The following is a 61,080-nucleotide window of genomic DNA, read 5'->3' as shown; positions in this document are numbered from 1 at the left end:
GTTATTGTGACTTAAAAGTCTAGAAATAAAGCATTGTGCAATCTCACAGTTCCACTATTTCTCTCACGGTCCAAGATGGCTGCCAACAGCTCCCAGGAATAGAAGGTCTTTTCTTATAACCACTGAATCAAATTTTGGGCTCTGGGCCAGCTGGACCACCCCTGAACCAATTCCTCTGGCCCAGGGAATACCGCATGCTCATTGACTTGGGATTCAGATACAAGACCAGTAACCATGATGCAGGGCAGGGAGGATGTGAGATTAACCAGAGTGGCTTAGAGCAGTCAGGTCCTGTCCCTGGAGCAGAAGTGATCTCATCCAAACCTCAAAGTCAGAGGGGGAAAGGGTATTGGAGAGAGAGCCACAATGTCAGCCACCTGCAGATGGGGCTCTGAAGTCCAGTGAAATCCAAGTGTGTAATGGCATCTTTTCACGGTCTGTTTGAAATGAAGATGGCATGTGCTGTCATGGTGTAATTAATCATTGGTATTGGCCCAGCACTGGACAATACAAAACTTATCCTTGATAACCACCCCACCCTTGCATCCCTATAGAAAATGTGTGCACAGAAGACACAAACCAAGGCAGTTACATTTGATTCTCAGTCTTTGGCTGGGCTTTGGCCCCATGTCCATGCATGACTGCATGGCAACTGGCTGTGTCCTTCAGAAACCTCCCTTACCTGAGTAGGCCCAAAGAGCTCAGAAACAAAGCCAGCCAAAGTGTCCACACTGTCTGCCTCCCCAAGCCCAAACCTGATTCCTTGGAGGCAGGGAGGAAAGGACAGGTTGCAGAAATGAGAACCAGCAGGAAGCCTTTGCCCCAGGGCCCACCCCAGCCTTCTTAGGCCTGGACAGAAGCCCCCAAGGGCTCACAGACCTTTGGGAGAAGAGAACATTTGGAAAGACAGCCAAATGAAACAAGAAAAGGGCCACACATCCTCAGTAGTCCAGGATGCAGTGTAGTAAATACTTAATACCCTTCATGAGAACTCTGCCTCCTGGAGCAGGTGACCCAAGCAAAATTTCAGAACTTTGGGAGATAAGTGGCAGCTGTAGAAGGTAGAATCGGAGTGGGTGGTTGGCAGCGGGGGACCAGGGAGGTTGATAAGGAATTCTTTTCTCGGACCCACCCATGAAGGCAAAATAGAGGAAGACAGGAGGCAGCTCTTGGGCTCCCCTTAGAGGCGTCTATGCATTCATTCACCAAGCACAGCGCCCCTATCCACACTGGACACTGTGCCGGGTACTGGAGGTGCAGTGCTGAGCGAGGGATGATGCCCCCCCCCACCCCGTCTCATGGAGTGTGAGCTTTTCACTAGAGGAGGCAAACATGAAGCACACTTAGATTCAGACCAAAGGAAGTTCCAGGGTGCTGTGTAGACCCATCTCTCCAAAGAACTTGAGCTCCCTGCTGCTGCCTTTAAACTGGGGGCCTCGGAGGAGCCAGCTGGGACTCAGAGCTATGCCAGGGGCCAGCCCACCCATCAAGGCCAAGCTTCTAAGTCAGAGGATGGTAAGCCTGGGAAAGACCCTGGAGATCCCCAGATCCCATGTATTCATTTCACAGATCCCACGTATTCATTTCACAGGTGAGGAATCCAAAGCCCAGAAAGAGGAAAAGGCATCATCCATATGAAACTAGCTGGTGTTTATGGAGCATCTGGGAGCTCCTGATGCTTGGGTTGAAGTAAGACACCCTCTTCTCACCACAGTGGGGGGTTTCCCCACCAGCCCTTATGCCCCAGGGCACCTAGGGTCTCCTGGGACTGCAAGCAACCCTTCTACAGCTCAGTTCTTCCACACCCTCACCCACAGAAAGGGCTGTGGGCCCTTCATGTGGGGCTGAAGTCTGAAGACCGGGACAGCAGCCCCAAGGGTGGAGAAGCGGCTGCTGAAGGGATCAGCGTGTGCTAGCACAGGAAGTCTATTTTCCATGTGTCTGGAACCAGGCTGAAGCTTCCAGGAGTAATTTTAACCAGTATCCACTCTAGAACAATACCAAAAAAGGTAAGTTACTTACCACCCGAGGCAGGCACATACCTAACCACTGGCCTTTTATGAATTAGACCCTTAAGACATTCAGGGCTAAAACTGCTTTAAGCACCAAAGTTAGAGCAGCCAAGCCATGTATTCCTGTCCTGGGCCGTTGGCCCTTTTACTGAAATTAACTCTAAAGTGCTAGCTATTCTTACCCTCAGAAAATACTCTGAGCCCCTCAGCTGTCTTGCTGGAGGGAAGGTATTTTTAGACCCTAGAACAGCTGATTTGGGATTTGCTGCAGGGGTTAGAGGGCCCAGGGGGAGGACTGAATTGCTAGGGGATGAAGGAGCAAGTGGGGAGTCGCATCCAGGGGACAAGAGTCGGCACGGGCTTTAGGGTGTATCAGGTATCAGGCCACATTGCCGTTTTCGGCTTTTTTCTGTTTTTTTGTTGTTGTTGTTTTTGTTTTTGTTTTTTTTACAGAGTCTCACTCTATCACCCAGGGTAGAGTGCACTGGTGCAGTCATGACTGACTGCAGCCTCAGCCTCCCTAGGCTCAAGTGATCCTCCCACCTCAGCCTCCTTAACAGCTAGGACTACAGGCGCGTGCCACTATGCTGGGCTAATTTTTCTATTTTTTTGTAGATATGAGGTTTTGCCATGTTTCCCAGGCTGGTCTCAAATTCCTGAGGCGTAAGCAATCCCCCTGCTTCAGCTTCCCAAAGTGTGGTATTGCAGGAGTAAGCCACCACGCCCAGCACGCTGCCATTTTTGATCAGCAAAGTATCTTAATATAAGCCAGTAGTTCTCAAAGTGCAGTGACCAGACCAGCAGCATCACCATCACCTGGGAACAACTATTTATATATTATAAATGCAAGGAAAACAGTACAAAAAAAAAAAAAAAAGCAAAGTATCAGCCTCCACCTGAATCAGAACCTCTAGTTGCGGGTTCCGGCAAGCTCGTCTAACAATCCCCCCGGGAGATTCTGATGCTCACTAAAGTTTGAGAATCACTGATAGCAGCAAACCATCGAATAAGATCCCCTTTTGGACAGGGCTGGAAGAAAGAATGATCTACATTGACACTTCTCAACTTATGAGTGTCTGTTCGAACCCAGGAATCCTCAGCTCAGAAAAAGTATATACTTGCAGAAAAATTTCAGGGACGCACTATCCCAGGTTAAAAACACCTGCTCTTTGGTAACCTGGAGGCCTTTCTTTTGGTCTAAGTCTGATCTGCAGAGAATCTCAAAGATGAAAAAGACTTTCTAGATCATCTGCTCCAACCAGAGCAGGGGTCTGCTCCAGAATATCTTTGAGAGGCTTGGTTTTAACATGACACTTCAGAGATGGGGAGTTCCCCACTTCAAAAGAGCTTGTTTCCAGTCACCCTTAAGTGGGTAGAGTTATTGGCTCTTGTTAACTCCTATGTTGGTTTATAGCAACCAAGCCACATTAACGTGGCTGAAACATAGACTTAGAAACCCAAATTAAAGGAAACACAGGGGCCGGGTGTGGTGGCTCACGCCTATAATCCCAACACTTTGGGAGGCCGAGGTGGGCAGAAGTCTGATCTGCAGAGAGGCCCAGGAGTTGAAGATCAGCCTGGGCAACATGGGGAAACCCTGCATCTACAAAAAATACAAAAATTAGCTTGGTGTAGTGGCACAAGCCTATAGTCCCAGCTACTTGGGAGGCTGAGGTAGGAAGATCACTTGAGCCTGGAGAGGTTGATGCTGCAGTGAGCTGTGACTGGGCCACTGTGACTGGCCAGCTGTGACTGGCCCAGCTATGACTGGGCCACCCTGGGCAACAGAGTGAGACCTTGCCTCAAAATTAAATAAAGGAAACACACAACGGCCCTAAGTGGTAGAAGTGAACACATTATTGTCTAATAGGCCATCTCAGTGTTGGAGAAATCAGAGTAATGGAAAAATACCCCTTTATATTAATCTGAAATCTACCTCCCAGGAACCTCCTACCCTGACCCTGTTTTTGACTTCAAAGCCACAAGAAGCGAAGCCACAAGAACCAAACCCAAAGTCTTGCTTTCAAAAGTCAGCATTTACTTTTCATAGGCCTTTCTTGGCACAAGAGTGCAGGGAGAATGGCTTGGGCTGCTGGTCCAGCTTCTGGGCCAGGTGGTTCAGAAGATGCAGGTGCAGCCCACGGCGATGGTCTCCATGACCGCGCGCTGGCGGCACGGCCCTGTGCGGGGCGGTGGCGGGCAGAGGCGGCGGCGCACTGGCACCTGGCTGAACACCGGCACGCTCACCATGCTGCGGTCCTCCTGCATGGTGAAGGGGTTCACACAGCCCAGACACAGGCACCGTGCCTCCGGCAGGTCCGTGGGGATACGGCTGGGGTCGTGGTTGATGCTGCAGGGAGCAGGAGAAAGAGCAGAGTGGAAGGTGATCAGGAAACAGCCAGTCAGCACCCATAACCCACACCCCCGCCCTGCCTAATCAGAGTTTTTCATTCCCACAGCAAGACTGTTGGGCTGGAGGAAAGGCAGTAATCATCTCCAGGTTCCACATGAGGATGCTGAAGATCATGGAAGGCAAGTCAAGAACCCCAAGGTTACCCAGCTTCAAGGTCACCAGTCACCCGGCTTCCTTCTTTTGTGGATGTCCATCACAGTACTAGGTTGCACCATGGGGATGGTAGAGTAGCTTTGGGCCTCCCTCTGCCTGCCCCACCCCCCACTGTGTTTATTTTATTGGGAAACTTAATCCACGGAAATAAAAGGCGGATTAGTTTTACTGATGCCTAATTTCCACTGGCAAAGAAGTCAGGAAGTCTGGGTTCTATTCTAACTTAGTCTCCATTCATTAAACCCTTACATGCTCACCATGTGAGCAGTTCTGTCCCGGACTTCAGGTGTTCATTGATGAACAAAGCAGACAAGTTCCCTCCTAGTGCTCTCATGGAGCCTCCCATACAGGGACTTGCTTTGTGACCTCTCCTTCTCTGCACCTCAGTTTCCCCATCTGCTAAATAGGGGACAAGGAAGTGGGTGAGCTGGACCTGTGGACATGCAGCTTTAGTATCACCTTATGCTTAGGAGCTCGCTAAAAATGCGGAACCTCCTAAATCGGAAGCTGCATTTTTATCAGATCCCCGAGTGATTCATGGGCACAGTCAAGAGTGAAAAGCTCCACTCTGGAGGATCTTTTCCAAGCCTTCCAATGGTCACATTTGGGAGCTGCATTGTCCAATGCAGTAGCCACTAGCTTCGTGTGTCAAGTTCAATTTAAATTAATCAGGCTGAATATGGTGGCTCACCCCTATAATCCTACCACTTTGGGAGACCGAGGCCAGTGGATCGCTTGAGATTAGGAATGTGAGACCAGCCTGGGCAACATAGTGAGATCCTGTCTCTACAAAAAAAAAAAAAAAAAAAAAAAAAAAAAAAAAAATTAGCCAGGTATGGTGATGCATGCCTGTGGTCCCAGCTACATGGGAGGCTGAGGTGGAAAGATTGCTTGAGCCCAGGAGGCAGAGGCTGCAGGGAGCCGAAACCATGCCACTGTACTCCAGCCTGAGTGATGGAGTGAAACACTGTCTCAAGCAAAAAATTGAAAAATTTAATCAAAGTTAATCCCTCGGTCGCATCGCCACATGTCAAGAGCTCAGTAGCCACATGAGGCTTGTGGCTACCATACCGGACTTGACATCATCACAGAAAGTCCTGGTGAATAGTGCTATTCTAGAGTCTCAGGGTATACGTCACGTGCCTGAAAAATCTCTGGCCTGGGTTTGTGAGTGAGGACCTCAGGGTCAGCCCATTCCTTCATCTTTGGTCCTTTCTGCGGGTCAGGCACTGAGCGACAAAGCAGAGCTACAACCAAGGGAGGACGCTGCTGCCATCGTCATCCAGGGCAGCGGGTCTTGATTCCCAAATCACGGCCTGAGCCTGCTGTGAGTCCCGATCACGTGGAGCTATAGGAAACAGCACTTCCTGGGCCTCGCTGCTGGAGGTTTTGATGGGGCATGGGAATCCCTAGGTGATTCTGATGCAGGCACTGGGAAGGCCCAGACCCAGCCTGAGAGACAGACAGTAACACTGCACAGAAGCGCCATATCTGAGAAGGGCATACGAGACCCACAGAGCGGAGGAGGTGACATCTGGGGAAAGCCTTGCAGGCACCTCCGTGGAGACTGGAAGAACAATAAGGGCAGTTGTCCACATGGATATCTCATTTTACAACAAGTCTCTGAAGTAGGTACTATGGTCGCCTCCATTTACATTGAGGAAACTGAGGCTCAGAAAGGCTCATCCATTTGTCCAAAGCCTCAAAGGCGAGTAAGAGGCAGAGCTAGGATCCGAACCCAAGCACCCAGACCTCTGAATCCAAGATCTTCGCTATTACAATGACTGAGATGCGGGAAAGGCCCCCGCTCCCCTAAGACAGCTTGTCACCACTGCCCAGCCTACCTGTAGCCCCAGGGAGACAGGCTCCTCTTGTTGGACATCCACAGCTGCAAGTTGACCTCACACTTCCTCTTGGCCAGCTCTGAGCTGTTCCTCAGCTGGGCCACCATCTCCTCGAGGTTCCTCTCATACTCCTCCATTCGGGCGTACGGTTTCACCCGTGACACCAGGTCCAGTGGCACCTGGTGAGGGCCAGGGGCCAGGGGCCCAGACCGCCCTTGCCCCTTCCTCTTGCCTTTGGGGCTCCTGGGCTGGCTCAGCCCCAGGAAGATGGAAATGATAAGAAGGAACAGCTGGGGAGGAAAGCCAAGGTCAAAGGTGGGAGAGTCAAGTCTTTTTCTGGGCCAAGACTTGAGGTCCATGGTTCTTTCTCATTGTCCTTAGGGGTCTCCCAGGCTCAGGTCTGACACAGCCCACCATCCCCCAGCTCTCCTTCCTCAAATTACCCCCTGATTCCTGTCTCATGTGTGCTCCAGCCCCTGGTCTTCCCTCAATCTTTCTCTCCGCATGCTCCTTCCTGCCACCGGGACTTTGCACAGGCCTCTGCCTGCAGCGTTCTGCCTCTTCACCTCCTGGACCCCTTCCCAGCCCTCATGCATCAGCTCTAGTGCCATGTCCCTAGGGATGCCTCTGGACTTTTTTGGGCTCTCATAACCCACATGCCTCTTGCATGACTTCAGTCTTACAGTTTGTATGTACAATTCTTTTATGTGTCTGCCCCCAACTCAGCGTGGACTCCGTGGGGGCATCTGTCAGTTTCCATACACTGTCATATCCCCCGTGTCTGCATGGTACATTCAGTGGACACTCACTGAGCAAATGATTGACTGTCCCCATCGCTGCCCTTCTGTCATTTATGTCTGAGAAGGAAAACAGTGAACAAGACGACAAATACCCAAGTCTCACTAGCAGCAAGTCCAGGATGGCCCTGTTCAGTGTGTGGCTGGAGAAGAATGGGGCCTCCTGCTTACCTGTGCCACAGCAATGGCCTAGGAAACTTTTCTGGGGAAGGGACACATCAGATGAGGCGTGACAGGCATGGGCTGACGAAGTTGAAGTCTTACAGGTATAGGAGGGGCAGGTGGGGGGAAGATGAGACAGGAGGTTGGAACTGGTTAAGAACTTTGCTGAATGGAATGTAAATAGTGGGCGGGAGGAAGAGGGCACGGCATGAAGTTGGGGAGATGGGTAAGTTGTGGGCTAAAGGTGGGAGAGCCAAGTCTCTTTTTGTGAGTCAAGTTGTGGACGCCATGTCCCCCTGCACTACCCTCCACCCTGAGCCTTCCCTCTTCCAGCCATCCCCCAAGCCCTCCACACACACACACACACACACACACACACACACACACACACACACACACCCATTGCCATCCACGTCTCCCTCCCAGCACCAGGAGCATCAGGAAAGGCTTTGGCTCACAAAGAAGTGGTCTCGGGCCTGACTGAACCCAGACTCCTCAGTAATCCAGAGCGAGAAGGGCCAGTGCCTACGTGTGCGGCAGAGGTCCCAGGATGGAGGCACCACTGACTCCTCTTGCATTGAGCTGGGCTCCATGCGTTCCCTGTATGCCTCACCCCACAGCCCCAAAGCCCCATGGCCCACGCCTGCTTTATTCAGGCTACCCTGCAAGTCTTGACCCTAGAAAACAAGCTTCAGCAGAGCCCCTCTTGGCAGAGGTATTTGCTGGCACAAAATCTGCAACAGAGATTCAAGTCGCTAAATTCTTCCTTTTTGGTCCTAGATTCTAGTGCAGAAAATATGTCTCCCTAACAATAGGCTCTCTCATTGGAATTTCTCACAGGGCGTTCTTAAACTCTGGCTCTCCACTCGGAGAAACGTAGAATAGAATCAAAGCCCCCTCCCTCAAAGTCCCATCTCCAGATGGGACACAGAAACAGAAGGACTTGCCCAAGGTCATGCAGCCGGGACCTCGAGGCCAGGTCTCTTTGGAAAAACCCCGCTGACTGAGTTTGCCGGGACCTCCCCAGACACCTCTGTTCTGAAAAGGCTTCAGTGTGCCCCAGCTGAGCTCAGTTCAGGAGGCTGTGCTGCTGCCCACAGCTGCAGGCTCTGAGACCAGTCTCTGTTTCTTTCTAGTCTTGGGGGAGAAGACAGAGATGTCGCCTCTGCAGATTCCAAACCAAACAGAGGCAGCCATTAATCAATAGGAAAGAAAAACTGACATATTTGGGCTCTAAAAAGGGGTGGGGGTGCAGCGGGGAAGCGCCACGTACCAGGTTGTGAGGCCAGTCCATTCCGCCAAGCTACAAGGTCAGCCTGCAGCTGCTGCCCGCCTGGAACCCCAGATGCCGCCGAGAGAATGGCAGCAACAGGATGGAGCGAAGCAATTATAGCTCAACTGGGGGCCGCTGTGGGAGTGAGTGGGTGGGCTCGTCATCAGCTGGGAGCCTTGGGCCCCCAGCTGGCTGAGCCCAGCGCAGTGGCAGGCGGTGAGGAGCGTGGGGGCAGGTCAGGAGCTGAGCTGAGGTGCCCAGGGGCTGTTGACCGAGGGACAATGCCCTGTGTGTCTGGTGGGGCTCTGGCCGGTGGCACCTCCGCCTGTGGCCTGCGGCCTGCTGCCCAGCCAGCACCCGCAGGGCCAGCTAAGACAATCAGCTTCGTTTGCTTTGGGGATGGCAAGGGGGTGAGGGTGGAGGAGGGATGGGCCGTCAGTTGGTCAGGAGAGCAAATGTTCTCAGACGGAGCTGGCCGGGAGCAGGCACCCCATCTCCCAGAGAAACAGCCTCAGGCACTCCAGCCTCTGCCAGCCTCAGGTGAGTTCCGCAGCCCTAGGAGACCAAAGCTCCACCCCTCTAGATCACAGTCAGGTAAACTGAGGCTGGAGCGAGGAAGGGACTTGTGACTATTGACAGTGAGTTAGAGATGTCAGAGCTGCTGTTTCCAGCTGGTCCCCATCCAGGGCTCTATCCACCACCCCATGTTGTTTTTCTTGGGATGTTTTCCACACAACTTCAGCCTGCTGTGAACATATTTCTGACGCAGAATGTTCTCACTCAGGCCAAGTTGGATCCATGAGGACTTATGGCCGATTGTGCTGGCCTTCCTGACACAGCACTCTCCCTGCTGGGGTGGTCTCTACTCTCAGAGCCTATGTGGCTCCATGTAAGCTTCATTCTCTCCCAGCCTCAGTTCCCTCCTCCTCAAAATAGGTGGCTGTACTCAGAAATAGACGGTGGCCTGGCGCATTCCCTCCTGAAATCTTTCTGAGCCTCAATTCCCTCATCTCTAGAGTGGGAAGAATCATGGCACCCTCTCGAGGCTGCTGTAAGGAAGAAAGGAAATAACCCACGTTGAATAGCTGGCAACAGTACCTGGCACATAATAAGTGCTCAATAAACACTTAGTTGTTTATTACAGAATTTACTATAAAATAATTGTATAATGATTATTATAAACATTAGTTACTCTAATTAGCATTAGAGCTAGCACAGTTCTCATTTCTCTACTGACTCTCCCTTCCACCCCCTCAGGCCCACCCTCACGGCTGCTGAGAGAGGTCTAGGCCTCCAAGACTCAGGCCACAAGTTTGTGAGGTCAGATGACCCCAGGGCTCAAAGGTCCTGGAATCACATGCTCATCTGACCAGCTCCTCTGGCCAATGTCTCTTACCCCAAGCGAACAGCCCAGCCCAATGTGATCGGGCAAACCCACCCAGGGAGGTAGGAGTGGCGGGAGGGAGTATGAGGAGGGCAGAGGAGGGGCAATGTGAGCAGACACTAAGGACCTCCTTGTGAGGCTGAGGGCCGGTCTTGGCCATTTACAGGAATCGTCCGAGAGGAAGAACGCAGGTTTGAGAGGCTCTCCTGAATGTCACAAGATTAATCTGTCCGGGGCAGGCTTCCACAGCATAACTGAGACGCTGGCTGGGTCTCGAGCATGAGAGATGCCACCATATTTGGTCAAATACTAGACAGGGCTCTATTCTCTCGTTGGAAACTCCAGAGGGAGGGGGACTCTGAAAATACCTCCTCAGGCACCAAGGGCCCCGCCCCCACCGCAGGCTGTCCGGGCCCCAGCCCCACCAGCCTGGGCGGCCTGGCTGGGTTCCGTGCTGGCTCTCCGCACTCGCTCTGCTGCTGCTAGCAGTGGGGTCCCACAGACATGCAGCTGGGGCGACCCTCCCCTATGCACAGAACAGGGAGAAACTAAAAGATGGATACTGGTATCTGGGGGACCCCTGAAACCACCACACCCTTCTTACCTGCTGGCAGTACACCCCCCTCACTTCTGCCTCCCCAGGCCAGGACCGACTGGTCAGTGTCCCCAGCTTCCGCCGCAGCGCCGCTGCTTTAGATTTCAGGGTCCAAGCCCCCGAGATGCTGAAGTAGCGGCACAGAACTCTGCATCTTAACACAAGCTCGTTCTGGGAGCTACATAGGTCCTCACCCATCATCGGGCCTCCTCCTCCCACCCGTTTTACTACAGGAGACTTGGGTAAGGGAGGGTCCTACCCTGGTTCACACAGTGCGTTTGTGCCAAAGCTGGGAGCAGAACTCCATCTCCTAAGTCATTCATTGCTCTTCCCTCAGACTTCATACAAACAGCTCTGGGCCAGGCCGGGCCATTGCTGGCCTGGCGGGGGCCAAAGAGCCAGGCCAGTGCTTTTGGGGACCCCAGATCCCTCACAGTGGGGAAGGGAGCTTTGGGGTCCCCAGGCAGGTGCTATGAGGAGTGGGGCATGGATCCAGCAACGGTCATTGGGTTTCCCATTCCTGGGCCACCTGAGACCAGGAGGGAGACACCTTCCTCCGGCCTTGGTTTTTAGAAACCCCTGGAGGGTCATCTGCTCTTCTTGATGTCCTGAGTGTGCACCCAGGCAGGCGTGTGGGACCCAGCCCCAGGACTCAGTGCCAGGCCTGAAAGGGAGGCGCAGGAACTGGGCTTTTAGGACTCCCACCCCACAAGCGAGGCCGGGGTCCTTGGGTCTTTTCACGCAGAAGGTGGTCAGCACGTGTGAATGAAGGACGGGGCTGAGGAGCTAGAGGGGGAGGGGCAGTGAGTGGCCGCAGTCTCGGTCTACGGCGGGCCCCGCCAGGAGCAGTGCGGCACTCACCACCAGGTGGCGCCACGAGAAAGCCAGCCAATCCTGAAAAACATGCAGACTCTGAGGTCTCCGCCACCTCTTTCCCCAGGAGCGGCTAGGAGCTGAGGATGAGGGGATGGGGCGAGTGGGTGGGGCCCTGCGCCTGTACCTGGCTTCCATAGTGACCCTACTGTTGATGGGGACCCGAGCCTAGGACACATCAGAGCAGAAATGCTACAGCCGGCCAGGTGTCTGGTGGGGGCTTCTGTCTGCTGAGTGAGTGATTGCCTTTACTTTGCGCACCCGCTGGGTGCCAGATCCCAGGCATTTGGCACCTGGACACCTTAATTCACAGAAAATAACTGTTCGTAACAATAATAGCTGCTGCTTAATATCCACTTACTGACTACCGGGCCCTAAGCCAAATCCTCATGAAATCTTCCCAATAACACTGGGTGAGATCCTAGTTTTATTCTGAATTACAGATGGGGAAACTGAGGCTCAGAGTGGTTGGTCACTTGCCCAAAGTCGCAGAAGATTCACAGCAAGTCTGTCTGACTCCTGCACATGCACTGCAGCCAGGGGCGAAGGGGGAGTGTCCAGGTGGTCAGCTCGTCATTCAGCACGGTCTGTGATGGCCTCAGCCTTGTCCCACAGCCTCAAGCAACCTAGACCCGGCAGGTTCGGGTGCTCACTAAACCCACGTCCAAACCCAAATCATCAAGGGGATCCGAGAGCTCCCAGGGTGCTTGTTTGGCACCTAGTGGCATTCCCGGCATGAACTAAAATGTTGATATATTGAATCAGACTGAGGGTAATATAGGGAGGCCACGCTGGGGCAGAGTAGGAGGCCAGGGCAGTGGGACCCGGAGAAGGAACTGCAGCTCGGAGGCAGAGGTCAGGCTCCTCAGATGATGGGCTGACCTGAGTTTGAATCCTGGCCCTGCCCCTTCACAGCTGTGTCATCTTGGGCACATTAATTGGCTTTGCTGAGCTTTTGTTTCTTCTGCAAAGAGAAGATAATACTAACTTAGCTCTCAGTGGATTATTGTGAGGATCAAATGAGCTAATGCATGTTAAAGCCCTTAGCACAGCGCCTGGCAGCAGTAGGCACCCCATTAATGCTAGCTGCAACTGTCATTCCTTCAGTTAAAAGGAGTTTTGAGTTGGGCCTTCAGGGATGCTTCTGGCGTGTTCCTAGGTGAACGGCATTACGATGTGCGGACAAGGCTAGAACCAGCAGAAGAATGCAAAGGTGCCTATTTCCAGTGGGCCCACCCTAGAGTGTTGGCAAGGCCAGGCGGACCTGAAGGATTTGGTCTAAGAACTTGCCCAAGTGGACCCAGTAAAGTCAGGGAAGGCGGAAAGAGGCTAGCCAGTGCCTTTGCTGGCTGCGGCCAGGAGGGTGCAGCCCCCTCGGGAGGTCCTGGCTCTCCTGCCACACTGCTCTCCCCTCCCTCCCTGGTAGGAGTCCTTCTCCTAGGCCCATATTTGCACAAATGCCTGCCTCACTGCTCACTCCAGAGCCCCAGCCAAGAGGGGCTATTTTAAGCTCCCTGGACGGGAACATTGTTGGTGGGAACAGCCCCAGCCAGCAAGCTCCCAGTTCTCAAAAAAGGGAAAGGCCTGGGTGAATGGGCGGCCCCTGGGATGTGCAGAGGGGCTGCCACGTCGACATGACCCTCTGCCCAGATGTCAATGTCTCCTCCCCACAGGGGGAAGTCAAGGAAATGTGAGTTAGGGTAGGACCCCAAGAGGTGGTCGTGTTCACTGGTGACTGGGTCGGCTAGGCCTCTCTTCTGCCCAGCATCCAGGCTTGAAAACCCCAAGTTTTAAGCCAGGTGCAGTGGCTCATGCCTGTAATCACTTTGGGAGGCTGAGACGGGTGGATCACGAGGTCAGCAGTTCAAGACCTGCCTGACCAACATGGTGAAACTCTGCCTCTAATAAAAAAACACGAAGGAAGGAAGGAGGGAGGGAGGGAGGGAGGGAGGGAGGGGGAGAGAGGGAGGGAGGAAGGAAGGAAGAAAGGAAGGAGGGAGGGAGGGAAGGCGGGAGGGAGAGAAGGAAGGAGGAAGGGAGGGGGAGAGGGAGGGAGGGGGAGAGAGGGAGGGAGGGAGGGAGGAAGGAAGGAGGGAGGGAAGGAGGGAGGGAGGGAAGGAGGGAGGAAGGGAGGAGGAGAGAGGGAGGGAGGGAGGAAGGAAGGAGGGAGGGAAGGAGGGAGGGAGGGAGGGGGAGAGAGGGAGGAAGGGAGGAAGGAAGGAAGGAAGGACTCCAAACACCAAGTTTGTGTTTCTGGGTTGCAGATTGACTCCACGCTGTACCTAGACTCTTGTTAGCACTCACCATCCATAGACCATGAGAGCTAGGAGATCTCTTATCCAGCCCCTACCAAATTGGGAACCCTGTCTAAGTGCCTTTGCTGGGTACCATCAATCTAGGAATGTCATTTCTCTCCAAAGATACACAGTGTATCTTCTAAAACTCTAGTTGTTGAAACTAATTATAATTATAAAAGCTTCCTTTTTTATTTTGTGGAAGTCCTCTTCCTGTAGGGAAAAGACAGCAGACTTCAGGCAATGGTGTCTGGACATTTGCCCTGCCCCTTATGATATGGTCATGTCCACCACCCTCACATCAGTGGGCCTCCGTTTCCTCATGGGGTTGTTCAAATGCGTTAATCCTTAAAATTATTGTTTGCCTGGCACATCACGGTACTTAATATTTGACAAGTTCAGGCTGAGGTTTGTACCTTGGTTTGGCTTATATGTGCCTGAGTTTGTGGCATAGTGTTTTTGTGGATGTATGGGCTACTTTTGCTTTTTGATTATGAAGAGCCAGTATAGATTAACATTTAAAGCACAGACATTGAACCAGAGTGCCCTGAACCTCGTCCCTGCCATGTAGCAGCTAAGTCACCTTAGGCAAGTGACCTAACCTCCCTGAGCCTATGTCTTTGAAAGGAAGGTGGGGGGGTTTAACAAGATTATGTGTGGCAAGTGCCGGCTATTATTTTGTTGTATACATTGTTCTTAGTTCTGTCCAATCAGGTGGCACAGAACAATTCTAGTCAGCTGAATTCTAGCACTTTCTAACTGCCAGAGAGTCACTGAAACAAAATGGACTGCCCTGGAAAAGAGTGATCTCTCTATCAGCAGGGACCAGAAGACCAGCCACGAGGTTCTAGAAGAGGAAGGGGTAGGAATGGCCCAGGTGTGTGTTGCAGGGTGAAGGAGTTGTTGAACTTTTTTTTTTTTTTAAGATGGAGTCTTACTCTTTTTTTTTTTTTTTTAAGTTGGAGCCCAGGCTGGAATGCAATGCCATGATCTCAGCTCACTGCAACCTCTACCTCCCAGTCCCAGAAAAGCAGTTCTCCTGCCTCAGCCTCCAGAGTAGCTGGATTACAGGTATGTGCCACCATGTCCAGCTAATTTTTGTATTTTTAGTAGAAACGGTTTCACCATGTTGGCCAGGCTGGTCTTGAACTCCTGACCCTGTGATCTGTCCACCTCAGCCTCGCAAAATACTGGGATGACAGATGTGAGCCACTACACCCAGCTGGCTGTTTGAGCTTTTAAAGTTCCCTTTCAGCCTTGAGAGGTCCAGATCTGATGTCCAAGGCCTCAGGTCCCCATGTGGGGCTGTCAGGCCTGCTGTGACTCACCCAGACCTGGGACAGGAAGGAGTGCAGAGAGCCTGTGGGGGACATAGAATAAACAGCCTGTCCCCAGGGCAGACAGAGGCGCCGGGCCCCCTGCCCACTAGACCGTCCTCCCCTCAGTCCCAGGGGATGTTTATTCTCTGCTCAGAGTTTATAGGACGTCTGGATTCACAAGCTCCAGAATTCTGACTTTGTCCCCCAAAGCTGTCAGCCCCTCCTCTGGCTGGGTGGTTATGGGTCTGTTTTGGGTAGAAAGCCCCAACCCTGCCCCCAGCAGAAGCAGGAAGCAGGGACAGAACAAGAAATGTCCCCTTCAGCCCCCCAGAGCTGCTCCTGGCAGAGGAAGAGGCCACAGCTGTGGGGACATGAGAAGCAAACAGTGGACCTCTCCCAGCAGCTGGGAGAGGAGTCCTGGGGGCTCATGGGTGGGGCAGAAAGGGCTTCTTTTGCAGGTTGGGTTCAAAGGCCTGCACCCCAAACATTAAGCTCAAAACCGAGGGTACCTGTCAAAGTCTGCCTTGCATATTGGCTTCTGCTACTGGGTTAGAGAGTGCTGTTTTTATTATGGTTGCTTTGGTGTATTGTGTGAGTGTGAATTTGTGGGTGGCGTCTTGTATGTGTGTGTTTTGTTATCGTTTTAAGAGCCATCAGGTAGGAGCTGCTCGCAGACAGCAAGCATGCCTTACAGACGTGGCTCTCAGCACCTGGCTTGGGGAGCGGGGCCAGCTGCGTTGGGGCAGGATTAGCAGAGGAATGTCCTGAGAGCGACACACAACACAACACTTAGGGCACGGGCAGCAACTCTGAGACACATCACATCACCCTTGATGGCCATAGCCAAGGCCTCTATCCTCATCCTCCTGATTCCCAGAAAACTCACAGGCTCTTAGGGCTGCAGTGAATCCCCAGCTGGGCCTCCCTTCGGAAGCTTGTCTATGTGTCCTGAACTGTTAGGAGGCATTGTTGAGAAGCCGCTTCTGGTGGAGGTTTAAATATCTGGCTTCGGCCGTTCCGTAAGTTTCTGTGAGCTGCGACCTTCAAGAAATTAACCTATGGTCAATGAAGAGCCTTTGAGAGTTCTTGAGGAGGGTTCATTCCATTCATTTAACAAGTATATATTAAACACCCACTATGCGCCAGGCACTGGAGACAAAGTGGTGAACAACTAAAACAGCTCCTGAGCTTCTTTTATTTTATTTTTATTTTTATTTTTTTTTAGACAGTCTCCCTGTGTTGCCCAGACTGGAGTGCACAGTGGTACAATCTTTGCTCACTACCATCTCTGCCCCCCAGCTTCAAGCGATTCTCATGCCTCAGCCTTCCGTGTAGCTGAGGTTATAGGCATGCACCACCATTCCTGGCTAATTTTTGAATTTTTAGTACAGATAGGATTTCACCATGTTGGCCAGGCTGGTCTCAAACTCCCAGCCTCAAGTGATCTACCTGCCTCTGCCTTCCAAAGTGCTGGGATTACAGATGTGAGCCACTGAGCCCAGCCTATTCCTGAACTTATGTCTAACGCAGAATGGGGAATCTAACAATATGGATATTTTAGAACCAGCCCACAGCTCAGGGGCTCTTGCTGGGCCCCTCTCCTCTCAGTCCTATGCACCTCCTGCAGCCATGGGAACTGTCAGATCTTCTGGGAAGCCCATGACCTCAGCCCTCGGGGCATGTGGAGGAAGGTACGCTGTCTCCAGAATGTGAAATCTTGCCAAATTTCCATTGGAAGGTCAGTTCTCATAAATATTGTGAGGAAAGAGGAAGAAATGGCTAGTGTGGAATCTGACCATTTTCAAAGTCTGGTTCCCAGGAAAGAAGCTTCAGTAATTGCTCTAATGTGAGAAGGCAGCTTCAAGGTTTCTGGCTATGGGAGATGGAAGGGGTCCAGCCAAAGACCCACGCACATGCTGATGACAGTCGCATGGCGGTAAGAGGGACACCCCTGAAGCACTCTACCATTTGAAAAACAATCTTAGGCCAGGCACTGTGGCTTATGCCTGGAATTTCAACACTATGAGAGGCTGAGGCAAGAGAATTGCTTGAGGTCAGGAGTTCAAGACTGGCTCTGTCAACATAGTGAGATCCTCGTCTCTACAAAAAATAAATTAAAAATTAGCCACGTGTGGTGGCATGCCTCTGTAGTCCCAGCTACTCAGGAGGCTGAGGCAAGAGGATCACTTGATCCCCGTAGGTCAAGGCTGCAGTGAGCTGAGATCACACCACGGCACTCCAGCCTGGGTGACAAAGCAAGACAAAACAAAACTCCAAAAACAAAATTTAAAAAAGGAAAGAAAAAGAACGCTTTTACATTCATGACTTTATTTACTTCCTGGATCAACGTATGAATGTAAATATTTTACAGAAGAAGAAATTGAGGCTCAGGGAAAAGTAGTAACCTGCCCATGGCCAGACAGTGAAGAGAAGAGGGACAGAGCTTGGGACAAAAGTTGGGCCCCTGAGGTCCCTTTAACCATCAGCTACCCTAACCTTTGCCCCAGCTTAGGGAAACTTAATGAGCAGTGGAACCAGCAGCGGTTAGAGGTGGGTGCCTGTCATTAGGCAGTGAACACAGAGCACCAAAAGCTATCTAAATTATTTCTGCCATGGTCAGCTGTGCTTTATGGACAAATCTACGTTGGAGAGAAATGTGTCTGGTGAGAGGGCTCCATGCCAGAGGGATAAGTTTTCTGAGTCAGCTCTGGAGAGAATTCAGGGGTCAAGCTGACCCTCATCCTTCTCTCCCCAGTAATGTGGTCTTAGAAAAACCCAGGAATTACTCGGGAGGCTGAGGCAGGATATTTGCCTGAACCCAGGAGGCAGAGATTGCAGTGAACAAAGATCGCACCACTGCACTCCAGCCTGGGCAACAGAGTGAGACTCCGTCTCAAAACAAACAAACAAACAAAACTTAGGATTGTTTGGCCATTCAGTCTGGCCAGCACATGGCTATGTTCATAAATTCTTATCTTTCATATTAGGATTCCCTTGTATTCTATCCTGTTATCTAAACCACAGAGCTAGCTCTGACTCTGGCATTCCAGAATCACCTACAAATCTTCTCATTTATTATTATTATTTTTTTTTTTTCAAAGATGAGTTTTCACCATGTTGGTCAGGCTGATCTTGAACTCCCAACCTCAGGTGATCCGCCTGCCTTGGCCTCCAAAGTGCTTGGATTACAGGCGTGAGCCACCATGCCCAGCGAATCTTCTCATTTTTTTAGTTCATGTCTTAGACTCTCAAGCTCAACAGGACCATCAGGATCATTGTGCTGGTTTCTCAATGAGACTCTCACTATGTGCTCCTCAGTCCTTTATTAGTTGTTTTAAATGTCTATCTCCCTGCTCCTTCCATCTGCTAACTGCAAACTGGCTCTTTGTGACTATACAGAGCAAAACTGTTCCCTCTGCCCCATGGCAAGCAGTAACAGTCAGTATAGACAAAGTTGCACTGCAGTAACAAGCAACCCCCAAATCTAGGAGCTCAGCCCAGCAAAGGTGTCCTTATCACCTATGCTACATAGCCTGTGCAGGCTAGCAGGGCATGCTGAGCTCATCAGAATCATGCAGGGACACAGTGATGGAAGCTTCATCACAACACTTGCTTCCACAAGTGCCATAACAGAGTCAGAGGTTTGTAGACAACAGATCTGCAGAGGTCCAAAATCAGGTCAGTTTCTCATCTGTTAAATGAGGACAATGAGAAAGTACCATCTTCACAGGTTTGCTGTAAGATTAACTGAGAGGATGGGTGTAAGCTCATAACATAAAGTCTGGTTCACAGGAAGAACTCAGTAAATGTCAGCTGATAGGAAGTTGGCAGAATATTCTGTTCACTTAATTGGGGCTACCATCTCTAGAGAGAACAACCCTGATTCTTTCCACTGTTCTTCGCATTAACCAATTTAATTTCTTTGAAGAGTTAAGGAACTGTCTCTTCCTAATAGTCATTGTCATATTGTTTTTGATGCATTTTTATCCTCAGAAAGATTCAAAGCTGAGGCAGAAAAAGGTCTATGTGTCTTGCTAACCCTAAACTAAATTCATCCCGTTCAACTTTCATTACCAAGTCTTTTTGAGAAGTCCAAAGAAGGAAGATCAAATTTGGAAAAGAATCTTTGCTTGATATAAAACTCAATGGCAGAGAGACAGAGAATTCAAAGTAGAATTTCAGAACTGGAGGGAACTCTTAGAATAAGACCCATCATCTCTCTTTAACAGATGGACAAACAGAAATCCAGAGAGGGAAAGAGTTCGATAGAGTGTCACACAGCAATCCAGTGTCAGAGTTGGGACTAGAATTTACTTCCTTTAATCCCAGTCTTGGGGCTTTCCGTGTACTACAGAAGGGGACAACATTCTTCAGCACTGGGAAGGGGGAGGAGGGGATCTCCTGGAATTATGGCTTGTCCTCATTTCACAGAGTTGTACTCCAGCAGAGCTGTAAAGTTGAGAGTCCTATAAACATTACCTTATTAAGGCTTCTTGGAAACCCAAGGTCACAACTCCTGTGGATCATGGGACATGAGCTGAGCATCCAGTGAACAAACAGATGGTAATGTTACATTTTTCACTTCGTTAATGCAACCTGGCTTCTAATTATAGGATTTGTTTAGCAGTCCTGGGTGGTTTACAAGGCTTGGAGTCAGCCTGCGCCCAGAGGATAGCTGAGGAGTATCAGACCCGGAGACACAGGCAGGGGTTGGGGCCTTGAGGCAGGGAGGGGAGATGAGCATTCAGCCAAGGCCTGGAGGGGAATATTTAAGTAATTTTCCCTAATCCCACTCACCTAGTTGCTCCCAGTTGGAAATCATTTCTAATAACCTCTCTGCTGCCGTAACCCCTTTCATACATGGGTGGTGAATATGAATTTGTTCTACAGCAAGCAGGTGAAATAATTGTTACTCTGGTCACCCATGTCAAATTGAATTCCCTGCAATAGTGGTCAGTATTAGTGACTCCTTCCCTGTCCCTGGGGAGAGATGGGTCAGGGCCTGGCTCCATCTCTCTGTCTGTCACTATAATTGAGTTCATGATCTAAGGAGGCTAAGGGTGGGGACTAGTCGGGGGCAGAATGGGATCATTCTGAAGGTGAAGGGCTCCCAGCCTCATGCAGCCAAGCTGGGATACAAGGGTCTTGTAAGCCTCTCCCACGCCCAGACGCTTAAGGTCCAGCCCAGCTACCACATAGTCACATCACCCTCCTCATTCAGGGCCCTGTTGCAAGCTCAGCCCGAACCCTCACCACTTAAGGAAACCCACGTCATGTCCCTCATCATGTCCCAAGTTTCCCAAATCTCACAGCACCTCCATCCCTGAGTTAGCGCACACACACACTCATGCACACACACACACACACACACACACACACACACACACACGTGGATACACAGGCCCTCCAAGTCCCTTGGCCAAGCCAGCTCTGTACATGCTTAAAGCTAGGTCAGTGATTTCCGAAGTAGGGCGTCATTTGAGGCTTAGGAAGAATATCAGGTCTTCTGTTTTTACTTCTGCCTTTTCTCATTTCTGTTTTTTATTTGTGTTAGTATAAGAGCACTTTATAGAATTTATATTCATTTTTTTAAATAACAAAATTAAATTTTTTAAATAAACTGTTGTTGTTAGGGGTTTATGATCAAAAGGTTTGGGTATGTGCATTGGCTCTTAAATAAATGTAAAATTAAGAGAAAAAAAAAAAAAAGAAGAAGAAGAAAAAGGTTTGGGACCCTGGACCAAGATTTGAGGTTTGTTGTTGTTGTTTTTGAGATGAAGTCTCTTGCCCAGGCTGGAGTACAGTGGTGCTGTCTCAGCTCACTTCAACCTCCATCTCCCGGGTTCAAGTGATTCTCCCACCTCAGCCTCCTGAGTAACTGGGATGACAGGCACCTGCCATCATGCCCGGCTAATTTTTGTAGAGACGGAATTCACCATGTCAGCCAGGCTGGTCTTGAACTACTGACCTCAGGTGATCTACCTGTCTTGGCCTCCCAAACTGCTGGGATTACAGGCTTGAGCCACCTCGCCCAGCCTTGGATCAGGATTTTGAACTCAAAGCCTCTTAACTCTGGGTGGGATGGTCCAGCCTGCAGAGACTGGGAAGAAGAACAGGGAGCAAGCCACCCGGGCTTAGAGGCACGGAGAAACTCAGCTACGGGAGTGTCACCAAGTGACTGCCTGCCCCAGGGGCAAAGTCTCTTTCCTTTAACACTCAGATAAAATGGCTTCAGATCCCAATCCACACAATCAGAGAGTGCAGGGAATTCTTTCCCATTTTGGAGTTTTAGGAGGCTTAAGTTTCTCCTGAATTAGTCCTGCATTTCCACAGTGCTGACTCCTGACGGGGGGCTCCTGTCCCTGAGGCTACTATCTATTCCCCCACCCACTGGGCCCCCTAAGCACCTCTCCTTCATCTCCCAAGTGTCATTCCTGAGAATGCAGTGCTGGAAGCATGGCAGGCCCATCGCTGAGCCGTCAGTGAGGGAGGTGACTGGGTGCTGTGCATGACTTCGCCATTGGCTTAGGTGCCGCGAGCCTAAAGGTCACTGTCATGACTTCAGGAACTTCTCATCAGCCTTGTCTCACCTGAGTCCTCAGGCTCCTACGGTTCCCCAGGCCTCCTCCTTCAAAGGATGGCCTCCTTTCTCCCCATGCCTTGCTCTCTTCCCCAGCTTCTCATCTCTCCCAGGCTGCCTGGAAAGACTCAAAACTTCTGTGACACAGGCCTCTTGTACGTTGCAGGTGGGAGTACACAATGGTTACAACCTCCATGAGAGAGGTGGGTGACGGGGTAGAGCAATATCATGAGAATCACAAATGCATCAGGACTTTGATCCAACAATTTGCTCTTCTATACCTTTGTCCCACAGAGGCGGCCCCATGTGGAAATGACGCAAAGACCAGGACAGGCTTCACAGCATTGTTGGTAATAGCAAAGAATTTTCACCTCTTTTTCTTTTTCTTTTTTTTTTTGAGATGGAGTCTAGCTCTGTCACCCAGGCTGGAGTGCAATGGCACGATCTTGGCTCACTGCAACTTCCGCCTCCCAGGTTCAGTGATTCTCCTACCTCAGCCTCCTGAGTAGCTGGAATTATAAGCATCCATCACTACACCCAGCTAATTTTTTGTATTTTTAGTAGAGACAGGGTTTCACCATGTTGGCCAGGCTGGTCTTGAACTCCTGGCCTTTTGATTCGCCCATCTCAGCCTCCCAAAGTACTGGGATTACTGACATGAGCCACTGTGGCCCGGCCTCATCTTTTCTAATTTCTATTTTATTTGTGTTAAAGAAATCTATTAGCACAACGGCATCCTCAAAGTGCTTGTCCTTATAGGATAGGTTGCATGACTTAGGGCACATCCATGCAGTGGAACCCTAACCAGACATTCAAAGAATGAGGCAGCCCTCTGTAGAATGATACACTCCAGTAGCCAAGACCTAGTTACTAAGTAAATGAAGTAAGGTGCCTAAGCATGTGAATAGTACATCCCAATCTGTATCCCCAAAATGTAGGGACTGTACATATGTATGCTTATAAGTGTATGTGCTTGCATTCGCATAGACTGTCCTAGAGTATATATGAAAAGTTAAGAGTGATTTTCTCTGGAGAGGGGAAATTGGGTTGGTAAGGAGGTGGGGTTAGGAGGGAATTTACTCATCACAGAACACCCTTTGTACCTCTGTGATGGTGGCAATGTATAGATATTATCTATTCAAACAATAAATACTACTTTTAAATGAAAACATAAATTGCTGTTACCGTATGATGTGGATCATTTCATTCTCTCTCTCTCTGTCCCTCTGGAGGCTGGGCCCAAGAGGCCTTACCTTTGAGTCAATAAGGCCACCTAGAAGTGATCGTGTCTTACCCTTCCGAGGCCAAAACAGCCACAGTCTCTGCATGTGTGTGTCTGTGTATGTCTGTGAGGGAGAGATGGTTTTCCCCTTTCCTTCCTCCGTAGCAAATTACCTAACGCCTTTATTGTACAAATAGAAAACCTGAGGCCCAATCATCCACCCAATGTCACCCAGCGAGTCATCCTCTGAGTGGTTCTGAATCCGGCCTCTGGGCTTTGACTTAGGCTGTTCCCTTTGCTCAATGCCCTTATCCGCCATTTTTACTCTGCGGGTCGCAGTGCACTGCTTTCAAGAAGCTTCCTAGATCCCCCAGTAGGAAATGAGCTCTCAGTGTGCCCTATGCATCCCTGTGGCTCCGTACAAATTAGCAATTGGCTCTTTACCTACCTACCTTCCCCAAGGAAGGGTGGACATTCCCTGAAAGCAGGGACTTGGTCTTCATCTCTGGAGCCCCAGGCATAGTTCAGTGTGAAGCCTAGAATAGGAGCTGAGTGTTTAAGATCTGAATAAATAAATGAAAAATGCACGAGTGCATTCATTCTTCCATCTTCTGAAACCCTCTTGTTTCACTGAGACCTCTCATATCACTTAACACTGTCTTCCTTATAGTGTAATTATTTCTGGGCATATCTGCAGTAGACCCTTCCTTCCTTCCTTCCTTCCCTCCTTCCTTCCTTCCCCCTTCCCTCCTTCTCTCCTTCCCTCCTTCCCTTCCCTCCTTCCCTTCCCTCCTTCCCTTCCCTCCCTTGCTTCCTTCCTTCCTCCAGAATGTATTCTCAGAGAGAGACAGATTCTGAGAACATTGTTTGAGTCCCCGGATCCAGCTATGCCTATAGCTGAACTACCCATGGACTTTTCAGTTACATGAGTCAATTAACTTCCTTTTGTTTTCAAGCCACTAAGAGTTGAGTTTCCATTTTTCTCTGACAAAGAGTGTTGAGGAATGTAGTGAATTGGAAACTGATCATAATCCTGAAAGACACAATGCCAAATGCCATGACTCTGAAAGTTGAAATTGTGAAAAATCAAAATCCTGAAAATATAATTCTGGGAAAAAAAAATCATTTAAAAATTCGTTGAAAGATATTTATTTATATATTTAAAGGGAGATTTAATTGGGAAACATATCGAAACATGTCAGAATACTTCACAGGTCACTTTACACAGTAAGATAGGCAATAAAAACATACAAATTTTTGCAAGCATAAACACTCAGGTGTACTAACGACAGTCACACAAGTATAACAGTTATGTGCAGATGAACTGTATTCGTGGTGAAATTAGGTCAAAAGGAAATGTACAAATGCATATCATCACTATGGTTGTTAATTATGTGCACCCAGCTTTCTAACTGCGGCCATCCGAAATACGATGGCAAACAATCTAAGTCTTTCAATGAGATCAGTCAAAAACTGCAATGGGTCACCAGTCCATACGCTGTCACCCAAAGAACTGAGATCTTGAGAAATTTTATCATTCACAAACGCATAGGTACAAACAGGACTTCTCTTCATTTATTGAAGTTTCAATGCTTTTACATACGCGCATTATCCTCACAAAGTCCACATTGTGATAATGCACCTTTATGGAGTTGGATTTGCAAAAACTCATGAAACTAATTAGGACTCTCCAAAAGTCTTTACACAATTCCAGTATTGGAAATGATGTGAAGATAGAATAGATAACATTGCAAATAGTGAAACATAATGCTGCAATGTAAAAGAGTGAACAAAAGCTGAGAAAAGATATAAAAACTAAAAAGAAAATTCAACATATGAAAATGGTATTACAGGGATAGATTACGGGCAATTACTCAGAGACAGTCCATAAGAGCTGGCCAACTTGAACGATCATTCATTATATTTTGAAGTCTCACATCAAGATGAGTAGATGTTTATTTTCTTTCTTTTAGCATATGGCTCTGCTCAACACCACACCCATTTTCTACAAGGCACTGCTCTTTTTGAAATTCTTCTGCGATTCTATATACATAGCCATGAGCCTTCCCTATTAAACTTTCACATTTTTTAAACTTTTATTTTAGGTTTAAGAGTACATGTGCAGGTTTGTTATATGGTTAAATTTTGTGTCACAGGGGTTTGGTGTGCAAATTATTTGATTACCCAGGTAACAAGCATAGTACCAGGTAGATACTTGAGTGCCGTGATGTGATCGGCTCACTGCAACCTCCACCTCCCAGGTCAAGTGAATCTCCTGCCTCAGCCTCCCGAGTAGCTGGGATTACAGGCGTGTGCCACCGTGCCTGGCTAATTTTTGTATTTTTAGTACAGATGGGATTTCACTATCTTAGGCAGGCTGGTCTCGAACTCCTGATCTCATGATTCAATTGCCTCGGCCTCCCAAAGTGCTGGCTTGGTAAGCCACCAAGCCCAGCCCAGATAGATACCTTTGTGATCCTCTCCTTTCTCCTGCCCTCCACCTTCAAGCAGGCCCACTGTCTGTTGTTCCCTTCTTTGTGTCCGTGTGTTCTCAGTGTTCAGCTCCCACTTCTCAGTGAGAACATGTGGTATTTGATTTTCTAGTCCTGCCTTAGTTCACTTATGATAATCACCTCCAGCTCCAACCATGTTGCTGCAAAGGACATTATCTTTTTCCTTTTTATGGCTACATAGTATTCTGTGGTACATAGATGCTGCATTTCCTTTATCCAGTCTTCCGTTGATGAGTGTTTAGGTTGACAAATGTCTTTGCTAGTGCTGCAATAACACTGCAGTGACACATGCATGTGTCTTTATGGTAGAACTATTTATATTCCAAATTTTTCCATCTTCTGTGCCATGTTTTTATGGTGTTTTGAGCTCACCGAAATTCATTCCACACCCACTAGTATACAGACCACAGATTTGGTGGGAACAATGCTAGTGATTGAACAGCAACACCATTGTGTAAGTGTCTTCTTATCTTACTGTGCACATGATTACTTTTGAACCAGTCAGTTATTTCACTGGCTGCTTCAGGCAAATGCAACTTTAATTCATTAAAAGCTCCTAAAATGTCATCAACTGGAAGGAATGCCAATGCAGGCAAATGACACATTTTTTAATTTTTTTTATTTTTAATTTTTATTCTTTTGAGATGGAGCCTCTCTGTGTGGCCCAGGCTGGAGTGCAATGGCGCAATCTTGGCTCACTGCAACTTCTGCCTCCTGGGTTCAAGCAATTCTCGTACCTCAGCCTCCTGAGTAGCTGGGACTACAACTGCACACCACCATGCCCAGCTAATTTTGGTATTTTTAGTACAAATGGGGTTTCGCCATGTTGGCCAGGGTGGTCTTGAAATCTTGGCCTCAAGTGATCCACTGCCTCAGCTTCCCAAAGTGCTGGGATTACAAATATAAGCCACCACATCCAGCCCGCATTTTTTTAACTGAAGTTGCCATATCTTGTGGCCAATCTACTCATCTAAATTTTCCACCAAATGCAGTGGACCGAATTAAAAAAAGAAACAACTGTGCTGCTAATACCTTGAAACACACTTTTAGAAGCTTGAACATACCTAATTCCAAATCTGTCATTATGGTTTGAGGATTCAGTTGAAACCCATTTTGTTTTGCAAAGTCCACTGACTCTTCAAATCAGCATTGATAAAGTGCTTCACTTTTTCCAGTCATTAATATACACACAAGCAGATACATTCTAGAAATCTCAGATCTAACAAAGACATGAATTGTATATAGTTGATCTTTAAAAAAAAAAAAAAAAGTCAGGACATTTTGAAAGTGCCGTTCATTGGCCAAAGTGAAGCATGCAATCGTTTTTCTGTTAGATTTAGGGTTACTAGAAGAAGTCTGTCTTCTTCTTTTAGAGATGGGGTTTCTCCACATTGGTCAGCTTGTCTCGAACTCCTGACCTCAGGAGATCCGCCTGCCTCGGCCTCCCAGAGTGCTGGGATTACAAGCACAAGCCACCGTGCCCCGCCTGAAGTCTGTCTTCTTTGACAGTCAAATTCCTTACTGAAAATAATTTGGCTGGGTGCAGTGGTTCATGTGTGTCGTTTCAGCACTTTAGGAGGCCAAGGCACTTGGGATGCTTGACTCCAGGAATTTGAGACCAGCCTGGGCAACATGGAGAAACCCCATCCCTACAAAAAATACAAAAAACTTAGCCAGGTATGGTGGTGTACACTTGTAATTCCAGCCTGTAGTCCTGGGAGGCAGAGGTGGGAGGATCACCTGAGCCTGGGAAGTTGAGGCTGCAGTGTGCCATGATCGCGACATTGCAGTCCAGGCTGGGTGACAGAGCAAATCCCTGATGCAAACAAAATAAAAATAAAAGAACAGTTCACCATGTAATGTGTTTTGTAACACTGGGAGACAAGACAGCTCGATATCAGTAAGTGCCTTTGGGTCAGAAGGTTGCTGAACTAGTCAAACCCTTCTCATTCTCTGATGAAGGGCATTTTTTTTTTTTTTTTTTTTTTTTTTTTTTTTTTTTTGAGAGAATTTTGCTCTTGTTATCCAGGCTGGAGTGCAATGGCGCGATCTCGGCTCACCGCAACCTCCGCCTCCTGGGTTCAAGCAGTTCTCCTGCCTCAGCCTCCCGAGCTGGGATTACAGGCACGCGCCACCACACCCAGCTAATTTTTGTATTTTTAGTAGAGACGGGGTTTCATCATGTTGACCAGGATGGTCTCGATCTCTTGACCTCGTGATCCACCCGCCTCGGCCTCCCAAAGTGCTGGGATTACAGGCTTGAGCCACCGCACCCAGCTGAAGGGCATTTTTTTAAGGCAAGCATGGTGCTGTGTGGGAAGGAGCAGAAGTTGTACACAATTGAATAATTTGGCAGGAGAGAATTATTGTATTTTTCGCCTGCGTTTTCACTTCTTTGATATTTTCCCAGTTGTGTAAGCATCCAATTCCCTGTAGTAAATCCCTTTCTGCTCAAAGGAGCAGGAATAGTTTCTTTTCTACGTATGGACCCTGACAGGTAAGACTTGATTAGGCAATGGACACTGAATTACATTTTCAATTTCACACAGTTGCTATTCATAAATTCTAAAACAAGCTGTCAAGGTCTTGTTGTATGCCTTTTTAAAAGTGATAATTGCACCAGGCATGGTGGCTTACACCTGTAATCCCAGCACTTTGGGAGGCTGAGGTGGGTGGATCACCTGAGGTCAGGAATTTGAGACCAGCCTGGCCAACATAGTGAAAGCTCATCTCTACTAACGATATAAAATTAGCCGGATGTGGTGGCGCATGCCTGTAATCCCAGCTACTTGTGCGGGCTGAGGGAGGCTGAACTAGGAGAGTCTCTTGAACCCAGGAGGCAGAGGTTGCAGTGAGCCAACATTGCACCACTGCACTCCAGCCTGGGTGACAGAGAGAGAAACCCTCTCAAATAAATAAGTGAATGTGATCATTGTCTTTTCTTCTAATCGTTAAAAACAAGAAATGCTCCATAGAAATCAAGACAAAAATCAAATACAGAAAACTACACTGAAGTAAGCCCAAATCACTCCAAATTTCCACCACCCAGAGATAACTTCTGTTCTTATTTTGTTGAACATTGTTTCACACACTGAACAGGGCATTTTGACACACATGTGCAGTCACACGCACGGTCACATGTGTTCCCCTGCACAGTTCAGGGTGCAATTAGTGTGGCCCGGTTTTCCTCGAGACTTCAAATGTTCAAGCCCCATGTGCTGGTGATAGCAAGAAGTCCAACAAGCAGCGCTGCTCCTCTCTACACGGCTCTCACTACCTCCCTCTTGCACACAGAGCGTTCCCTTCCAGGCGTCTTGGACGGAGGTGGTGTCCAGTTCCATGTGGTCCTGTTTCAATGCACTGACCATGGTGGAAGGACTTGAATAAGCGAACAGAAGCTAATCTTAGTGAGTAATACTTCGACTTGTCGGTCGGGTTCCCTACTCCCAAAGCAGCCACAGTGGTGGAAGCCCAGTGTTCCCTCTAGACCAGAGAAGGGCTCCAAGCCAACCACCCAAGGCCCTTCAATGCAAGCCTTTCCCACTTCGTGCCAGGCAGGTCACAAAGATTTGGGAGGACTGGGCTACATCACTTTGTTCCCCTTCCCATAACCATTCTTCCCAGAAACACCCCCACAGCGATCAACACAAAAAGTGTGTTACATTCTTCTCCCAGGACAATGCCAATTCACCCTCCCCTGCCGTTCCCAGAGATACTACCTTTGGGCACTCCACAGTGACTTTCTGCCCTGGCCTGTCTGTGCAGTAGACTAGGAAGAGAGAAAGCACTGATGAACCCCCAGCCTGGCTACTCTCACACCTACCCTCTCCTGACACACAGACGACAGATGTACACATCATTTGACTTAAATGGGATTATACAATTTATCTTCTTCAATATCACACTAAAAAAAAAAACCCTCAATAGCAAGTTGTGGACAGTTTTCATTTGTTTGTTTTGTTTTGTTTTGTGACAAGGAGTCTGCAAGCCCAGACTGGAGTGCAGTGATGCAGTCTCAGCTTACTGTAGCCTCTGCCTCCAGTGGGCCTCCCACTTCAGCCTCCCAAGTAGCTGGGATTACAGGCACACTCCACCACGCTCAGCTAATTTTTGGTATTTTTTTGTAGAGAAGGGTTTCATCTTTTTTTGATGGTCTCAAAGTCCTGAGCTCAAGAGATGCTCCCACCTCAGCCTCCCAAAGGGCTGGGGTTACAGGTGTGAGCCACCACGCCTAGCCGTGTGGACAGCTTTCTATGGTAAGATGTTTTTGAGAAAATGGTTGGATTGCAAGGCAAATAATTATGGGCATTTCATCACTAATTGACTACGTTCCGACCTCCCACCTACCACCTCTACCAACAACAAAAAACGTTTTATGTTTATTGAAGAGAATATATGGAGCTTGATTTTTAACTCAGGGGTTAGGGGCCTTTTCAATATGAAATTGGGCTGAGCCTTCTGGGTAGAATGAGTGTGAAGTCAGGGTTGGCGATTAAGGGTCAGGTTGGGAGGTGAGAACAGAAAGGGTGAAGTAAAATCCATAGGCTCTCAGGGCTGGAAGGAACTTGCCAAGTTGTCCATCTTCTGCTTGCATTCCCTTAGTAACGGGGAACTCAGCACTTTACCAAGACAGCCTGTTAGCTCACAAAAGTATTTCCTGTGTGGGTCTGGATTCCGTCTTCCTAAAGGATCCAGCTGTACCAATCCAAGGTCTTCCTGAGTCACTCTGTGGAGAAGTAGAGCCAGCTCTCCCAGGGCCCGTGAGTCCTCTATTCTCCAGTTCCCTAACTCTCGTGGATGGGGGCCCCCTCCCTCTGACTAAACACGCCCTCCGAAAACACAGGACTCCCCGATGCAAACTCACTCTCATACGCCGCTCCTAACAGGAACCTCCCTTCCCCTCCCAAGAAGCCTTACTCACACATACCAAGCCGCAGTCTGTAAACCTGTTTTCTCTGGGAATGGAGCGATTTCAAGGCTGACTCTCCCTGTCTGGAAAGAAAAGCCACTTCACACAGTGAGCGGTTCCTAAAGTGTTCATAACTCCCAAGAGATAGTATGGGTAGGAAATGAAAACTGCTTCCAAATATTTGAGACAGATTTATGGACACTGAGTCACAAACGGTTACCATTTACTTCACCTTCTCAGGTAGTTTGATGCCAGGACAGCTCCCTCCTGATGCTCAAGGACCTGTCTCCAGGCCGCTTCGGTTCCTCGTCTCAAGCTCTTGCAATGGGCTTTCTGCCCGTGGACTCGCGGGTGTAGCCCAAAGTACTCGGCCAGGTGCAGAGTTCTCAGGCATTGAAATGGTGGGGGTCTCTCCATGGCAATGCTAGTTTTTGACTTTGTTCTTGAAGATGAACTCCCTACTGTTTATACAGTAGCGGCACTAACAGCAGCATAACTTACATTTCACAACCTTCAGAGCGGACTTTACATAAACGCAATGTTTCTGTTGGGCCGGCTTTATCTTCCCCCTGGAATCCGCTGGAGGTGCTTTGGAGTGTTGGACTGGGCCATTGTGCAGGGGTGGGGAGTGGGGTCACAGCCTTCCCTGTCCCACCATCTCCGACCTGCACCCCAGGGCATGCATGCGAATGGAATCCACCTTCTTGGTTTGGAAAAGAAGGGGGTGATATTATGAGCAAAACCTCCATGTCAGGCTCTTGCACCGCAACCATGAGTCATATCCTACACGGATCAAGTACTCACTCCGAAGCAGGCTGGGGGCTGAACCTTCACAACCACTGTCCTCGCCATGCTTCACTCCATGCTACGGAGGAGACAGTGATCTTTACGGAAATCAGTTCGCAGAGGCCTTTCCCCAGCCCCACGGTGGCGAGCAGAGGGGCAGGGCTGCGCCCAAGCCTGACTCCAGTCCTGCTCCTATCTTCCCCAAGACCTCACAGGCCACCTCGCCCAGCCCTCATGGCGATGCTGAAGGCAGGTGTGATTCTCACCATTTTACCCAGCAGGAAAGGGAGGAACCGGGGGAAAGGGAGGCTGGGAGCGGCAGTTAAATAACCTGCCCAGACCTCACAGCCAGGAATTGGCAAGGCAGGAAGAAGCCCGCCGGCCTCTCAACACCAAGAAATCTGTCCTCAGGAGGAGTGAGGGAGGGTGGAGGGGTAAGGATGTGGCATTTTTAATCCTCCTGTTGAACTGGGAGCCTCTGAAGGTCAGGGCCAGTGTCTGATTCTGCACTCCACCCCCTCGGGCCCTTAAGCGGCCCCACTCAGGATATCATGAGCCCGTGTGCTGCCCCGGGTTGGTGATGGGCAGACCACAGCCTGTGGCCTGGAAGGAGGAGAGACGGGATGGCAGGCCCACCCAGGCTGGGGTCTGAGGAACAGTGAATGAGGTTGTGAACAGACACAGCTGGGGTCCAGCCGGCCTGGTGGCAGAAGGGAAGCTGTGAGCAACAGAGGGCAGGGCTGGTGGCAGCCCCGCTGGCCCCTGGGAGGAGCCCTCCCTGGGCCTCAGCACGACTCTCCTGGGCTGGCAGCTGAGGCCTGGTTCACGTAATTGCTCCATTTGTCTTTTCTGACCTTTTTCACAGACACTGTAGGAAGCCTGGGGACACAGAGCCTGCCCGGCCAAGCCACACTCTGGTGAGAGAGCTAGCCAGCATGAAACGATAACCGTGGATGTGGAAGCTAGGCACACGCGTGGCGAGTCCTGAGAGGGGAGCCAACAGAGGGTGTGACGGAATACCGAGGGGGCCAGGAAATGGCTCTTCCAGAGGGGCTTCTGAGCTGGGGCAGGAGTGGGGGAGGGAGCAGCCTCCCCAGGAGAAGCTCTGGGAAGAAGGCATTTTTGGCAGCGAGAAATGCAAGTGCAAAAGCCCTGAGGCATGAAAACCACCAAAGAATCTGCAGGAGGCCAAGACGGCAGAGCCAATGGAGAAAGAGGGCCTACGGCAAGAGACGGGCATTGCTCAGGGAAAAGAGAGCTCCCTTAAGGATGCTCCAGACTCAAGCCCCTGCCCTGTGGTGAACTGCCAGGTGGCTGGGTCAGGGTCTTCCCTGGCAGGCCCAGGTCTCATCTGCTGCGTGAGGATGGGGGTGGCTTCCCAGGGTCCGGGCTCTCTTTCCATGTGTTCTCCTGTCCCCTCCCATTCCCATCACCCAGATTCCAGGAGCCATGGCTGGTGTCTCCCCCACAGGACGTTCCCAGAAAGCCTCAAAACTCCCACTGCAGCCCCGGGACGCAGGGGCTGGGGGAGAGGAAGGAAATTCTCACACAGCTTTCTCCCAGGGAGTTTGCTCTTGTTCCCAGGCTGACAACTGGCAACCCTCAGAACTCTGCTCCCCACCCCCTTCCTCCTCGTCCTCCTCCTCCTCCTCCTCCTTCTCCTCCTCCTCTCCTGCCTCCTTCTCTCCCCCTGCCCCCCTTCTTGGGCTTAATGACTTCCACATGGGCCTCTGGCGGCTGGAGCCAAGCCTCCCAGCATTGTCTGAAATCTCCAAATTTAGAAGAAATATGAAAATTGTCAACCACTCCTTCCTTAGGGGGTAAAAGCAACATTCAGCACCGGGGGCAGGTCAAGGCGAGGCAGTCACGTGGGGGTTGCCTGGGCCAATGGGGGGCCCTGGGAGGGCTCAGCACCCGCCTTGCCCCAACACGGGGCTTGCCTCTCCAACTCATATAAGGTAAAAGGCAGAGTGGCCTCTGTGGCCAGGGAGCCGCAGGCAAGGGACTAAGGGGAGGGGGGCTCAGTGCCAGCTGATTAAAAATGCCCCCGTGGCAGTGAGGGGCACCAGAGTCTGGGTCAAGTTAGTTGAGAAGCAGTGACACCCTCAACCACTCCCCACACAGGCTGGCTCCCATCTCCAGGCCCCAAGGAGCCACACCTGGATCAGACCCCAGGAAAGGTAAGCACCAGCGGCAGGCCTGGGATCCGCGGATGGGGGCTGCCGGGGCACTTCCCCAGGGGGATGCTGCATCTGGGGGTCTTGCTCTCTTGCTAAGTGGCTCTGTGCCTTTCTGGACACAGATTCTCTGGGTCTCAGTTTCCCCATCTGTACAGGGGCTGATCTCTAAGCATCCATCTAGCTGATTGCCTCTAATTCTGCGGTCCTGGTGGCTTCCAGGATTCCTTGTTGCTATAGGTAATGGGGGGGAAGAAGGGGCAGAGGGAGCGGACAGAGTTAACATCCTATCAGCCCAAGCTTCACCACTGTGCCCGGGTCTGGGGCCGTCTCCCTAGCTTCTACATAGGCAGTGCTTCTTGTGTATTGCATGGGCCTTTGACTTTGCAGTTCCAAAAGCTTGGGACTCCTGGCTAGGTAAACGGTTTTCAGATAATAGTTTCAAGAAACAAAGCTGGAGACAAGGCAATGTAAGCTCCGGCTCTGGCAGGCAGGCAGAGATCCTGGGAAGGCTGGGGCACCGACTGCACGCGGAGCAGTGGGAAGGGATGCTGGTGAGAGAAGACCCATGCGCTTAGGCTCCAGCCCTGGCTCTGCTCTCAATGCCTGGCTCTGTGGCCTGGAGATGGCCTCTCCCCTCTCTGGGTCGCGGTTTCCCTGTCTGTATAGCAAGGCCATTGGACAAAACGGTCCCTCTGCAGATGTGGCTTCTGGGTGGTTTGTGCCTGAGGGACAGCCAGTGTTGGGAAGTTCTCCCAGGAGGTCCCCGAGCTGAGTCTGCCCTTTGACCACAAGCTTGGAGTCCAAGCAGATGAAGCCCTGTGGGAGCTTTGGGGGGCTGAGCCTGAGTGAGGGAGGGTAGCTGAAGGCTCTGTGACTGCAGGCTTGGCCAGGAGGTGCCCCGAGGCCTCCAGATGAGCTTGGCTGCAACCAGCCTCTGGTGGGGAGAGGGCTGATCCCTGGATTCAGCCACACAGGAGTGCGGGACATGGAAGTAGGAAAGGGATGGAAAAGACAGCGGAGAGCTTCAGGGGGATGAAGCGGTGGGCAGGGGCTCAGAGGAAGGCAGGAGGCTTGTGATGGGAGGCAGGGCTGGGTAGAGGCAGAGGCTTAGGGTTGGAACTTGAAGACGTACAGGCAACGTGGAGTCGGGTTCCTCTAAGCACGCTCTGGCCGCGTCCGGAGCCCAGAACGGAACACAGTCCTCTAGCACCGGCCTCTGTCTGGTGCCCTCACCGTCCCACTTCTTGTCACACAAGGCCTTAGGCCATCGTGGTTCAGAAGGAGGCTCTGAATTCAACTGCCTGGGTCCAATTCTGGGTTTGTTTACTTACTGGACAAGTAACCCTGGGCAAGCTGCTTGCCATTTGAGCCTCAGCTTCCTCCTCTATAAAATGGGCACAGTTCTGAGCTTACGGGGCTGTCATGAGGATGAGAGATGTAGGCGGATAAAGCAGGATGAATGGGGTTGATGTTACACAGAAGTCAGAGAGCACACCTCCTGCGGGCAAGATGCCCTGAGCTGTGTTGGGGGTGAAGTGGCAATGAGACCCAGCCAGGGAAAGCCCAGAGTCGCTGTAGAGACAACAGGCTCTGGAAAGGGCAGGAGGAATCTGAAGTCAGAGGCTGCAGGACACAGGAAAATGACCTGCTTGAGATGCCTGAAGGACTATCTGAGGTCTCCTTTCCTACCTTTCTAGGGCATTGTGAGGGCAATGTATCTGAACCACTACACACTCACTTGCTGAAAGGGGACCCCGGGTGGGGCCAGGGAATCTGCATTACAAGATCCCCATGAATTCCCATGCACATGGAAGTTTGGGAAATGCCAGGCCATAGGGCAGCTTAGGACTCTCACAAACAGCCGAGGCAATGGAAGCCACAGAGAGAAAGCATCACTTTACGTTATTTAGCAAGCTGACGGCAGAGCTGGGATAGAACCTGCCTCTCTGCCCAGCCAGGGATTCCATAAGGTGGTACAAATCCGGAGAATTCGGTTACATCATTTGTGGAGTTCTCATGAGGTCCAGGCATTACCTAAGATCTTCACATGAACTCATTCATTTAATCCTCACAAGAGCCAGTGAGGAAGGGGCAAGGATTATCCTCACTCCACAGATGAGGTACCTGAGGCAAAGAAAGGTTAGGTGGCTGGTCTGAGGTCACACAGCTCATGAGTTGTTAAGTTGTGTGTGCCAGCTGCCCCCAGCTCCCCTGGAAGTCTCCCACCTCCTGCCCTACCTTTTAGCTACCTCAAAACTTCCTGAGGACCCTCCAACGGACCTCATGGAACGGGGTAGACTTCCCAGGAGTCAGATTCGGTGCTGAACAGCTTGCATGATCCTTTCACCGTCCTGGGGATTCCTGTGAGGCAGGAATCAGCACCATGCCATCACTCTCACTTTCTAGAGAAGGAAACCGCTGCAGCTCACACAATGTCACACAACTAAAAAGTGGCAAAGGGGATTTCAACCCAGTCTATGCATCTGCAGAACACACACCCTTGGGCTGCCCGCCCTGACAGCTATGAGGGCGGTGACGAAGAATCCCACCTCGCAGAGGAGACGGAGGCCAGGAAGGAGGCCCTGCCGGAGCCTGAGCCCATCTTCGAGCTCTGAGGCCACTCCTCTCCCTTTCATCCCTGTTGCTGCCCCGCATCGGTCCCTCGGAGCCACACCACAGCCCTTTGGGCAAAATCAGCCCCTTCCCAGCCTGGCCAGTTCTGGGGGAAAGTGACAGTGACACCTATCCTTTATTTTATTTTATTTATTTATTTATGTATTTGAGACAGAGTTTCGCTCTTGTTACCCAGGCTGGAGTGCAATGGCGCGATCTCGGCTCACCGCAACCTCCGCCTCCTGGGCTCAGGCAATTCTCCTGCCTCAGCCTCCCGAGTAGCTGGGATTACAGGCACGCGCCACCATGCCCAGCTAATTTTTTGTATTTTTAGTAGAGACGGGGTTTCACCATGTTGACCAAGATGGTCTCGATCTCTTGACCTCGTGATCCACCTGCCTCGGCCTCCCAAAGTGCTGGGATTACAGGCTTGAGCCACCGGGCCCGGCCTATTTTTTTTTTTTTTTTTGAGATGAGGTTTCACTCTGTTACCCAGGCTAGAGTGCAGTGATGCTTCTCAGCTCGCTGCAAACTCCACCTCCCAGGCTCAAGTGATCCTTCCACCTCAGCCTCCCAGGTAACTGGGATTATAGGTGTGTGCCACCATGCCTGGCTAATTTTTTGTATTGTTTATAGAGATGGGGCTTCGCCCTGTTGTCCAGGCTGGGTCTCAAACTCCTGGGCTCAAGCAATCCTCCAGCCTCAGCCTCTAAAAGTGCTAGGATTACAGGCATGAGTTACCACTCCCAGCCAACATCTATCCTTGAGGAATAGAAAGATCCAGTCCTCATACCACACATCATCACTGACTCAAGTGGCTGTGTCTGATTCCTGGGTGAGCCTGAGGGGTTCTGGGAGGTGATCTCTGAGGTCCTCGTTGCTGAGCTGTGCCTGGGCATGGCCTCTTCCTGCAGTTTTCCAACTCAACTGTCCCGGAGGTTCAGCGCCGTAGGGTGGTTCAAAGAACCATGACAAACGTTGTTTGCAATTGTTGTGATGACCATTTTTCTCCACGTCTCCTGCTACCCATAAGCCAGAGTCTCTCTGGAGCTTATACCTAGAAGGGGTTCTGGGTCCTGGGGTGCCGGCCTGTCAGCTTTACAGGAGAGCACAAGATTGCTTTCCAAAGTGGCTGAACGAGATTATGCTCCCATCAGCAGTATGTGAGCGTCCCCCTCCCCTTGACCACACTTGAAGCCATCAGATTTCTTGAAGCCTGTGGGTTGCACACTTTATTTTGCGTGCATCAAATTTGTATAGTAAAAAAAATGTAAGGACTACATGGAAATAAACACATAGGTTTGTCTTCTACAGGCTGCTGTACTCCTGTGCACGAGGGTGTCTAGAACTTTGCCCTCCATGCACAAGTTGCAGAATACCGTAATCAGGACACTTACAAAGGCCCTGGGATGGGAATGGGCATTGCCTGTGTGGTCCTCCCCCAGCTCAGCAGTATGCAGTGGCCAGGATCCAATCAGAGGTCGCCTGGGAGGGTGAGTTGCAGGAATTTGGGGGAAAGAGCCCAAGGTGGCTGCCGCCTGCTAACAGCTTGTCTAGACAGGCCCCACGGGGCTTCACCGCACATTGCAAGAGCCCCGGCCAGCCCCCTGCCCACTTGCAAAAGAGGCTGTTGGCAGCAACACTTCACCACCAGAAACCTTTACTCCAGTTTGAAATCCGCCTTAGTGCACAGTGTGAACTACCCACTCTCATGGCCCGCAGAGGTTGACTCTTTCAGGCCCCCTTTTGTTCAGATGAGGAAACTGAGGCTGACTCCGAAGCCAGGGTGCTTTCAGATATGGAGTGGCTCCCTGTGCCCAAGTGATGAGGGGACCAGGCGGGTCTGGAGCAGGGCTGGAGCGGGGCTCAGATGTAGTAGGCTGGCAGCTACAGGTGCCAGATGGGAGCCAGGCAGCTGGGTTTCAGTCCTAGCTCTTCGTTACAGCAGCAATACGACTTTGGGCGACTTACATAGGTGCTGTATGCCTCAGTGACCTCGTCTGTAATATAGAGGTGATAAGAGTACCTGTCTCATTGATCTATTGAGTTGTCTGGATTAACTCCTTAAATGAGTTAACACTCATGAAGTCCTTGGAACAGTGACTGACACATATTAAGTACTCAATAAAAAAATAGCTGCTAAGGCCAGGCACCAGGCACGGCGGCTCATACCTGTAATCTGAGCACTTTGGGAGGCCAAGGCGGAAGGATCCCTTGAGCGCAGTATTTCAAGACCAGCCTGAAGGTCACCATAAGGAGACTCTGTCTCTACTATGTTTTTAAATTAAATTTTAATAATAATAATAACTACCAAAATATGATTACTAAAGGCAGCGTCTTCACAGTGCAAAGAGATGCTCTTTCTTTGGGGTATCACCTCTTAGGACTTTAGGGGATAAACTGCCCTTATTCATTCAAAATAACACCTGCCAGGCCGGGCGCGGTGGCTCAAGCCTGTAATCCCAGCACTTTAGGAGGCCGAGGCGGGTGGATCACGAGGTCAAGAGATCGAGACCATCCTGGTCAACGTGGTGAAACCCCGTCTCTACTAAAAATACAAAACAGCTGGGCATGGTGGTGTGTGCCTGTAATCCCAGCTACTCAGGAGGCTGAGGCAGGAGAATTGCCTGAACCCGGGAGGTGGAGGTTGCGGTGAGCCGCGATCGCGCCATTGCACTCCAGCCTGGGTAACAAGAGCGAAACTCTGTCTCAAAAAAACAAACAAACAAACAAACAAAATAACACCTGCCATATATCAAGCCCTTTCAAGTACCTGGCCCTTTACCCAGCACTCTGAGGCAAATACCATTATCCCTCTGGGCACACAAAGGCTCAGAGAGGTTTAGTCATTTGCCCAAAGTCACACAGCCCGTACGAGGCCAAGCTGGGACTCAAATCCAGTTCTGACTAGTTCTAAAATCACGTGTTTAACTGCTGTACTCTAGGACCACCCACAGTGGGTCTGTGAAGCAGAACTAGCTCTGGTTCCGACCTGCCTAGTAGGGCCTTTGGCATTTGGGGGAAGAGGCCATCGGAAGTCCAAAGCCCCCTTCCAGATTAGGCATGATTGCAATAAGGGAAGAGACAGACTCTTCAATTCCCCTACCCCTGCTCAGGCTCAAAAATGCAGACCCTGGCAAAACAGTCCTCACCCAGAAGCACTCTGTAGGGTGGGCTGAGTAACCTTGGGGGCCTCGTCAGTCTTGGGCTGCCCCATGCCCTGCACAGCCCACCTGAGGTTTGAGGAAAGAGCAGTCAGTTAGGCCCAGACTGGAGAAAGCCAGCCCGCCATGGCTCCTCCCCAAGAACCCCCAGCCAGCCACAAGCCTAAACCCCCTCCTTAAAGACCCCTCCTCTGGGCCAGGCACAGTGGCTCACACCTGTAATCCTAGCACTTTGGGAGGCCAAGGTGGGCAAATTTGCCTGAGCTCAGGAGTTCGAGACCAGCCTGGTCAGCATGGTGAAACCCTGGCTAAAAAATTAGCCAGGCATGGTGGCACACGCCTGTAGTCCCAGCTACTCAGGAACCTGAGGCAGAAGAATCGCTTGAACCCGGGAGGCGGAGGTTGCGGCGAGCCAAGATTGCGCCACTGCACTCCAGCCTGGGGGACAGAGTGCAACTCCATCTCAAAAAAAAAAAAAAAAAAAAGAAAAAGAAAGTTCCAAACTGCTCTGCTGCCACATTCTATCCTCCTCCTCCCCCTCCAGGGAAGAAGGATAGGGGTGAAGTGCCTAGAGGGAGACTGGCTGCCTGCTGACCTAGGGATGGCATCCGCAGGGGCTATGACACCACCCCTGGCTGCGCTGCCAGGCTCAGAGGTGCCCAGTCAGCCTGCCCAGAGCATGCCAGCCACCAGGCATGTGACCCAACAACCCTGATGAGTCTAAGGGCATCTGCCCAGATGAGCTGAGCAAGACCAGGAGAAGGAGAAAGAGGCCGGCTAGAACCAGACCCTGGCTCTGCAGCCAGCACACCTGGGTAAATGCCTTGCTCCTCTGGGGCCTCAGGCCGTGAAGTTCCATGGTTTGGGACAAAGGGGACAGTTGAGGTCATTCCATGTGTGACAGTAGACACCCAGATTCTCAGAGCGGGAATGTCTGTGGAGCTGGGGGAGCGCCCTGGACAGACAGAGAAGATGGCATTCCAGGTGGACAGCTCTGTGTACAAAACTATGGAGGCAGGACTGCAGAGGCATTTTTGGAGAACAGCAGAGAAGCCCAGTTGGTTGGAACCAAGAGTTGGTCTGAAGTTCAGCGAGGCTGGAAGTTGGCAAAGCAGGGAAGGTCTAGATTGTGCGGTGGCTTTGACAACAGAAACCAAAGCCTCGGAGCTTGGGAAAAGTCCTCCTCGGTATCTCTCTGTCCCTGGGAGGGAGTCCCTTTCTTTAGCCTATTTTTCCCCCTCCCCAAAACACCATCAACCAAGAACCCCGGTTCAGGGCAGAGACCTAGGAATTTGGATAATGGGCGACTCTCAGATGTCAGGCAATGGAGAGAGGAGAGCTCAGATGGGACTGGGAGGGGCAGGAAGCCCGCCGGCTGCAGTCACCATCTTCAGACCTCTCCAGAGCTTCAGACCACACCTGTAATCCCAGCACTTTGGGAGGCCAAGGAAAGCAGAACAGGAATTGAGGAGTTCAGGAGTTTGAGGTCAGCAGTTCGAGACCAGCCTGACCAACATGGCAAAAACCCATCTCTACTAAAAAAAAATGCAAAAATTGGCTGGGTGTGGTGGTGGGTGCCTATAATCCCAGCTGTTCAGGAAGTTGAGACATGAAAATCACTTGAACCTGGGAGGCAGAGGTTTCAGTGAACTGAGACGGCACCCCTGCACCCCAGCCTCTGTCTCAAAAAATAAACAGAAAAAAAAAACCACATTCAACTTACAACATTTTCCATTTACAATGAATTTATCAGGATTTAGTGCCATCATAAGTTAAGGAATGTAGTGAGCCCCTCATCACCAGAGGTATGTAAGCTTAGTAGGGACACCATAGAGAGAAGCCAAACATCAGAAGAGGTTGGGCATCATGGCCTTTCCTACCAGCAGTCTCGGATCTCACTTGCCAGCTCTAGCTGCTTTGAGACAATCATGAGCGCAGCCTGGATGTCGGAGTCTCAGCCAGACATGACATCAGTTCTGCCCTCACATTGCACAGGGGCCTCTTGCACCTCCCACTTCCTTTCTGCTGCGGCCTCCTGCCTTCCCAGGGGACACTAGACCTGACCAAAGAGACTTGGATCCTGGTTGTGAGATGGAGGTCCCCAGGGAACATTAGCTGATGGCCTTCCGCCTGGCACGGAATGACACAAAGAGGGCCAGGGTCCCTGGGAGCCCTGTTCACACGCTCCACAGAGTTTGCATGGAAATTCCAGGAGGGTCACAGGAAAGCTTCAAATTTAGAACCACAATGCTTTATTTTTTTTCCCATTTCTCTTCTGTTCCAGCCTTTCCCTCAGTAGTTAGCGATGGGGGTGGGGGTCATAGGAGGCTGGGAAAGGAAAGCAAGCATCCTCTTGGGCTGAGTCACAGAAAGAGCATGGAGAGGTGGAGGGTGTGGGGTAGATTAGGAGGCCCGCCACACGGGGCGGTGGACAGCAGTGCGGGAGAGGGTGGAGAGGGTGGAGCAGTCAAGGGCACGGCCAGGCCTGTGAGGGTCCCGGAGCAGTGGGCACCAACATTGCCTGGGCCAGCATGCCTCCCTAGACACTCCAGACCAGAGCTGCCAGGATCTGGGTTCAAGCTAGGGTCAGAGAGTTAGCCCAGGGGTGTCTAGAATAAAGACAGAAGGATCTTGGGAATGGGGCTTCCGAGAATCTCAAGCAATGCGCCCCCACCTCGCATGGACTGCAGAGCTCAGAGTCTTACAATATCCATCTCTTTCCCTCTGGCGCCCCTGGTAGATGCTTCATAAATATTCCTGGTGTTGAATCCCATACCCATTGCATCATAGTCCTTTCAGAGCTGAGGGACCTTAAAGAGAATCAGGGCCTGTCTCCTCATGTTATAGATACAGAAACTGAGGCCCAGTGTCAGGGAGCGACGCTCCCAAAATCGTGCTGCCAGTGACCACCTCCTTTTGCTTCTTCTCTGCCTTCTAGCCAAAGATAGAGACTATGGTACGCTTTTCACAGCCAAGGGCAGGGGACAGAGGAGAAGCGGGTGCCCTGGCAGGACGCAACTGTCTCCAAGAGGTAGTTAGAGTAGGCAGCCTATCTTGAGTTCTGACCGCTCCGTCCAGGAGGTCCCTTTCAGTGACCAGAGACGGTCCCCAGTGCTGTTGGCCTCCTGCAGAGGGAAGAGCCCAAGGTAGGAAGGGAAACCCTTGGTTCTATTCCTGGCTCTGCCTCACCTCTTCATATAACCTTCAACGTGACCTTGCACATGCAGCCTCCTCAGGCCTCGGTGTGTCCAGTGAGAGGCTAGACCCAACCAGCTGGGCAGTGGGGGATTCCAGCCATGATCTGCCTCCTGTCTCCTGCAGGGACTCCTCTCCATCGGTCTCAGCCCATCCTAGATTTTACCCACCCGGCTCAGTGCAGGAAGTAAGCCAGACACAGAAAGAAAATAGCAGCTCACGAATTCCCCTTGGCCTCATAGCAGCATCTTCTATGCCCAAGCTTTGCTTCATAGCTGTGAAATTCCCAGAGAGACGAAAAGCTGAGAAAACCCTTAAGATCACCCAGGTGAAGGAAGCTGAGACCAGAGATGGTCCACAGATGGCTCAAGGTCACACAGCAAACTAGGAATAGGCCTTGGATTTCCTGACTCCCAGGCCAGTGCTCTTGCCACTCACCACGCTGCTTTCCAGAATAACAGGCAGATAATCTGTCCTCGTGTGGACCCCGGCATCGACTTAGCGTGGTGGATTAAACCCCCACACAGGGAGCTACAATCTCCTCCCCTGGCTGGGACTCAGTTTCTTCTTCTATAAAACAGATAGCCGGGCACGATGGCTCGCGCCTGTAATCCTAGTACTTTGGGAGGTAAAGGCGAGAGGATCACCTGACATCAGAAGTTCAAGATGAGCCTGCCCGATATGATGAAACCCTGTCTCTACTAAAAATGCAAAACTTAGCCCGGCATGGTGGCGGGCACCTGTAGTCCCAGCTACTCAGGAGGCTGAGACAGGAGAATCGCTTGAACCTGGGAGGCAGAGGTTGCAGTGAGCCAAGATCCCGCCACTGCACTCCACCCTGTAGGACAGAGTGAGTCTGTCTTGAAAAAAAAAAAAGACACACAGGTGGACCAGATGTCTCCAAGAGCCCTGCTGCCATAATACTAAGGATCTACCAGGACCTTGGTGCTTTCCTGGGAGGCCTCTGCTGACACCTGCCTCAACCCTAACTTCCCCAAGGGTAGGGCCACCCAGGCCAGGAAATCCCACCAAGTCTTCCCCGCATTCTGCCCTGTCCCACCCCAGACCCTGGGGCTGGAATCCATCCAGAGCTGCAGGCTCCAGCCTAGCTCCCCCTCTGAGGATCTGGACTTTTTCTTACCATAAAAGGGCAAGCGTGCCTCTCTTGGTCCCTGCTGCCAGCCCCGCTGGGGGAAAGACTGAGCTATTTTTAGAAAACTCAAGGGTTTGCTCCTGAACTCAAGATGGAGCATCTCTGCGCCTGCACCCTGGGAGCCCCCTCCCATCTTTCTTCCTCCTCCTTCTCCCATCACTGTCTCCCTTCCCTTTCTCCTCCTCTCTGTCTTGTTCTCAGTCTCACCCATCCACCTCTCTTCCCTTTTCTCCCCCTGTGCTCCCGCCTCAAATTGCTGTTCTCTCTTCCTTCCCCCTCACTTCTTCCTTCTCCCAAAATCTTTTCCTAGTCAGCTTCCCTCCCCCACGTCTCTCCCTCAGATCTCGTTTCTGGTGGTGAAAGAAAGTAACACAGCTGCGCCCCCACCCCTTCTTAAACACTATTTACAACATAAATTCCAAACATCCGCCATCTGGTTCTAGGAAGGCCCAAAAGCTATTTGGAGAAGGAAGTCATGATTATTCCATCTTCAAAGCAAAAGGAACTTAAAGGCTCTCTTCTCTCCCACCTTCCTCCAGTGGCCCCTTTGTTTAATATCTGGCCGATCAAGATCCCCAGTGAGCAGAAGAGGTCAGGACGTTTGCCGGAGTCCCAGCTGGACCTGTGACTGGCTGCCTCACTTTGAGGTCCTTGCTTCGCCTCTGCATGCCTCAGTTTCCTCATCTGAACAATGGGTGAAAGACTAGGGTGCCTCCAGCACTAACGTTCCAAGACTTCGAGTCCAGAAAATCCACTTGGTCCAGGTCACTGGGGCTTACTTTGGGCTGAGCAGCGAAGGGTGGGATGAGGGCAAGGGAGTGGGAGGCAGTGAGGGAGCTCCGTCCTCATCCCTTCATGCACCAATTTCTCTCTCACTCCACGGAGATCTATGCAGACCATTCACCTGCATATACAGCACTGGGGAATGGGGTGGGGTCAGACTACCCCTCCACGTCTGATCTAGAAGGACTCTGGACACTCCGGAGTCCAATCCTGTCCCCACCACATCATGTAGATGCAGGTCCTTGAGGCCCAGAGACGGGAAGACCCTTGTCTGCAATTACACAGCATATCTACAGAAAACCTAGTATCTAGCCTGCTCTTCCTCCCACCCAACACATTCCAGAAGAAACCAACATTTGAATTATCTAGAAAGCATTGCCCAGTCCCAACAAAGCCTGTGGAACCCTAGAGGTCCCCAGTTTTTGCAAAGTTTACACGACAAAGGGGGAATAATGCCTTTTTTTTTCTTTTTCTTATTTATTTATTTATTTATTTATTTATTTATTTATTTATTTTAAAGATGTGGTTTCACCATGAAGGCCAGGCTGGTCTTGAACTCCTGATCTCAGGTGATCCACACACCTCAGCCTCCCAAAGTGCTAGGATTACAGGCGTGAGCCACTGAGCCCGGCTCACCATTTTTTTTTTTTTAAAGATGGTCTCATTTGTCGCCCAGGCTGTTGTGCAGTGGGACGACCTCAGCTCGCTGCAACTTCTGTCTCCCAGGTTCAAGCAATTCTCCTGCCTCAGCCTCTCGAGTAGCTGGGATTACAGGTAGGCACTGCCACGCCCAGCTAATTTTTGTACTTTAAGTAGAGATGGGGTTGCACCATATTGCCTGGGCTGGTCTTGAACTCCTGACCTCAGGTGATCCACTCGCCTCAGCCTCCCAAAGTGCTGGGATTAAAGGTGAGAGCCACTACAACCCACCGAGAACCAACACCTTTAACGTGATGTGAATTTCTTTTAACAAACAGCACAGAGGGAAGAAATACCATGGGCAAGACGCAGAACACCACTAAAAGGAGAAGCCCCCTTGCTTCGGGCAACAAATGGCTTTTCAGGGCTCAGATGATATTCACTTATACTGACAATGCTTTCTCTGTTCACAAACTCCTCTCCACAAAGACTAACACACACCTAAATATTGCCAAGAGATATTGAGTCCAGTTATCACTCTGTAAAAATGATATCATGAGCAGCTGGTCTTACAAGGGAGCTATGAGAATGTAAGTGGGGCTGCCTGGAGCCAGCCCTTAGTAGCTGTGTAATCAAGAGGGAGGGCTATGACCTCTGGATCCTCAGTAAAGCGGCGGTAAGAAAGGTACCGAATTATTCACAACAAGGATCTCTGAGTAAAGAAAAGAAAAATTAAAAGAATGGCACCTAATTCAGCCAGGCACAGTGGCTCACACCTGTAATACCAGTGCTTCGGGAGGACAAGGCAGGAGGATCACTTGAAGCCAGGAGTTCAAGACTAGCCTGGGCAACATAGCAAGACTCCATCTCTACAAAAAAATTAAAAAATTAAAAATTAGTCGGGCATGGTGGCATGTGCCTGTGGTCCCAGATACTCAGGAGGCTGAGGTAGGAAGATCGCTTGAGCCAGGAGCTCAAGATTACAGTGAGCTGATTGGGCCACTGCACTCGAGTCTAGGCAACAGGTGTTGCCTTGGAAAGCAAGATCCTGGAGAGTGAGGAAAAAAAAAAAAAATTTAATGGTACCTAACTCACAAGTGACTTTGAGGATCAGATGAGAAAAGCCTTGGCAAGTGTGGGGTGCATCAGAAGCACCCAATGGCATGTTAGCTATCGTGATTACAGCGTGTTCCAACATGCCTGGTGCACAGTCAGCCAGACAGGTGATGGCTCTTACCTTCGTCAGTCTTTTCTCAGTTTCTGCCCTTACTAAAGGGCCAAGTGACAGGGATTCATGGGGATCCTGGTGTCTATTCCCCACATGCCCCACAGCATGAGCGCTCGAGGCAAGGCTTGGGATTCTAGGCTAGGCAGGTCTTTTTTTCCCCTTCTCTTCCCTTTTCCCTGCAATGCTCTTGTTGCAGCTTCAAACTGTGTTCCCAGGGCTTGCTCAAAACTCCCCAGAGCAACCCTCCCTGGGGAGGAAGTGGGGAGCGTGTGAGGCTGGTGAACTCAGCTGGGGTGTCAAGGGGGCTGGAGGGCACTCTGGGAACAGAGGCCCGGGGAAGCTGTGTGACAAAGGGGACATGGAAAGGGCCACGCAGGGGCTCCCACAGCTTCCCCAGATGCCTCTTCTGACCTTTGCTCTCTCCCGGCTTCTGCTCTTCCTCCCAAGGCTGGGCTTCACTGCGGCCCAGCGCCGTGCTAATAATAGAAATGGCAGCCATTGATCGTGGACTTACGATGTGCCTGGAAATATGCTCGCACTTGACCTCTGCCTCATTTGACCTTCACAAACAAGCCTGTGAGGTTGGAAACAGGCTCAGAGAGGTGAAGACACCGGCTTTAGATCACACGGCTAGGAAGTGCTAGAGGCAAGGTTCAAACGTGGGTCTGCATGACCGCAAGGCCTGTATCTTTTCTTTCCAGAATATGGTGGAAACCCTAGGGCCCTGGAGCCCAGGGAGAGCAAGGGCTGTAACAAGTACACAGGCGTGAGCAAGCTGAGGATGGGAGCGGTGGGCAAAGAAGTCTCTGCAGAAAAAGCCGAGTGTGAGCACGGGTTTGTGAGCTTGCCTGGAACCCCTCGCCTCAGCCCTCTCCCCACTGACGTGCTGTCTGGCTCCCAGATGTGGCCCATTCCCAGACCCTCATGTTTCTTGGAAATGAGCAAGGCCAAGAAAGGGCACAGGGGCTTTTGCAATGACCGTGGCAATGACAGCTTTGACTTGTGGTCATCCAGCCGGCCACTGCCCATGCCCAGAAGAAAGCTGGATTGAGCACAAAGAGCCTGGGTTCAAGTCTGCCTCTCATGCCGTTCCCCAGGTGACCCTGGGCAAATCGCACAGGCTCCTGGAACTGTAGAAAGCGGCAGAATTATTCCTACCTCTGGTGCTATCAGTGAGCGTGCCTTGAGTTATGGGAGGGAGCGTTTTGCAGGCTGGAAGCCTGTACATGGAAGGGGTCAAAGACAGCCATGAGCCTGTCCCTCTGGTCTTGGTCATCATGTTAACCCCAGGTTTTGATTTAGCCCTACATGGCTCCTTTCTCATGTGTGAGGCTGAGGTGGGGGCATTGGTCAGAGGGGCCTCTGGGAAATTTCTTTCGGGATAGTTCTTTTGTAAGGGGCCTAGGTGTGCTGAGAAGGGAAGGTGGCCCCTCCTACTCTTGGAGTTGGAGTTTCTCAGAAGGTCTCCCTTAAAAGCCAGGCAGCGCCAGGCGCGGTGGCTCATGCCTGTAATCCCAGCACTTTGGGAGGCTGAGTCAGGCAGATCACTAAATCAGAAGATCAAGACCAGTCTGACCAACATGGTGAATCCCATCTCTACTAAAAATACAAACATTAGCCAGGCATGTAGTCCCAGCTATTCAGGAGGCTGAGGCAGGAGAATTGCCTGAACCCAGGAGGCAAATGTTGCAGCAAGCCGAGGCCACTGCACTCAGCCTGGGTGACAGAGCAAGACTCCATCTTGCTGGGCGCGGTGGCTCAAGCCTGTAATCCCAGCACTTTGGGAGGCTGAGGCGGGTGGATCACGAGGTCGAGAGATCGAGACCATCCTGGTCAACATAGTGAAACTCCGTCTCTACTAAAAATACAAAAAACTAGCTGGGCGTGGTGGCGTGTGCCTGTAATCCCAGCTACTCAGGAGGCTGAGGCAGGAGAATTGCCTGAACCCAGGAGGTGGAGGTTGCGGTGAGCCGAGATCGCGCCATTGCACTCCAGCCTGGGTAACAAGAGCGAAACTCCGTCTCAAAAAAAAAAAAAAAAAAAAAGACTCCATCTTACACACACACACACACACACACACACACACACAAAGCAAGCAAGCCAGGCAGGTCAAGAAGGAATAATGGCTGTTCAGGGACCAAGGGAAGATCTCAGTAGGTTCAGCCCAAGACTTCTGAGTACCTAGAAGTGGCCCAGACCCATCCTCCATCCCTCAGAGCCTGGCAGCCTGGTCAGGACACTCAAAGGCCACAACCGTACCTGTAGGGCACCCCGGTGTCCTTCTGACAGGTGGGATCTTTGTTTCTTTCAGGCAAGGGTACTAGCTGGTGAAAGCCACCCCTGCCACGCTGATGCTGGAGAAGCAAGAACTTCAGAGAAGCAGCCTCCTGGGACCCGAGGCGGGCCGGCGGCGGCCTGCTTGGAGACAGAACTGTGAGCCCACCCTGCCTCCACCCTCCAGTACCCACATCCGCTCCCCACCCCAGCCCACCTGCAGGTGGCTTCTGGAGTAACCTGGGTCCCTCAGGATCAACTCCCCACCCTAACCTCAGAATGACCAAGAAACCAGGCCTCGGGATCATGAGAAGCAGCATGGGCCTTGGTAAAGACTGCTGGCAGTGCAGGCAATTCGGGGCTGTTAGGGTCTGGGCTGTAGGTAAAAAGAAATTGAACCAAAGCAGGAAAATCCAACCAGGAGCCAAGAATCCAGTCTACCCCACCCTCCTTACAACACGGCAATGCAAAGCCCATGTGATTTGGACATAAAGCCTCTGTTACTCCACTTGATTTGGTGAATAACAGACTTGAGAGAAATGTGGAGAATAATAGTCATCTTCCCTAGAAAGGAGTGAACAGGGTTAAGCCTCAGAAGCAGGAAGCCCTGGGGCTGTGCGATCTTGGAGGAGTCAATTAACCTCTCTGAGCCTAGTGATAAAGAGCCAGCTCACAGGGCTTTGAGAGGGTTCGTGAGGTTGGGTTGGTGTCCCCAGGTGCAGCCCTTGGCACATGGTGAAACTCAAGAAAACAGAGCAGTGTTTACCATTCATCACATTATTCCCACGCTTGTCAATGTTTAAAGATGCTTTCATGCTCACGGTGGAACTGATAGGGTGAGGTGCCAGTTCCATAAGACAAGTGGAGAAACTGAGGCCTGGAGAGGTGAAAGCATTCACTCAGAATTGCATGCATAGTCAGTTGCAAAGGGGAATTCTGGCACCAGCTCTCATGTGGATGGAAAAAGTGCAGGAAGATTTGGAGGTGAGTAGCGGAGAAGGGAGGAGGAGGCGGGGTTCCAGGAAAGGCGCTGACACTGGGATGTGGGACAAGACCCAGGCCTGTCTTATGTAACAAGGTCCACCTGTTCACCCCTGCATGCTCCACACATGTGTGCAAACGTGCACCCCGGCACGGCGCACACCCGGTCCTCTCTCACTAGCAAATGAGCCACAGAGACTGGGTCTAAACAAATTGGATTAGGAGGGCTGCGGGCGCCTCCTCCCCGCGACTGTCCGGCTCCGACACTAACCAGGCCTGCGGAACCGCCAGCTGGGATCTCTCAGACACACTGACAGTTGGTCCTTGGCTCCCTCACCCCACCGTGGGCCTCAGGAAGGGGGTTTGGGTCCGAGAGGATGCCACAGTGATGGATGGGGTGAGGGAGGTTCCAGGGTTAGCTCAACAGCACACAGGATGTTAGTGCTTTTGTGAGGCACATTTCTGAGTTGTTCCCAGGCCCACCCCCGCCTCCCCCCTCCCCATTCCCTCTGACAGCCTCTCCCATGGCCATTGCTGCTGTCTGGGACTTGGGCCCAGCCTAAGGCTCCAACCAGAGCCCAGAGCCCTGTCCTTGAGCAGATCCAATTCATCTCTCATTCTTGCAGCTGGGCTGAGTGGGGAGTGGTCAGCTCAGAAGACACTGACCTGGAGATGAGATTCAGGGGATGCTTCCGTAGGAAGAAGGAGCTTGTGGACAGACAATGCTGTGTTTTTTTGCTTTTTTTTTTTTTTTTTTTTTTTTTTTTTTTGAGACGGAGTTTCGCTCTTGTTACCCAGGCTGGAGTGCAATGGCACGATCTTGGCTCACCGCAACCTCCGCCTCCTGGGCTCAGGCAATTCTCCTGCCTCAGCCTCCTAAGTAGCTGGGATTACAGGCATGCACCACCACGCCCAGCTAGTTTTTTTGTATTTTTAATAGAGACGGGGTTTCACCATGTTGACCAGGATGGTCTCGATCTCTCGACCTCGTGATCCACCCGCCTCGGCCTCCCAAAGTGCTGGGATTACAGGCTTGAGCCACCGCGCCCGGCCTTTTTTTTTTTTTTTTTTTTTTTTTTTTTTTTTTGAGACGGAGTTTCGCTCTTGTTACCCAGGCTGGAGTGCAATGGTGTGATCTCGGCTCACCGCAACCTCTGCCTCCTGGGTTCAGGCAATTCTCCTGTCTCAGCCTCCTGAGTAGCTGGGATTACAGGCACACACCACCATGCCCAGCTAATTTTTTGTATTTTTAGTAGAGACGGGGTTTCACCATGTTGACCAGGATGGTCTCGATCTCTCGACCTCGTGATCCACCCGCCTCGGCCTCCCAAAGTGCTGGGATTACAGGCTTGAGCCACCACGCCCGGCCAATGCTGTGTTGAAGGTGGCATCTCAGTGCGTTCTCATCCCTTGTTTCATTCCATCCTCAGAATGTGGCTGCGGGTGAGGGGATGGGTGTGACCTTCAAAACTTCTTTACTTGGTGATTCCACAGTACCCCTTTCTGAGAGCTTGAGCCTGTGCCGCGCCGTGTGTGATGTGCCAGGAACACCAGGGTGAATACTTACAGGCCCTGTTCCCCTTCCTTCATAGAACAGCCTCCTTCAGGCTGGGTCATTGGGCACTGGGGCCTCCCTGGTCTTCCAGGGTTGCAGCTTCACAGAATCCCTTTTCCATAAGGCACATGGAAGCCACTGTCACCTGCAATGGGAGCCTTGACAACCAGCCAATCCAAAACACAGACCTTGATGTCAGACAGTCCTGAGTTCAAATCCTGCCTTGCTCCCTTTCAGCTGGAAAGCTGCTGTCAAATAACTTAGCCTCTTCAAGCCAGTTTTCCCTTCTGTGCAATGAGGATACACAAGCTGCCACCTCACAGAACGACTGTGAGAATTAATTCTTATTTTCACATCCTCATTGGACAGAGGGAGACACAGAAGCCAGGAGAGGGAAACGGCTTGGTTAGGATCACATCATGAGCTGGAGTTTAAGTCAGGATGGGGTAGGTCCCCTCTTCTCCGGGTATCCCTCCCCACCATCTCTTATCTCAACATAAATCCTCCCCAGTTGCCCACGCTGTCCAGGCAATTCCTGGCACATATGCTGGGGCCTGCCCTCCACCTTCAGCCCTGCTCTGGCTTCTTCAGCAGCAGAGTCCTGGGTGACCAGCAGTGGCCCTCCAGCCCTCTGAGTGGCAGTGGAGGGTGGGGGAGCACTGCAGCCAGCTCCCAGCCCAGATCACCCTGGCCATATAAGGGAAGGAGCCCAGGGAGGCCTCCTGGCTCAGGTCCCGAGAGAAAACCCAGACAGCCACTGTTTATTTTCTCCTGCCCAGCTCACCCACGCCTCCCTAAGCCTCCTGACAGAAGACAGAGGTTCCCCCAAGACCAGTGACATTTCCTGAAGACATGGGGAGCACAGAGGCAGAAACAGTCCATCCACCCACAAGCTGCCAGCAGCCGGTACCCAGAGCCACCAGGTAAAACTGAGGCCACCTGGTTCAGCGTCGCCTTTCACAGAAGGAGAAACAGAGCCACAGAGAGAAGGGCCTGGTGAGAAGTGGAACGTGGGACTCCCAGGCGGCGTCTCTCAACCTTGGGATCCAGAGTAGGAGGGAGCCTTTGGTGGGGTAAGTGCAATGGAGGGGGGCAGCCATAGACCCCTCTTCTCAGTGAGGCCCCCATGGGATGGAGGCAGGGGTTGGGACAAGTGCTAAGTATGCAGGACTCAAGGGAAGAGCTCCTGGAGCCTGGAGAACCACCTCCCTCCCAGCCCCTCTGCCCCTCCCCTCAGCCCGGTTGCACTGACTCCTCCTCCAGGAAGGCTTCTCAGCTTCCCTGGTTGGGGGGGAAATGGTTCTGTCCTCTAAGTGTGCTTGGCTGTCCTTTCTTGAGTTTCTCTCTCTCTCTCTCTCTCTCTCTCTCTCTCTCTCTCTCTCTCTCTATCTCTCCATCCCTCGACTTGGGTCTGCCCCTATTCACCTTGCCAGGAGCATTTTCCTTCTACTCCACCCCACTGAGGTCCTCCAGGTCAAGGACAGTGTGGCTTTCAGACCCACTTCCCCTCGGGACATAGAAGAGGCCCTGTGCTGAATAGACAGGTGAAATGATTAAACCCTGCCCCCAAACCAAAGGTCTAGCAAACTGGTCAGGGTGTGAGCCATCCAGCGTAGAGGTCAACATGAGAGCCCTGGGTTAGCAACCCCAGCTCAGTTCCCAGCTCTGTACCGTTGGAAAATTCCCTTCCCATGGAGCCTTGGGGAGGCACAGGGACTCACACAATGAAAACATTTAATATCCAGGACTAAACAGTTCCACAAATGACCATGCTTATTACATTCATTATCATTATAATTATTCCAGACACAAAGGAACAGAATGAGGCACTGATAGCCAGGGGTGAGCAGATTCAAGGGCCTCAGAGGAGAGGGAGGGAAACACCCTCCGCTGGTCAGAGGCTGCGCTTCAGCCCTGGTCCCTGCTTTAGTGTCTCCCACAGAGGCATGGAGCTGCCTCCCATCTAGATCCTGTTTCTAAACCCAGGGGAGATGCTATCTTTGCTGCAGTAATCTTAGCCCACATCTTGGAATGGAAATGGCCTTGGTGGAAATGGCCTTCAATTCCCCCGGTCCAAGCTCAGGCCCTGTGACCCGGGAACAATCCCCTTCCCTTCCTGGTCCTCCATGTAGAAGCAATAACATTCCTTGCCAGGGGCACCAGCTGTTCTGATGATTAAATGGGATCAGACACTGTCCTAAAATCAGTCATTCAGATGCCCCCTACTTTATTTTTTTCCTGTCTGCAAACAATTATATTTTAAAATGTAAGATGAGTCCTTTTTTTTTTTTTTGAGACGGAGTCTCGCTCTGTCACAAGGCTGGAGTGCAATGGTGCAATCTCAGCTCACTGCAACCTCCACCTCCTGGGTTCAAACGATTCTCCTGCCTCAGCCTCCTGAGTAAAGGGATTACAGGCACCTGCCACCATGCTCAGCTAATTTTTTTGTATTTTAGTAGAGACGGGGTTTCACCATGTTGTCCAGGATGGTCTTGATCTCCTGACCTCATGATCCGCCCACCACAGCCTCCCAGAGTCCTAGGATTACAGGCTTGAGCCATCACGCCTGGTGGATGAGTTCTTTTTAATACAAATAGAAATAGCTACTGTAAAAAGAAAATTGTAACATTGTATATAACTAGGAAATAAAGGTAACCACAGTACAATAAAAATGAAACAATGTTATTATACTTTAACCTGATAGTGTGGTTTGCAAGGCCCTGGACCTGAAGCCTGGGTGATAAGTGAGAGTTAGAAAGGTGTCAAAGACATGATAGCACCAAGCTGAGGCTTTCTACCCCACGGTAAATAGGACTGAAAGCAAATTGACAGGGAGCAACAGAATGGATCAGTTGCTCTGTGTCAATTTGCTTTCCATTCTGTTGTGTCCCGTCTCCCAGCAGAGGTCACAAACTCCCCAAAATCACTCACCCACCTGCTGCACTGGGGAAGCCAAAGGTAGTTTATGTGAAAGGGCTTTGGAAACAATCAGGCACCAAGTGAAGACAGAGGACACACTTTGTCAATTTAGTTCTTGGCAGCAAATCATCTCTTTTTCAAGACAACCCTGCCTGATTCCTACTGAAATCTCCTTGCTGATCATGCTAAGCTCTTCTCTCCCAGGGCCAGTGGGAGCCGTGGACAGTGGAGTAGACCAGCTGTCTGTGACCCCCGCAAGGGAGTCCAATGTTGGAACGCTCCCCAGCCAAATGCAGGGTTCAAAAAAAAAATCTATTTATGTATTTGTTTAGAGACAAGCCTATGAGCCTGGTTAATTTTTTGATAGAGACATGATTTCATTGTGTTGCCCAGGCTGGTCTTGAATTCCTGGGCTCAAGTAATCCACCCATCTTGGCTCCCAAAGTGCTGGGATTACAGGCGTGAGGCACTGTGCCCAGCCGCCAAATGCAGTTGAAAAGAGTTTCTGCAAGAGAATTCCTCGGAAGAGGAAAGCAGTTTTCTGGCTGGGAATACCTTAGACAGAGGCTGTCCCCTCCACAGGCTGTCAGAACTGACCTGCAACCATGATAGACCAGAGGAAAACACTCTTTCCACTCTTCTCAGAGTGGGGCCTGACTTCAGATTCCTGATAGAGGTGTAAGAGTCAGTCTTTTTTTTTTTTTTTTTTTCTTAAGAGACAAGGGCTCTCTATGTTGCCCGAGCTGGTCTTGAACTCTAGGCTCAAGCAATCCTCCTGCCTGAGCCTCCCGAAGTGTTAGGATTACAGGCGTGAACCACTGCACCCAGCTCTGTTTTTGTTTTTTTTCAGGAGGTATATTTTTTGTGTTCTCACTCAGCCCTGAGGGAAGGCTACCCACCGCCTTCAGACTTTCCTGAAAATATGTGTCATCCAACATCGAGGCCACCACGGTGACCACTAAGCAATGCAAGAAGGTCCTCTGGGGTGTCCTGAGATCTTGGCAAGGCAGGAGGAGTGAAAATGGGCTTTGCCTGCTCACCTGAAAGTTCCCACCCAAGCCAGGCCCAGAAAATAAAATGAATTATCTACATGGTCCTCCAGTCAGCTACCAAATGGCATTACCTGGGTCCATCATCATTACGAAGCCATGGGCAAGACCCAGGGCCCCCTAAATTAACAAGCCATGGGCACTGTCTTCAGGAAGTGGGGCTCTAGCCGGGTCAGACCCACACACAGATAACACTGATACTAGAGATAATGAAATTGAGAAATATGATTCAGTTATTCAACCTGGGCTCATGTGGTGTCCCCACCACCTGGCCCTGATTTCCCTACTGAGCGCAGTTGACAGGGTCCCTTCCCCTCATAGGTGAGCCATGCAGTCCACAAGTGGAGGTGGTTGTAAGTGAAATCCACGTCACCAGCATGGTAAAGGGTTAGAAAGAGGGCACAGCATGGGTGGGAACATGGAGCAGAGGGTGCAGATGGATAAAGAAGTCAAGGAGGAGGCCGGGTGTGGTGGCTCAAGCCTGTAATCCCACCACTTTGGGAGGCCAAGGCGGGTGGATCACGAGGTTAAGAGATCGAGACCATCCTGGTCAACATGGTGAAACCCCACCTCTACTAAAAATACAAAAAATTAGCTGGGCATGGTGGCACGTGCCTGTAATCCCAGCTACTCGGGAGGCTGAGGCAGGAGAATTGCCTGAACCCAGGAGGCAGAGGTTGCAGTGAGCTGAGATTGCACCATTGCACTCCAGCCTGGGTAACGAGAGTGAAACTCCGTCTCAAAAAAAAAAAAAAGAAGTCAAGGAGGAAGGAACTGGGCACGGTGGCTCATGCCTGTAATCCCAGCACTTTGGAAGATCGAGGCAGGCAAATTCCCCTGACGTCAGGAATTCTAGACCAGCCTGGCCAACATGGTAAAACCCCACCTCTATTAAAAATACAAAAATTAGCTGGGTGTGGTGGCGTGTGCCTGTAGTCCTAGCTACTTGGGAGGCTGAGGCATGAGAATCGCTTGGACCGGAGAGGCAGAGGTTGCAGTGAGCCAAGATCACACCACTGCACTCCAGCAGCAGAGGGAGACTCTGTCACAAAGAAAAAAAAAAAAAAAGTCAAGGAGTGTTTCCCAGAGTGGCCAACTGATTAGAGAGCTATGGCAGGAGGAGAAGCTGTGCAGGGGGAGTGAGAGGGAGCCACACAGTCCCTGGGAGACCCAAGGTGGGTGGGCCAGGGCTCCCTGGGAGAATGGAAGGACATCTATAAGCTGTAGCCCAAAAGGAAAAGGCCACTGGAGGCAGAGGCGGCAGGCCCTTGCAGGCTTTGGTGAAGGCCTCCGAGTTTAGCCCGAGGACGGTGGGGAGCCCTTTGGGGATATTAAGCTTGAGAAAGATATGACCATATTTGCATTTTGAAAAATCATTATGGGAAGATGGTTGGGAAGAGAGGAGGAGTGGCAGAAGAAAGCGAGGTTGGAGACGTTGCTCAATGATATAAAATGTGAAGTACCAGGAATGATGCTGTCTGGCTGGGATGAAGCATGCAGAATGAAGGCGGACATGGCATTGAAAGGTGGGTCAACATATTAAATAATTCCATTAGGCCGGTCCGAGTGCAGGGGTGTTTCCAACTAATTGATCACAACCAGTTACAGATTTCTTTGTTCCTTCTCCACTCCCACTGCTTCACTTGACTAGCCTTAAAAAAAAAGGGGAAAAAAAGGCCGGGCGCGGTGGCTCACGCTTGTAATCCCAGTACTTTGGGAGGCTGAGGTGGGTGGATCACAAGGTCAAGAGATCGAGACCATCCTGGTAAACATGGTGAAACCCCGTCTCTACTAAAAATACTAAAAATTAGCTGGGCATGGTGGCGTGTGCCTGTAATCTCAGCTACTCAGGAGGCTGAGGCAGGAGAATTGCCTGAACCCAGGAGGCGCAGGTTGCGGTGAGCCGAGATCGCGCCATTGCACTCCAGCCTGGGCAATAAGAGCGAAACTCCATCTCAAAAAAAAAAAAAAAAAAAAAAAATTAGCTGGGCATGGTGGCGCGTGCCTGTAATCCCAGCTACTCAGGAGGCTGAGGCAGAATTGCCTGAACCCAGGAGGCGGAGGTTGTGGTGACCCAAGATCATGCCATTGCACTCCAGCCTGGGTAACAAGAGCAAAACTCGGTCTCAAAAAAAAAGGAAAAAAAGAAAAAAGAAATAAATAATTCCATTTGTCGAAATATCAGGAATAGACAGATCTATAGAGACAGAAGGAAAGTGGTCTGCCCAGGACTAGGGGTTGTCCAAGGATAAGGGGCTTCTTTTGGGGGTGGTGGTGAAATAACCTGAAATCTATTGTGGCATTGTTTGAATGTATTAAAACCCACTTCATTGTACTCATTAAATGTTCTTCTAAATTAAGCTGTCTTTAAAAAGAAAAAGATGGTCAAGGTTTGGTCCTAGGGGGCTCAAATGGCAGGCCATGGACAGGAAACGCAGCTGTGGGGAGTTACAGCAGCCTCCTGAGCAGAGCTGGAGGGGTGGAGCCCGGGGCCTCTCTAACGCCCCTTCTCTTGGCCAGGTTGGAGTCCCCCGCAGGCCAGCAGAGCGGAGCAGCACAGCCCTGTCTCCCAGCCTGAGGTGCAGTGCTGCATCTCTGGTCAGTTGGGAGTCTGAGATGAAGCACTGTAGCTCAGGAAGAGAGAAGTTGTTCTGCAGCCACCAGCCTGGAGGTGGTAAGTGCCGGGGGGCTGGGGGTGGGGCTGTCCCAGGAAGGACAGAGTGTTTCCAGACTCTACACTGTCAGCCACTTGTGATACTGGGGAAGTTCCTTGACACGGGTTCCCCCGGTGCCACAATCCGCCTCACGAGTCTCTACGTGTCCTGACTCCTCTGTGTACCCCAGTGAGGTGTTAGCATTTCCCTAGCATCCTGCCTCTGCTTCCTCTAAATCCATGGCAGACACAGCTAATCAGTAAAGGCATACATTCTTTTTTCTGAGACACACTCTTACTCCGTCACCCAGGCTGGAGTGCAGTGGCACGATCTCAGCTCGCTGCAAACTCCTCCTCCCAGGGTCAAGTGATTCTTGTGCCTCAACCTCCCAATAGCTGGGATTACAGGTGCACACCACCACACCCAGCTAATTTGTGTATTTTTAGGTAAAGACGGAGTTTCACCATGTTGGCCAGGCTGGTCTTGAACTCCTGACCTCAGATGATCCACTCTCCCTGGCCTCCCAAAGTGCTGGGATTACAGGCATTAAGTACACCCGGCCAGGCGTCCATTCTTGAAATGTTCTCAGATGCAGCTTGAGAATCCTCAACAATGAGCCCTGGAGAGCCACTATTAATGATTCACAGCTGAAACGTATTCATCATTTCTGCAAACAATTCCTAAAAACCTCTCAGCCCTGAAAATAAAAGTTCTGGCCTTTGAGTCAGGGTCTTCACTCTGTGCTTCTATCCTTGGCTCTGGGGTATTGCCGAAACCAGCCCAGGTGCCTCACAAATGTCTGATTTCTCCCAGAGGCTTCAGACACGCCCTGAGCGGAAGACGAGAGCCATGGAGCCAAGCACAGTTTCATTTAACCTCCCCGAAAGCTTGGGAAGTGGGTGGTATTATAGCCCCATTTTACAGATGCAAAAAACTGAGGCTCATTTAAGCAGCTCACCTAAGATCACATATTGGTTGTGCTGAACTGAGACTGTACCCTAATCTGCCTTCAAATCCATGTTTTTACCCATTGCATATGATTATGGAACTTGGGACAGGGAAGCAGGCGGAGAACATTCTAAATCCTGCTCCCATCTTGTCTTTACATCTCAGGTCACTTTTAGCAAAGACAGACCTGGACACTTGCCATTAATCCTATGGGCTTCCTTCCTCCTGCCCCCTCTGCCTTAATTTTGTTTATCTCACCTCTCCAATAGGTTCTAGACTCTTGCATTTTAGCATTAAAGAAGGCCAAGGCTCAGAGGTTAAGCAACTTGCTGGAGATCATCAAAGCGGAAGGTGCCAAACCCAGGCTTGGACGTAAATGGTTGCTTTAAATTCACTCCTCTGGCAGGAGACTGGGGAATACACATGGGCCAGGCAGACAGCAGTGGGCAGTCCTGGGGGTAGGGGTGCCGGAGGGTTTCTGGTACTTTCCAGGGCAATTGAAGTTCCAGTCACTACTCCCCCAAGAGCAACGAGCCCCGTCCTGCGATGTGCGGCACCCACACGGGCTGCTACAGATGGGACTGGATGCAGAAGAGAACTCCAGCTGGTCCTTAGGAACATGGCAGCCTTGGTGCTGAAGGCCATTCGCTCCCACCTTGTCCTCACGGTCCAGTTTTCCCAGGAATCCCTTAGATGCTAAGATGGGGATTCCTGGAAATACTGTTCTTGAGGTCATGGTTTCACAGCTGGATTCGCCTCCTTCCCACCCCAGAGTTGCCCCCCATGGGGCCTCAGCTGGAGCACGAGATGAGGGTTCAAGAAGAAGGCTGTACCTGGAGGTAAGAGGGCTTGTGAACCATGTTCCCAACCTTTGCATTGCTTTTCTTTCCATCATGTCTATTTCATGACATCTCTGTGAAATGGACGTGGGAACTTCAGCACTGCCGTACTCTTGGGAAATTTGCCCAAGGCTACCCAGCTGAGCAGCGGTTGAACCAGGACACCATCAGGCACGCCTCTTGTCTCCACCGCACCCTCAAACCCACTTCCCAATGCGCCTTGCGACAGGGGCCGCAATATTGCATCCACGTGACTGATAAACTAGTAGATGCACATGATTTCATTTTTCAAGTGTCGTCAGTCAGTTAGGTAAGCTAAAAACCGTTACGTCTTCATTTGATTTAGAATGCAGCCAGAGAAGAAATGGAAAATTTTTCATCAAGGGAGAGAAGATAAAAACTCAGAACGCCCTCTTGTGGTGCCTCTACCCACCTCAGGAACACCAGAGCTCTTCCCCTACACGCGATGATCTCTCATCTTGCTGCAAGATGTTGGACACACACATACACACACACACACACACACACACACACACGTGTGCACGTGCACACACACTGAGGTTCCTTTAGTCCCCTCACTTGGGAGTTCCTGGCTTCAGAGAGCTATGACTGTGCCTGTAAATAGCCACTGCACTCCAGCCTGGGCAATAGAGGCAAACCCCCTATCTCTAAAAAAATACATGAATAATTGTAAAAGTCAGCCTCTCTGAATGCCTATAAAGAATGCTAGCTAACTAAATGACAAAAGACCTAATGTGATCCAGGTGCAAAATTAGAACTTTCCCCGAACTCTTGCTAGGGCTTTTCATGGAGCTGTAGAAACGGCATTAAGGGCCAAGGCTCCAGAACCCTCATTATAGGGTCTGCCTCCCACATTGCCAGGGACCAGGCGGCTCCCACGGGTGTCCCAAGCTGTCTTTCTCAGAGGCCACATTGAAGCCATTTATGAAATGAGACTCCCTCTTCCTCATCCAGAGAGACGGGTCTGGCCTGACCATGGAGAAATCAGATTTGCTAATAATCATGATAGCTTCCACTCCGCAACTGGTCACGATCTGCCAGGCACTGTGCTAAACACTTCCACAGGCCCTGTCCCATTCCATCCTGATAACACCCCAGTGAAGCGGGCTCCGCTGTTCACTCCTCTCCACAAAGCCAAGGCTGAGAGAGGTTAACAGACTTACCTAAGGTCACACAGCTAAAAAGTTGTGAAGCTGGCCAGGCATGGTGGCTCACACCTGTAATCCAAGCACTTTGGAGGCCAAGGTGGGCGGATCACCTGAGGTCAGGAGTTCAAGACCAGCAGCCTGACCAACATGGTGAAGCCCCCGTCTTAAAAAAAAAAAAAAAAAAAAAAAAGTTGTGAAGCTGGGATCCAATCAAGTCTGTGTTTGTGGGTTTAACTATCATGTTCTTGGCCCCAACCCCATTTGGCCTTGCCTGGCTGGTGGGCCGCCTCGCGGTAGCTTCCCCTGGAGAACAGGAAAAGCAAGACTTCACTGAGACCCACGTGGTCTCTCCTGTGTTCTGTGACAATAATAAAGTCCTGGTCCTTGGCTTCTGTCCTGTTTCTTTCTGGGAACTTGAGGAAGGTGGGAGGAGGAGAAGGCAGGCAAAGAACCTGACGCCCTGCTGAAGCACCCCCTAGTGCTTCCACCCTGCCAGACACTGTCAGAGGCCACACAGATGGCAGTCAGCACCCACATCGCCGCAGTGGGAGGCCCCAGGAAGCAGCCATGTCTGGGGATGCTTCCCTGATGCGGAGGGTTAGGGGACG

The 61,080-nt window shown here is 50.9% G+C and overlaps 2 protein-coding genes and 1 long non-coding RNA gene across 3 annotated transcripts in view; 2 read left to right on the top strand and 1 right to left on the bottom strand.

Moving 5' to 3' along the window:
* PCYOX1L (prenylcysteine oxidase 1 like) overlaps window positions 1–48 on the top strand; it is a 13,371-nt gene extending 13,323 nt beyond the window's left edge. The window contains exon 6 of the mRNA XM_003934001.4: window positions 1–48. This exon is cut by the window's left edge and continues 2,682 nt beyond it. The gene's annotated coding sequence lies outside the window, so the exon portion shown is untranslated.
* A 3,981-nt stretch (window positions 49–4,029) lies between these two features.
* Window positions 4,030–8,871, bottom strand: IL17B (interleukin 17B). The gene is made up of 3 exons (XM_003934002.4): window positions 8,655–8,871; window positions 6,423–6,712; window positions 4,030–4,362 (listed from the first exon to the last, which is right to left on the bottom strand). Exons 1-3 carry the CDS (start codon window positions 8,673–8,675, stop codon window positions 4,131–4,133), a joined length of 543 nt encoding a protein of 180 aa, XP_003934051.2. The 5' UTR covers window positions 8,676–8,871; the 3' UTR covers window positions 4,030–4,130.
* A 24,121-nt stretch (window positions 8,872–32,992) lies between these two features.
* LOC141580097 (uncharacterized) lies at window positions 32,993–60,860 on the top strand. The gene is made up of 2 exons (XR_012512134.1): window positions 32,993–33,309; window positions 43,974–60,860. It is a non-coding gene; the product is annotated as an uncharacterized LOC141580097 (long non-coding RNA).
* The last annotated feature ends 220 nt before the right edge of the window (window positions 60,861–61,080 follow it).

This window comes from Saimiri boliviensis, chromosome 1, assembly GCF_048565385.1.
Source record: "Saimiri boliviensis isolate mSaiBol1 chromosome 1, mSaiBol1.pri, whole genome shotgun sequence".
NCBI lineage: Eukaryota > Metazoa > Chordata > Mammalia > Primates > Cebidae > Saimiri > Saimiri boliviensis.
This window is presented reverse-complemented; position numbering and strand designations above follow the sequence as displayed.

Coding starts and splice junctions, on each gene's coding strand:
- IL17B (XM_003934002.4), bottom strand. CDS start 8,675: ATGGACTGGCCTCACAACCTG. Junction 6,713..8,654: donor TGGACTGGCCTCACAACCTG/GTACGTGGCGCT, acceptor TTTCCTCCCCAG/CTGTTCCTTCTTATCATTTC. Junction 4,363..6,422: donor CTGTCTCCCTGGGGCTACAG/GTAGGCTGGGCA, acceptor TGCTCCCTGCAG/CATCAACCACGACCCCAGCC.